A 72089-nucleotide genomic window follows, 5' to 3' on the forward strand; every position below is an offset into this window, starting at 1 on the left:
TCGTATTTAGTTTTCGTAGCAATTATTATTGGTAATGTTTAGTACTGATAATACTTTTTGTCTTTGCGTATTGCTTTTATTCTTGTCTTAATTTTGAAAGAGAAGAAGATCCGAACAAATGCCACCAAAATTCCTCATATTTTGAATGTAAAGGCCATTTGCAATTAGTAAAGAATAAAATTTGAACGTTCCGATGTAGCTGCAAAAAGTAAAAACAAAAACATGGAAGTGGAGTGTTCGAATCCATACTCATGGTTATTAAAAATACAATTTCTACATGCCTTACACCTCCCGTCCACGTTTCTACGTTAGCAAGTAAGAGGTTTCTGTTTAGGTTAGGCTGCTCAAAAAGTTTTGCAAAGGGGCCCGGTTTAGCTCTGACGCACCACAGGTGCGAGAAGGGAGGAAAACGCTTTTTCTCTCTTCCTCTGTGTGTCTATTTATCTGTATATATATAACGCTATTTGTGAATGCATTAACCACCCTAATTTTCAGCGTATTGAGACGAAACTTGGCACAAACATTAATTGTTGAAATATCTTGATGAGTTCTTTAACCAGAATAATCAGATGAAAATGTTCAAAATGGTGTCCCTTCAAACTTTTAAAAACTTCCAAGGGAACCAAATTTCGCCCATAAATTGGTATTCAGAAAGTTTTTCACGCCCTTTCGCTACGGAAGGTTTTTTTTTGTTTTTTTTGGCAGGAGGAGGGTTATTTTCCTTTCAGAACAAGATGATTATTAGTGATGATATGGAATTACACATTGAGAGTGAAGTAACTTGTGAAACGTGTTATTTGAATGAATAATATAATAAATGTGCTTTATTCTAACACAGAGAACTGTAAATCATGTATTTCGAGTTCGGGAGCCTGAATGGCGAGGAGTGTTATTTGATTCGCTGTTTAGTAACACATTGCATTGCAAATAAAGGTAGGCAACATTAGTGGTAAGTAAAACAACAACAACAACAATAATAATAATAATAATAATAATAATAATAATAATAATAATAATAATAATAATAATAATAGGTGTTGTTTGCGGCAAGGGAATATCTTTTTCAACTCTGCTTCAAACGAAAGGATTGTAACGCCATATCTCCCTTACAAACAAAATATTAGCAATTTATATCGAGAGAACGGGAAACTGTAGAGTGATGGGAGCAACGTTGGACAGTATGCACTCATATTACTTAGAAAAATAAGCGATATCAATGCAAAAGGAACGAAGAGTCATTGTCATGGGTAGTCATGGGGCCACGGCAGAGCCCTCTTTAGGCAAAATCTCAATAACTTATATCGAGAGGACAGGAGGTGATAGTGAGGTGGGAACAACGTTGGACACCGTGGACCCATAAGGCGCATCGAAAAATATTAGGGGGCGGGCGCAAGCCAACCTTACTTACTTCCACATAATAGTATAAAATTATATTGTCGAAATACGCACACGAGTTATCTAGTAATATTTCATATTAATATTATTATCAACAGCGTCTTTTCAATACGTGTGCATGTTTGACATAAAGCCAAAGAGAAGATCCATCATTCGTAGAAAAAATAAGAATAGTCAGTTACTTTAACTGTGAACAACGGAGAAAAATACGAAAAGAGTGGCTACCTGTAGCGAAAACAAACAATACTTTCTCTGAAATGGATAAAAATTCAAGCCGAGATAGATTTGAACTCGCATGGACTGCGCAAAAAGCCAGTGCTTTGTCCACTTTTTTTTTAACTGACTCACCGGACGTGTTTCAGTAACTTACTTTTGCTAATTTTACTTGCTTCACTCGTTTAACTTGCTTTTTCTAATAACTTACAAAGACAGGGACACGAACACAGAAACATCGAGGACAGTTAAAAAATCAGAGATGCTCTGCTGCCGGGAATCGAACCCGGGACACCATATATTCGGCGCACGTGCTAGCCACTTTTTTAAACAACTTTTTTATTAACTAATAAAGCTGGATACATACGATCATTAACACAACTGTAGAACAATATAAATATATACAGCTAATAATGCACAATATAACTCAAGGAATGAGAAAAAACTGCTTATGGAGCATAGATACAAGTTGTACATTTTGTGCGTCCTTTTTTTAAAGAACGTATGTAGCATATACACAAGTTTTACAAATTACTAAAAACTCATTGGAATAACAAAGGAGTAGAAGTTAATTATGCATATATGGTAATGTCGAGAAAACGAGCAAAAGTACAAGTTTTCATAAGGGAGCTCATTTTTTCATAATTAGATTGAAGGTATTCAATATAAAACGAAGAATTACCTGCAGTTTCCACTGAGAGTACATACGTAATTGTTTGCGCTATAAGCCAGGTAACAGCATTGTGTTTCGTTTTGGGATACAGAGAATATTCCGGTCGCAACAGGAGATTGACCTCGATTGAGCGAGGAGGTTGGCACATAATAAGACCCAAAAATCGCTGCAATTGGTACCAGATTTGTTTACTGTTCACACATATTGTTAATCTATGACTCAAGGAATCAGCAGCACCACAGAAAGAACATATTATATCGGCACTAAACCCACATTTATTTCGTTTTACTTTCGTATCTACAATGCCATTCATTACTATGTACCAAAAGGATTTATTTTCTGCTGTTAAATATTTTGAGTGTATATTACGAAATATTATATGCCAATTGTATTCTGGTTCTCTTTCTATTAATTTGCATGGTGATAACTGTTGTAGGTGGTGCATGTACCATTGTTTACTTGTTAAAGTCAAAACATCGGGAGTTCGATGACATTGATAGATATAGGCACACAGAACATCTGTTAAGTAAGAGCAACTTGAGGGGAGGGAAGTGATCGCCAACGGCAGTGTTGGATCGATCGTATCCAATAAATATCGCAGCAAGTGTCTAGTGGGAGAAGGTACATCTTCAACTAAGGCAGTCAAGTTACGTCGTATAAACAAACTTTCAGCCTTGAACTGCACGTGAGTCATGTTAATGCCTCCGTTCGCTACCGATAAACAGATGTCATTATAGCGAACACGAAACACACAATTGTTCCACAGAAACCAACCACAAACACTTTGTAGCTTTTGCCTGCTGTAGAAGGCAGGGCAAAGACGTTAGCAACATACCACAGTTTACTCAAAATATAAACGTTGAGAAGTCGAGCACGAGGCAACAAACATAGTGACCTACATTTATGCAAGAAACTTAAATGCCTGATTTTATTAATGACAAGGTCATAATTATATCAACAAGATTACTCATAAATGATACTCCTAGTATTTTAATCCTAGATTGAAATGCAATGTCCTGAATTTTACTAAACTCCTCAGATTTATATATTATAAGACCGGTTGATTTTTTTCTATTCAATAGAGCTCCAGACACTTGTTGATATTTAGCAACACTTTGCATCAAAAGGTTATAGTCATGAACAGAATGCAGGAAAACATTGACATCATCTGCATATCCACAAACACGTAGAGGACGTGCAATAACATCAAAACCCTGAATCTTGCGGTTTACATCATACAAGAAGGGTGCAATAGCCAATAAATAATTGTAAGCTTATAGGATCTCCTTGTCGAATACTACGAACTACTTTGATGGGAAGGGTAAGACGACCATTAATATTTAATTTAGTCGCAGCGTCTTTATAGAAGAATTTAAACCATTGTATAATGCGAGCATTAAAACCAAAACCAGTCAAAACTCTCCACAAATAGGAATGCTCAATGTTATCAAATGCATTCTGAAAATCTAAATTAACAATAGCAGCGGTAATCTCACAATCTTGACATATTGTAATACAATCTCTAACATTCATTAAAATCTGATATATAGTCTTACCCTTAACTGCAGCATATTGCAAATCACCCAGCAACTTATTCATATATGGAGCTAATCTAGAAGCCAAACAACGACTAATAATTTTAACATCAGTATTTAAAAGGGAAATAGGTCTGAAATGTGCAACCATTGTTGGTTGAGGCACTTTGGGTATAAAAATAGTGAGAGCAGGATTGGGTCGACAGATATGTTCGGAAGCAAAAAACCAAGCATTGACCACATCAGTAAGTGTCTGACCTATGACGGGCCAAAGTTTCTGATACAATATACCCGATATTCCATCTTGTCCGGGTGATTTTCCTGGCTTTGCAGCAAATGTTGCCAACTTTACTTCTTCAAGTGTAAAAGGCTCCGTCAAAGACATATTATCATCATCTGTTATGACGTTAGGAATAACTTCAAAAATAAAATTCTCAAGACCCAGTCCTCGCGATTCACCAAAAAGTTTTAAACAATGATCATAAAATACCTTCTGAATTGCAAAAACATTCTTGCAGCGATCTCCATCCGAAGTAAGAACCGTCTTGATCAGGCGGCGCTTGCCACGCCGGTTTTCTTGCAAAACATGAGTAAGAGAACACTGTTCAGTTTCATCAAACATAAGAGCCTTACTCCCAATTTTTACACCTTGAACTTGAGTCCTATGAAAATCTAAGAGTTTTGCTTTATATTTTTTAACAAGTGGCAACAATGTTCTATCGGAAAGAGCATCTCGTTGAGCCTCTAATAAACATCCGTAATAAAAATTATACAATTTCAGGCGATAACGAGAGCGTTCACCAGAGTACCATTTACAGAAGCGTATTAGGTTAGGTTTACAATAGGTAGTCCACCATATGAGAATATTTGGATACCGTTTTGCTTGCTGTCTCCAATAGTCCCATTTACTCTGAAACAATGTAAGAAATCCCTCATCTGTTAATAGTGTTTCATTCATATGATAGTAACCACGTCCACGCACAATTTTATCATGTGGAATCTTAACTTTCATCACTAAAGACAGATGATCACTAAAACAAACAGGATAACGGTATATATAAAAAAGCCGAGATTTAAGAGATTCCGTCAAATAGAATCTATCGATTCTCGAGGCACTATTCTGGCGAATCAGGGTGTACCCCAACAGAACACTGTTCCTTAGTTGCCATGCATCATACAAGGGATAATGAGAGATGAGTTCATCAAGAGAAGCACAATAATTAAACCCTGGTTCCATATCTGCTCTATTCAATACACAATTCATATCACCCCCCAAAATGACATGGTCTGAGGCACAACTAAACGATGTCGCAACATCAGTCGCAAAAAAGGTGTTGCGCGCACCACGATTATGACTTCCAGATGGCGAATACACATTGATCATAGTCATACAGAACAAATCACCTCGTATAATTCTACCACTGGGGTGACATTGTATATTCGTAAACGGTAACCCATCTTTAACCAATATCGCAGTACCAAGACGATTATACGTTGAATTGTTATAAACGTGATATGAATCATGTACATTCACCAGTTCCGGACCTACCTCTTGCAGAAAAGCCAACTCAATTTCAGATTTTAACAAAAAGTCAGACAGAGCGTGATACTGTGTGGGTGAAGATATTCCATTTAGATTAATACTAGCAATGGTAAGTACAATTGCCATGAAGAGGTAGGGAAGGAGACAGACTTGATAGAACATGATGAGATGACGTAGGTACGAAGTGGGAGGACTAACTCGGAAACACACTAGAAAACATATCATGGCACACACACAAGAATCACTAGGTGACAGTTACACCAGAAAGTGGAGACTCTACAGATACAGAAGCACTGTCTTCTACCGAAGTTGTTACAGCAAGCTGCAATTGTTTGGTAACATTAGCACTAGTTATCCTGTACAAAGCATCACTAGCTGGTTTATCACGTTTTCGAACAGATGAAGAAATTGTACAGTCTTTTACCGTTTTCCGTCTCTTCTTATCTTGAGAGGAGCGCTCTTTAGAACTACTTTGCGAGGGAACTGAGGCTAAAAGGAAGGTACGATTATAAGATGAAATGGATTTCTCACTCTCAGATGGACCACTGTCAATAGTAATAGGAACATCTGCCACATCACTTATATCGTAAGGAACACAGTCAGCAGCGTCAGTAATAGAAACCGCTGGAGGTATCGAGTCGGATACACTAATTATAACTGGAGATGAAACAGAACCTGTTGCGGGAGGTAAAGAAACCTCGACAGGTGGCTGAATATCCGGAGTATGCTTAAGCACTGGATTAGATCTGCATTCAGAAGTAGCCGAAGCTACCGATGGAACAGTAGCAGTGTCAGCATTCACTATCTCCGCACAAGTAGGTAACACAGCTTTATCACTGTCACTAGTTAATGGGGGAAAATCCTTGTCACTAAAAGACGAAGGTAATGAAACAACAGGTTGTACACCCGTAACCGAATTAGGTGTCCGGACTAGGTTAACTTCGGTTGAAGGTTGCACTCTAGGTTTAGAGTTTACATTACGTCTATCACATTGGTCATATCGATGATTAGGGCTATTGCAAGCAAAACAGGTACGTTCCTGACCAAAATAAGATACTAAGTATCGTTGACCTTGGATTTCAATAGACGATGGAATTGCCTTATCTAACTGTATGTACACCAATTTCCGCCCAGTACGCACTCGGTATCGATGACTATTATCATAAAACTCGTCCTTGATATTTTTGACACTACCATATGGGGTCAACACTTTTAGTATTTCTTCATCGTCCAATTCACTTGGCACTAAAGATAATTTAACTAAAGTAACAGGCTTATCTGCAACTTCCACACTCACATCATACACTCCATTTTCATCAGTATAACGTAATCCAGTACTATTATCTCGAATTATCTGTTCACACAGAAGCTGGTATATTAACTTAACAAACACACAACGTCGGTAATTGTCTAATTCAATACTCACAACTTTGTCATTGCTTAACTTGAAATTGTCAAATATGAATTCATGTATTCTATAAGTAACTGGACGAGTAGGTACATTACTAAAGTTTACACGCAAAGTATTAACTCGTTTCACCACCATTTAGACGATCAGAAGAATTCAAACTTCAAGTATAAAGGTATGCCGTATAAACAAGCAACAGCGCATTCCGCAGGTCTGCTCGCCACCGCTGCTACAACACGACTGCCACTAGACCAGCGGGGAGGACACTGCTTACTTCCTGTGTCGTTAGGGATTACGACCACTGTATTGCCAGCTATCACTTATGTGGGTTGTATACTATGATCACATGTTTCATCTTTGCTGGAAGAGTTAAACCTACATTCTATGTAATACATGAAGTATTTAGGCCTACATGCTCTTCATATAATGTAATAAAAGGGTCATGCTGGGAATAAGGAAAAGAACATTCCTTGGACAAAACTGAAACTATTGGCATCAGAAATATTTATCTACGAGGCATGCGCAGTAGTATATTTCAGAATAGTTACTGTTTATTTCAGTAAACGAAGAAAGAGGTATAAAAAATCAAATATGTTGCGTCAACGAGATTGACCACAGTTGACAGAGGCGGAAGCAGATGTGTAGTAATACAACAACTTGGTTAAATTGATAATTGGTTCTTTATTCTGTAGTAGATCGTATCACAACTTTACGGGAGAGCAGAGAAAGACTTACTAACGCTGTCATATAGTAAGCTTTAGTAACACGATCACACAGACACAAATGGATGTAACTGTGAGTGCTACAACTTGGATTTAACGTAAGCCGTTTACATATTCGGTGGTTTGCAGGGTTGTATAAGACACAAAAAGATAAGACACAATACAATTCTTCATACCTCAGCTTCCAGTAACTAGATAAATGTAATTTCTGGTTAGATACTGAAACTGCTGTCGGATTTTAACACATGACGTGTTGCAGGATACAAAATGCTTTGCATTACTTGTTTGTTTGTAGACAGCTACTAGCTTAGTGTTCTGAAAGGTTGTGTATAAACTAGAGATAGCCAATTCTGGAGTTATTACTTTCCGGACTCCCAAAGGTAAAAGCGGGCAAATTTCGGAATTCGGAAAATTCCGATTTTGGAATAATTCCGGAATTCGGAAAAATCCGGAATTTAGAAATTTCTGATTTCGTTAACATTCCGGAATTCGGAACAATCCGGATTTTTTTCGAAATCCTGAGTTTTTCTCAATTCCGGAATTTTCTAAATTCCGGATTTTTCCTGAGTTCCGGAATTCTTCTGAATTAGGGAGTTTAACTTAATTCCATAATTTTCCGAAATCCGGAAAGTGAAAATTCCGCTTCCGAAAAATGATTTTATTTTTGTTAATATGAATCGTGGCGGAAATAAGTCTTTGACTAGGTAATGGCGACTGCTTTGAAAGAAATGGGGTGTATTCAATTCAAGTCAATCTGTCATATTTGTAGTTTCGTGTGGAGAAAAACAAACTTGTGAACCAACGGTTTAAGAAAAACTCAAGTTATTAATATAAATTTTTCCGACATCATAAAAGAAATACGAAAGACATTTTGAATTGAAGAAATATAACATACAAATTTGCAAGCGGAGACAAAGAAATCTAACATAACCAGACTAAAGACGAATCGTTTACCGCGTAGCGATCAAGGTCAAGCTGTTTTCGAGGGCGAGTTTCGAGTTGAGTCGAGTTTGATAATGGCTCGCTCGCTCGTTCAGCTCGTTTTAACTCGTTTTGAAATAATGGTCTGATTATACTGGAAAGCGAAAGCCATGAGAAATGTAAGCAGTAATGTGGAATACTTTTAGTGTTGCTCACGACAGGGCTGCGTCTCGTCTCGTAATTTTAGTGCATCTCGTGGGTCAATTTTAGTGTATCTCGTCTCGTCTAGATAACGAGAAGACAAGAGATTTTTTAATTATTATTATTACGAGACAGCCTCAAATGTCGTAGTCACCAATGTAAGTATATACGGTAGTTCTTAAAATCAAGGTTGAGACCTTCACTGTCGAATTCTTGAGCCCAAGCAGAAGACCAAGTCGGGTAGTGATATCAACCGGCTCGGCTCGTATAAACTGAGCGAACAGCTCGAGTCGGCTCGGTTGGGATGAGCCGATGACCCGAGCCGGCTCAGTTGGAACGAGCCATCGACTCAGCTCAATTGAGCCAATGGCTCGAGCTTTCTCGGTGGGGATGGGTCCTCTACTCGGCTCATGTGAACCGGTTCAAGCCAGCTAAGTTGAAACTAGTCCATCGACACGTTTCGATTCAGCTCAACTAAGCCGATGGCTCAAATCGGCTCGGTTGGGTGAGCGGTTGGCACGGCTCACTTCTCGGTTCTGTCCGAAGTTAATGAGCTGTAAGCCGTGCCGCTCGAGCCGATGAGAAGCCTAAACCCGGTCCCAGCTATTTTGAACATGTTTGGCTGAAGCCTATAACTTTTAACAATTTTTGGTTCGAGCCCGAACACTTGCCCCTTCGGAACTCAAACCCAGAGCGTGACCGCTGTCCTTCCCTCCTGAAGACTTCTCGACGACCGAGATCGACAGTCAATTAGTGTTTATTATTCAGATACAAACCGTATATCTTTTAAAGATTATACACGGTGTTGATATAATAATAATAATAATAATAATAATAATAATAATAATAATAATAATAATAATAATAATAATAATAATAATAATAATAATAATAATAATAATAATAATAAAAGTTTTAAACCTGCCGTTGAAATTTGGCAAATCTTACTTAAAAGTAGAAATTTCGGGGAAAGGCTTCCGTACCTTCAAGACACACCTCTGCAACTACCAACATTTTAAACTGCAATGTTCCATTGAAGTTTCATGTAGAAAGTATTCTACTGTATGTTTTAAAGAAATAACTGTAATAAATATAACTGAATATCACGCAACAGTACGGCATATAATAAACTAATTTTTAGGATATGCAGAGGTAAATATAAAAGCTTTGCTACATAAAACCTACACAGAGCATAATTCAATGAGCTCTGAAATATAATGTAACGAAATAGCCTATGAGATTCAGTCTACAGAGCAATTGTTACTTCAAGAATGGACATACACTATTTCGAGAATCGAGACAAGACGGGAATTGTTTACCATACTTTTCGTCTCATTTCGATTCTCATCTCCAAAGTGAGACGATAATTTTGAGTTAGCCTTGACCCGTCTCGAATGTAAAATGTTAATTCTCATGTTATTTTATTTGTTTTAGAAACGAGATGAGAAACTCCTCTTCTCGTGTGCAACATTAAACCAAACCAAAATATTCTTTCCAAATGTCACGTTTCTGCTTGTAATGGTATGACCTGAGCGATAATTAGCTCCCAGCTTTTAATCTTCTACGAGATAATAATAATTATTATTAGTTTATTATTATTACTATTATTATTGCTGAAGATTTGATAGTTCAAGTATTGAAACATCCGAGTATTCAAATAGCTGAATATAATAAAACATATGTTATCGCCGATCAATCGCCATCAAAAATCCTAAAGTAAAAAAAATATACAATGTGCATTTGCACAAGCACCATGACCACTGAACCGCGATCGCTATGCGGTAAAAATTCGTTTTTAGCCTGGTTACGTTAGGTTTCTTTGTCTCCGCTTGCAAACTTGTATGTTATATTCCTTTGATTCAAAATGTCTTTCGTATTTCTTTATGAAGTCGGAAACGTTTACATTAATAACTTGAGTTGTTCTAAACCGCTGGTTCACAAGTTTGTTTTTCTCCACACGAAACTACAAATATGACAGATTGAATTCTCATACACCCCATTTCTTTCATAGCCGTCGCCATTACCTGGTCAAAGCCTTATCCCCGCCACCATTCATACTAACCAAAATAAATTCATTTTTCGGAAGCGGGACTTTCACTTTCCGGATTTCGGAAAATCATGGAATTCAGAAAATTCCGGAATTGGGAAAACTCCGGATTTCGAAAAAATCGGATCTTTCCGAATTCCGGAATGTTAACAAAACCAGAAATTTCTAAATGCCGGATTTTTCTGAATTCCGGAATTATTCCAAAATCGGAATTTTCCGAATTCCGGAATTTGTTCGGTTTGACCTTCGGGAGTCCGGAAAGTAATAATTCCGGAATTGGCTATCCCTAGTTTATACACAACCTGTCAGAACACTAAGCTTGTAGCTGTCTACAAACAAACAAGTAATGCAAAGCATTTTGTATTCTGCAACACGTCATGTATTAAAATCCGACAGCAGTTTCAGTATCTATCCAGAAATTGCACGTATCTAGCTACTGGAAGCTGAGGTATGAAGAATTGTATTGTCTTATCCTTTTGTGTCTTATACAACCCTGCAAACCACCGAATATGTAAACGGCTTTCGTTAAATCCAAGTTGTAGTACTCACAGTTACATCCATTTGTGTCTGTATGATCGTGTTACTAAAGCTTACTATATGACAGCGTTAGTAAGTCTTTCTCTGCTCTCCCGTAAAGTTGTGATACGATCTACTACAGAATAAAGAACCAATTATCAATTTAACCAAGTTGTTGTATTACTACACATCTGCTTCCGCCTCTGTCAATTTCGATTTCGTTGGTCGATTCGTTGACGCGACATATTTGCATTTTTATACCCCTTTATTCTCTTACTGAACTAAACAGTAACTATTCTGAAATATACTACTGTGCATTTCTCCGAGATAAATATTTCTCATGCCAATAGTTTCCGTTTTTTCCAAGGAAAGTTCTTTTTCTTATTCCCAGCATGACCCTTTTATTACATTATATGAAGAGCATGTAGGTCTAAATTAGGGATTGTACCTAGTATCGGTCTCGTCTCGATAATTCGAGACGAAACCAAGACCGAGACGGATTTTTGTATACCGAGACGAGACCGAGATCGAGACGAAGTTTTACATACCGAGACGAGACCGAGACGGAGACAGACCTCTATGAATCGAGACAAGACCGAGACGATACCTTGGTCAGTCTCGAAAGTCTCGGTCTCGTCTGGAATTATGACAGCTATTTTGCCTTTACTCAAAATTTGTTTCGCTACTGTGTGAGATAATATGTGAACGGTTGACTGATGTACAGTGGCGTATTTAGGGGGTAGGTGTCGGGCTGAAGCCCCTCCCGAAATGAATTTGTGATCACTTTTTCGCATTGCACGTACAACACAAATGTTTCTTACCCGTTCCCCATGCTTCTCTCGAAACAAAATCCACTGCTGTTGTATATAATCTTCTATATACATATACATATACATATATATATAAATATATAATATATATATATATATATATATATATATATATATATATATATATATATATATATATATATATATATATATATACAGGAGCGGATCCAGGATATGATCAAGGGAGGGGTTAAACCATACTTTGCCTCTTTATCCAGTGTGAAGCAGGGTTGAAGTTCATTTTATTCCGTGTATACCTGAGCGTTAAGGGAGGATATGGCCCCTATAGCTCTTCCCTTGGATCCACGCCTATATATATATATATATATATATATATATATATATATATATATATATAATACTGAAAATTTGTACCATGTTGTGTGAAATGTTGAAGGGGAAATTATTTTAGATGCTCTGCAATACCACTAGATAAACAAGCAGTGTTGGTAACGCAAAATAAAGTTGTATTTTCTCAAATTGCACTATGTACCTACTGCTAATTTAGTTATTAAATAAAACCACAATATCACATACATTATTCATTGTAACAAAGGGCAATACAGTATCACCAACATCAACATTTTGGAGATCTCTAATAACTCAAATGGCATAGACGGTGCAATGTGCATCATTTGTATCTTAGCGTCAAATACTGTGATCATGGTATAATGTATTTCGAATGAATGAAGGATCAAAGTTACAAGGAATGAAAAAAATAATTTTTATAAAGACTTGACTTCGAAAACGTGCTGACATATCACGTCTCATCATGTAGATGCTTCCAAAAGACTTAAGTGATCATAATGTCATTTACAACAATTGTTATTTCAAACCGTTTCAGAGATACCAAACACATGGATAGTGATTGTTGTACTGCTTAAAATAACGTATTTGTGTTAAATTTTTATAATGATTGTTGCTTTAGTTTGCTTCTATAACATTACAACAATAGTTTTTAGTGGTTTTAATTACAAGTTGCAGTTCCATTATTTTAAGTAGTGTTGCCAATATTATTTTAAATATATATTTCTAGTGCAAATAACGTAGCTAAACTGCAAAATATTTTTAAATTACTCGTAATTTATTTTATGGTGCAAGGATGTTTTCAAAAGACGATGTTTTTCGTAGTCTTTATAATGTTAATGTTAATGTCAAAGTTTTGGTTCCAGCAATACACCTAAATGCAAATTGTAACTGATAATTTTTTAGTAACCCTGATTGTTTCCCTAAGCCTTAATCGTGATATACACAAAACCATGGGTAATTAAAAGTTATAATTACACCCTAGTTACATTATACTTGTTTTAGTTTGACCACCGACAACCTCAAACTCGATCCATACCATAGCTATATGAAGTTATTCAAGGACTTAAAGTTAGTAACACATTGTGTTGATTTTTGGTTTGGTTTGTTTTAGTCTCACGATTGTGCTAGGGCGTCTAAAGGAGACGTGGAGCTAATGATAATAATGGAATCCGAACCACTTCGGTCGTTCAACTGTACTCCCACCGGAAATCGAATTCGGGACCACGCGAACCGAAGTCAAGCGTGCTAGCCATTAGACCAAATGGAGTCCTCACATTGTGTTGACTTTAAGCATTGAGTCAGTGTTGTCAGATTCGAAGATCAAAAACTAGCGTGTCTGTGCTCCAAAAGTAGCGGATTTGAACTATTTGTAGGACAAATATATACAGTAGAAATGAATTATTTGGCAACTAATGACTAGTACTAATGAAATGATTTTTAATATTCGCTGGAAAATGTGCTGGACATATTGGAAGAAATTATGATCAATGAACATAAACAATTCTAGACAGGATACCACAAGCTATAAACAGCCTAGAAAACGTTCTTGTATAAGAAGGTTTGACGAAATCAAGGACAACTGCGGAGTAACCTGAGAAAGAAAGAATTGCTCAAGATAAATATTTGTAGAGAAGACTTGGAAAGACCTTCATCTAGGAGTGGGTTGATAATGGTTGATTAAGATTTTATTATATCTGGACCTCAGAGTTAGACTAAACCAAGTCATAATTTCGTAATTTTACAATTGAAGCGGAAAACCAGTTCCTTAAGTAAGACCTATAGTACTGTTTTTCAAACTATACTAAGTAGATACAAAGTAATAGGATGCTTTTAGACTTATATTATTACACCACTAGAAAGAACATAATCTATTAAAAAGTATTATTAAATCTGTTTCGACCAAAAAGTGACTTAGCATAGTCTACCTCTAAAATTCATATATATAAACTTTTACTGGGTAAGGTAGGGTAAAAAGCGATCCAAAAATTAACGAAATTCGTACAGCGATAAAAAAATATATACATTGTTGACTCTTCATATTGCAGCAAAACTACGAAAATTAATAGAAAAGAAAACTAGAAAGTTAAGAATCACTCGTATTGCCGGGACAGAGAAAATAGATACATATAGCTCGAATTACCTATACACTTATATAATATGTATGTTCATGTTTCGAAAGTAATTTTCAATCAATATAAAATTTCAACATAATGAACGCACGATTAGTTTTCTCGAATAAAGATCACATGCACCGCTGAGAGTTCAGGAATAAGCTTAATCTATGTTACGGCACTGGATATATGCTTATGTAATACATTACGACCTTATTTACTTGTATAAGAAAAAGAATGTACTTAAAGTGAGACGCGAACTATACGAAACATCGGACTTTGAATGTAACTTGTTTGGTGATCCAACCCGAGACCACAGATAGAGAGAATGAGTGCAATAGCTCCCACCACAAGGTTAAGGAAGTTTCTGTTTTAAAGTGTCAATTAAACACAGAGATGTGAAACGGTAATAAAGCATTTGATCAATTTGAAACAAAATATATTGTAGTAATAATTTACTCTATTTGTTAAGATAATGAATATTATATCTGTTTTTGAAATGGCAGCCGAAGCAGAATGTATTGGATAATAACGGAGAAATTGTAAAATTTCAATTTCGGTACGATTAAATACATTCGTGCTGCTATGTGTTGCGTTATCCGTTAGGATGTATTGAACAATTCTGATTCAAAGGAAGGAAATAAACTACTGTATAGTACTGGGGTTAATTTAATAGATTTTAATTGTATAGGCAGTACTAAAACTATTTGAGACAAAGTCTATTGCTGAAAGTGAAATATGAGTTACTATTAGGGTTTCATCCCGGGTATGTTATACCCACTGATGATTGAACCTGGAACACACACATGGAAAGCATTAGCGCTAGCAAATTAGCTACGAAGAGATACACCATACCATAATTCTAAGTCTAGAATGAAGGCAAAAAATAAGAAGCGGAAACGACAGACTTACACTAATAATACTTTCACACTTTTAATTTCACACTATATATTTCGAGACTTTCGAGACGACACCCGAGACGAGACCGAGACTTGGCCTTCGAGACCGAGACCGAGATCGAGACAGGCATCTGTTAACCGAGACGAGACCGAGACCGAGACGGCGATTTTTGACTCGAGACGAGATCGAGACCGAGACCGCTACTTATCAACCGAGACGACACCGAGACTGTATAAAGTCTCGTCTCGTCTCGTCTCGATACCATCCCTAGTCTAAATACCTCATGTATTACATAGAATGTAGGTTTAACTCTTCCAGCAAAGAAGAAACATGTGATCATAGTATACAACCCACAGAAGTGATAGCTGGCAATACAGTGGTCGTAATCCCTAACGACACAGAGAGTGAGCAGTGCCCTCCTCGCTGGTCTAGTGGCTAGCACGTGCGCCGGATATATGGTGTATGGTGTCCCGGGTTCCATTCCCGGCGGGAGAGCAACTATGATTTTTAACTGTCCTTGCTGTTTCTGTGTTCGTGTCCCGGTCGTTATAAGTAATTAGAAAAAGCAAGTTAAACGAGTGAAGCAAGTAAAATTAGCAATAAGTAAGTTACAGAAACACGTTCGGTGAGTCAGCTAAAAAAAACTGGACAAAGCACTGACATTTCGAGTCGTCCATGCGAGCTCGAACCTATCTCGGCTTGATTTTTTTTCTATTTGAGAGAAAGTATTGTTTGTTTTCGCTACAGGCAGCCACTCTTTTCGTATTTTTCTCCGTCGTTCACAGTTAAAGTAACTGACTATTCTTATTTTTTTCTACGAATGATGGATCTTCTCTTTGGCTTCATGTCAAACATGCACACGTAATGAAGAGACGCTGTTGATAATAATAATAATATGAAATATTACTAGCTAACTCGTGTGTGTATTTCGACAATATAACTTTATATTATTATGTGGAAATAAGTAATGCTGGCTCCCCACCTATTTTTTTCGATGCGCCTTATGGGTCCACGATGTCCAACGTTGGTCCCATCTCACTAACGCCTCCTGTTCTCTCGATATAAGTTCATAACAATGACTCTTCGTTCATTTTGCAATGAAATCGCTTATTTTTCTGAGTACTATGAGTGCATACTGTCCAACGTTGCTCCCATCACTCTACAGTTTCCCGTTCTCTCGATATAAATTGCTAATATTTTGTTTGTAAGGGAGATATGGCGTTACAATCATTTCGTTTGAAGAATAATTGAAAAAGATATTGCCTTGCCAAAAACAACACCTATTATTATTATTATTAATATTATTATTATTATTATTATTATTATTATTATTATTATTATTATTATTTTACTTACCACTAATGTTGCCTACCTTTATTTGCAATGCAATGTGCTACTAAAAAGCAAATCAAATAATACTCCTCGCTGTTCACGCTCCCGAACTCGAAATACATGATTTACAGTTCTCTGTGTTAGGGGAAAGCACATTTATTATATTATTCTTTCAAATAACACGTTTAACAAGTTACTTCACTTTCAATGTGTAATTTCATATCATCACTGACAATCATCGTGTTCCGATACGAAAATAACCCCTCCTACAAACAAAAGCCTGACCGTAGCGAAAGGGCGTGAACCTTCTTTATGCGATTAATCGGGTCCAATATTTCAATAAGTCTCTGCACACAAATATTTCCGTAAACAAGGAAAAGTTATTCAAACTTTCTGAATACCTATTTATGGGCAAAATTTGGTTCCCTTTGAAGTTTTTAAGAGTTTGAAGGGCCGCCACTTTGAACATTTTCCTATGATTGTTCTGGTTAGCGAACTCAAGATATATCAACAATTAATGCTTGTGCCATGTTTCGTCTCAATCCGCTGAAAATTAGGGTGATTAATGCATTCACAAATAGCGTTATATATATATATACAGATAAGTAGATAAATAGACACACAGAGGAAGAGAGAAAAAAGTGTTTTCCTCCCTTCTCGCATCTGTGGTGCGTCAGAGCTAAACCGGGCCCCTTTGCAAAACTTATTGAGCAGCCTAACCTAAACAGAAACCTCTTACTTGCTAACGTAGAAGCGTGTACGGGAGGTGTAAGGCATGTAGAAATTGTATTTTTAATAACCATGAGTATGGATTCGCACACTCCACTTCCATGTTTTTCTTTTTACTTTTTGCAGCTACATCGGAACGTTCAAATTTTATTCTTTACTAATTGCAAATGGCCTTTACATTCAAAATATAAGGAATTTTGGTGGCATTTGTTCGGATTTTCTTCTCTTTCAAAATTAAGACAAGAATAAAAGCAATACGCAAAGACAAAAAGTATTATCAGTACTAAACATTACCAATAATAATTGCTACGAAAAACTAAATACGACCTCTTTTACCATCTCTCAGGAGCTGCATGTAATATTAACAAAAATTTTTTAAAATGTCCCCACCGAAGATTCGAACTGGCGACCTTTGCATTTGTAAGCCAGCACCTTAACCATTACACCAAGATCACGGCGTGGTGAACGTTTAGTTGTCTGCGTATTTGTTGTATTTATGTTTTATGTTCCTACCTCGACAATTTTTACTCTTTTTTCTAAGTTTAACAGCTGTTTCTGGCTTTCTCTTTCGGTGTCGTCCTTTATTTACAGTATGCACTATTCGTATTCACAGCTTGTGCCCCTCTGCAGTGTCTTATTCAGATTGAACTTTTCTTTTTGCCCCTCAGTAAACATTTGATTGATTTAATTCTCGTACTCTCCACGGAAGGAGCGAAGGAATGCCAGACTCGAAAAATAGGTGTACAATTACTTTCCTGACAGAAAATACATGGTTAGAACCAAAACTTTTTTATTCAAAAGGTATTTACAATATCTTCATATGAATCTATAAACAATGAAAGGAACTTCAATTAAATATCTCAAACATGAATTGCATCTAAAAGGAACAAAAACCAAAGTACTTGATTCTTTTGTGCTCTCAATGCACCATATATGACATACAACCAAAACTCAAAATATTTATATGAAAAAACCTATATTGATATCTATATGGACAATTCCAGAGAGTTCTGTATGTAGTTAATAATAGCCTGTGATATATATTTAGAATTTCACTCTCCTAAGAGTAGTGTGAATAAAATAAAGCCGTCAAACATGTTAAAGCTAGCTAAAGCAACTGCAGGATAGAATATGCATATCATGTAATACCTCTGAACATTTATTTCACATTATATCCGATCGTCTTACTTAGCCGACGGGATAGAATAATAGAATGAGAATACTAAAAATGCAATACAATCAAATAAAATAATGCCATTTAAAAGGTCAAACTTCGAAGATTCAAAATAACATTTACATACATTTCGATAGACTATTTTTTTTTATTTCTTTTTTATTTTACAATCCAAACATATTTCACATAAAACGTTCAATTTCTATGGCCTCATCATTATCATCACCACTACCAAGTTGTAATTCATGAACAATAATATATTTTGCTATGAAGCCAAGAGTGCGTATCTGTTACACGTTAATATTCTTTCAATAAGCGTATTGTTTTACTCTGCGACTAGTTTAAATCAATTTCAGTCTATAAAGTTAGTACAATGTAAAACTTTACAATTACTGTTTCTACTAATACAGACAACTCCTTCTTAAAACACGAAGATTTACTTTTCACATTCCAAATAATCGCACAGCTACATTTGTTGTCCTCTTGTGAATAATTATTTATATCTCCACTAAGCCTCTCTCTCTCGGACTTAACGATGGGCGTGAGTGTTCTACACGGATACTCATAGTCACAGAGTAGAGGACACCGCATCCAATCTTCTTCCAACTTTCTTTTAAAGTACTCTTTTGGAAAACTGCTGTCACGCATGTTATTGAGATACATGCAATACTGTCCATGGTATCCATTCCGAAATTCCCCACTGCCTGAAAGGAATGAAAAAGATATAATTCACATTCTGAGTACAAAAGTAATATGATACATAGAATTTCATATTTTCAAAAAATTAAGTATTAGAAAATTGAATCTACTTTGCATTACATCACTTGAGATTTATTAAGCAATGTACTTCAGGCACTCCTGGAGCCATATATCAATGTTTATTCTACTACTACATTGATCACTAGAACATAGCTATGAGGGACAGGAAAACACATCGGTAGAGCACTTACCTCTGGTGCATAGAGTCCTTGGTTCCATCCCCAACCAAGTAACCTTGTCGTGGAGAACATCGTGTCCGTGGGTTTTCTCGGGGTACTCCCATTTCCTTCTATAAAAAACGTTTTAGTGAGCGGTATAGTAGTGGAAAATGCATTGATAAAGGGCCAAGAGAAGACCGAAAATAATTTGCTGTTATGAATCTCAAGTCCTAAGATGCAACAGAGGCACTTTTTCACTATCAGGTAGTTCAAAAGTAGTGAGCCTTTTGCACAAAAGATGGTGTGAGTATCCCTAATCTCAGATTATATGAGTCTCAGCGAGTAAGGCTTAACATCATTCGTTAGCCGACGGTTGAAGCAAGTATATGGAAAATGTATCGAAATTCTCGCATTCAGGCGTAAGATATGTCGTGAAAATATGTGTGCTTTCGGCAAAGCTGTATTACATCTTACGATTTTATTGCGATAAAGATATAAATGCTGCGAAGGTCTGCAACGAAATTAATGTTGTTTATGAACAAGATACGTTGAAAAACAGCAAACACAATTCAATCGCTTTCGTTCCAGAAATTTTGATGTCCAGAATGCAACTCGCTGTGAGCGACCAACCACAGAAAAAGTGGATGATATTCTAGGAAAAGTCCAGAAATATGATCGGCACTAATGACATTACCAATGACCTAATGTCCATCATCAAGTCATTTGCATAAAGCTAGGTAGAAAAAAGAGCACGACACATTAGTAGCATATGAGCTGACTCAAAGAATTATACACGATTAAATTTCATCTGAAAATCTTACTGAAACGTAACGAATTCGAGCCATTTTTAAAACAGTTGATCACAAGTGATGAAAAGCAGATAACCTACAACATCAATATACGGGAAAGATTGAAGTCGAAGAGACCAGAAGTTCTACAATCTCTGGCAAAGCTTACACATCAACACGTTAGATTAAGCTGTGCGTTTGGTGGAATTGAAAGAGTATCTTGCACCACGAACTGATGATGTCGGGCAGAACGACAGACTCGGACCTGAATTGTCGACACATAATGCGAGTGTGCCTAGGAATTCAAATTAAACGGCTGGAACTTATCAACAGCAAGAGTGTGGTAAACCATGCTAACATCATTAGTGCGCTTACATACTTGACCTGTCAGAAACTGAGAGAACTCGGTCCAGAATAGATGACCATACGAGCAGAGACAACCTGTAAACTGCGTACTGTAAGCATGCATTGGAAAGCTTGCATCCGGCTTGGTTGGAAACCCGGAAACAAACTGGATTCCAGTAAGAAAGTTACATGGGTGCAACCTTGCATTCAGTGTTCCATTCAAGCTTGACTCAACAGTTTTACGCTGGCAGCAAGCCAATAAGCCAATGAACTACCAGTGATGCTATGACGCTCTGCGAATCATCTAAAATATTGCATGCAAGTACAACAAAAGGCAAATTGTATGAAAGCACATGTTAATACAGCAAGCGTAGAAAGCCTAAAGCCACACACGCACCAAATGGCCGAAAGCTTTCTTGCTACCGTATAGCACGGACATGGCACTGTTAGACTATTGTTTGTTTCGATGTCTGGAAAATACCTTGAGCAGTGTAACTTAAGATTTAAAAAGAAATCTGTTGAAACCGTGTGTCACAATTTTTGACCTCAAACTACAGAAGGTCTCTAGCAACGGGATTATGGAATTGCCGAAGAAGTGACAAAAAGTCATTGACTAAACTGGTGCAAATATGGTTCATAATATTTCCTAATCACAACTAACATACTCTCAATTCTACCCTACAAAGGCTCGATATTTTTAGACTACCTGTCACTTGCAAACAACTTCCTTTATCTGTATACTTACTAACATGTTTTGAGTTCGGTGTCTACAGCTGCTTCGTACACATTTTGCTCAGTAATGCATACGAACTGGATTACGTTAATTGCCCTTAGGTTTGGACAATTTTCTTTAGCTCTTGAAATAGTTCCTTACGTGATTACTTATATATGCTTTGATTTGTATTAAATTGAATAAAAACCGACTACTTCAAACGACGTTTACGTATTGTTCTATATAGTTTTCAAGAAAAACACTTCATTGCCAGTTACAAAAACGAACAGTCGACCAAATGTCAATTTTCTTCATCGCGAAAGTGGTGCGACCAATTTTTAGTGTAGATTACCTAAAGTTTGTATTCTAATGCCTTATTTTATTAGCAGTCTTTAGCTATGGGCTATTACCTAACCTACTGGGTAGATGATGCTATAAAAGTAGTCAGACATCCTTAGGGGGCGCAGAAGGACAGATGCGGGCGCTTTTTATTGTCAACACTTTTACTCATAAACATATTGGAGTAAGTAATGAGCTTGCAGCACATTGAGCTTGCAGCACATTGGGTAGATTATACGACCGTGACATTATATAATTTATTTTCGTACAGATTAAAAATATACTGTTAAGTTGATATAAGAGTGACTCACTCCTTCAAGAGAATAGTGTCATCATGCGTCATAAACAACTTTTCTTGGCGTATGCCAATACCCTACTAGGAACAGGTTATGATAAAAGCCGCCAACAAAAGCTATAAGCAGTGGTGCATTTAGAAGGAAGTCACATCGGTTAAAATTAGTTCCATCGTTTCAATTCAATTTAACAAACTTGCTAATGTTTTGATTACGTGTACTATACAATGGTTAGTAAGTTGGGTAAATTTTATCTTAATTTGAAGTGATAAAAATTTAATTTTTACTGTTGTAACTTTCCTCAAGGTTCGCCATTGATTACAGAACTTTCACTATTTAGCTCCTAATAGTTTCTACTCTTTTATTTTCTTGGAGCCTACCCACTAACTGCACACGGATTTATAGTACACTTGCAAACTTGTTATATATTAAAAAAGACAAATGCAAAGGCTGAACCAACCTGTGCTATGTGACCTGCACAAAGTAGCATTACACCTACTCCGAATCAGAGCAAAGCGAGCTTGAACGACCTGCTCGCGCGTCCTTCTCGAACACGAACGTCACTGATGATGGATATACGCATAAAGAAAAACAGATGTGAAATCTAAAGACTAACTTGTGGTACTCGTTCAAATAGGTAGCTTTGTATTATGAGTCCATAGTATTTAACTACATTTTTTACGCTGTTTTTATCTCTACATATTACTTGCATGTTCTCTATTTTATAACCCGACCGGGGTTCGATTGTCATGTTCGGGCAGTTAATTTTATATTTAAAGCGGACTTAGTGGTTAGAGGGAATAAGTACTTCACGCTGGAGGTGGGCGTAGTTAGAGTAAATATCATGCAAGCCTCCAAGTTAAATAACAAATCAAAATAAATGTGACAGGACACGCTGCCCCAACAGCATTTGTATACATGTTGTTTCCGCGAGTTTTGCGTTTCGCTCACTTCGAGCGGTGTGACTGAGCGCTCCGCTCAGTAACCTTCTGAACTCTACCATTGTTGTCTAAACTTCACTGGCAACATAGACAACACAGGATGAGCAGCAGCAGTGTAGAAAGTAAGAACAGGTTGGAAGGTATAAAGAAAAGAATAAAATAAAAATGCAACTATGAAGAATTATTTGTAAGTGAATTAATAATGGAACAAGAAACTTATAAGGACTTGTTTCGTGTTAACCTGCAAGTCAAGGTAAGAAACTAACAAGTGGGCCGTATTCGTGAAGAAGAAAGACACTGCAAGAAAACATCGCACATTTCTATTGGGCATCGTCGTATTGAAAACACTTACATTATATAGTTTGTTTGCATTCGTCATAGTAAATAAGATATATATATTTAAGCAATTGAATTTAGCACGGATTCACGTACTAATGTCTACGAAAAGGATTAAAACAAGAGAAATGTGTATACGGTATACGACACACTAAAGCATGCTTTGTACTCGTAACCTTAAAGAATTCTTTTGATATAATCGATGAAACATATCCGCATATAAAAAGTAAATGTAAAACATTGATACAGTATTTACCTAGTGCAATATAATAATATTCATTTCAAATACTTCACTCATAACCTAATCTATTTTATTGAATACAGCATATCAGTGATACAAGGATTAAATATAATTAAGTTTCTTGCGCCAGTCAGTATTAGTAGAAGTCAATCACTTGTATACATTCTAGAAGATCAGTAAATATAGAACGTCATGTATATAACGAGCGCACAATACGAACGCATTACTTTGTATTGAATTCTTTCAACCTTAAGCTCAAATTTGGAATATATATCCAGATCTGGAACATATACCCAGATCTTTTTAAGAATAGCAACTCCCAACACTCCCTGCAACGCTGCCATTAAACAAGGTCCACCATTCTTGTAATCAAAGGGTACTCTGCAATGACGATACATCTGGCCTTCAAAAGAGAATGCCACAAGATCCCTACAATCTTCAGTTAACTCGATCTGGCAGTAGGACTGCACCAGGTCAAGGGACGTTGCACAGGTCATCCCATTAAATCTTGTAAAGAGGTCATCGAGGCGTTCGACCTTCAAATTTGTCAAAGATACGAATTTATTAAGATGGAACAAATCAAGACAGACTCTAACATCATCTGAGTTCTTCTTTCTGACTATTACCAGGGGATGGTGATGTTTTGACACTGCAGGCTCAATGATACCTTGACGCAACCATTTTTGGATCTGCTCCCTCACCTTATCTCGATAACACAGTGGAACTATGTAAGGTCGTTTCAAAATTGGATCTTCAGTGGTAACCTAGATTGTATACTTAAACTTGCTATATTTTCCTGGGAAATGGGCGAAAACTTTTCTTCTCTTCATCAGCACATTGAACAAAATTTCCTTATTTTCCGGAGCAATAGGAGTTTTCTGCACCACTTCTCTCACTTCTTCTAGGGTAGCGTAGAGACTCTTCAGTCGCTTTTTCCTTGACTTCCACTCTCTTTGGACAACAAGCCAACATTGAATCTCCTGAACAAGCGGGTCATCTCAAAGATTCCACAAGAGCTTGATCCTTTATTTGTGCCAGCGTAATTCGTCTCAGGTTGCAATCTTCTCTTTGCCTTGACCTAACTACATTATACGAATCTTCTTGTTGAATCAATACGCTGTTCCACTGATTTAAAACTTCTTTCAGATTTTCATAATCGCATCCATATACCTGTGAGCCGCATACTTCCTCTGGATGGCATTCGCATTCACTACATTCTTCTTCTATGACGGTTACAGAGAGATGGTAATCCACACTCAACTCATTAAACATATTATTACATGTATTTTCTTCCTTCTTCGCTTCAACCATGGGTACTACGACTTCTTGCTCCCCAGTTTGAATGGTTACCATGTCATTTCCAAAATTCATTCTGTCTTGAAACTTGCTCATGTAATCACGACCTAGTAGATCTTGGTTGAGCCCGTCGACCACAAAAGCTCGAACATCCGTTTGTATTCTCTTAATTGCCACAGGAAGATATGCTTCGCCTTTCACCATTTTCTTCAAGGTTCCACTATAATCGACAAGAAATACGTGGGGTGCTGGTTTCAATTTCGGATGTGATATAATCTTCGTAACCTTTCTCCATAACTCTAAACTACACAACGTCACCTCCGCACCGCTATCAACAAGTGCTTGCAAAACTTCATCCAACACACACACTCGTATGATACCAGACCATTCTTTTGTTCGTTCAAAGTCAGTCTTCACATCATCAATATTCTCACAATCTGTGTTAAACTCCCACTCTTGTCCAGCTATACATTGAAATTTAACTCGAAAAACATTTACCTCACTCCTACACTCATACTCACGTACACATAAAGGACCTTATACATCACTATACACTTCCTCAGGTATATCCTTACTTACACTTTTCTCATGGGCCTTTTCACAACACAAGTCGTACCTACCTCCGACCCGCGAGGTGGATACTTCATTTAGTTTTTTTGAATCTGAACTTCCTCGAGGACCCCAACGGTTTTGAATATCCTCTTGGGAGGATCTCGGGTCTTCTCTTTCATGTTCTTCGTGTCTCTACGATATCCTAAGTGGCCGTCTACTTCTCCTCCAAGAACGCGCACCACCACGTCGTCTGCCTCGTCGATAGTTTTCGCGTCCTCGTGCACCATCTCGTCCTTCGTGCGGTGATTATTCTCTTGTGTTCGCAGGCTCTGTCTTGTTATCCTCCTGGTCCTTCGATATAGTTGCTAGTATAGCTTTACGATTAACCACATCTTCACCGTCCTCCCATCATCTATCAGCATCTCTTCCTGTCTTCCGTCTTGCTTCCCATGTGTCGTGAATCAGTTCAAGTCGTCGGACTGTTTCAAGAATTTCCACTAACTCCTGGCCTCGTGTCAAAACCTACTGTCTCTGATACTGAACTGGTAGTAAAGTTATGATAGTGTTGCAAATCTGGGCTTCACTGCTCTGTAAATCCAAGTCCCTAATCTGGCAAAATCTATTTGTACCAAACCTTCAACACTCCCATCAACCTTAGGGTTGAATGGTACAGTCCTAAGGCGCGTTAGCCTAGCACATGTCACGTCTTCTGAATGATAATGTTTTAAAAACATTTGCTTGAAGTCGGCATACGTAAAGAATTTGTTCACATTGGAATAATACAATGACAGCACTGCGTCTCTTAGTATGAACGGTAATACCTTAAGCGCTTGACTAGGTCACACACCCATTAGAGCACACTCTCGTTCAAACTGTACAATAAACGCGTGAGCTGACAAATCACCTCTCTCTGGTGGATAATGCGTGAACGATTTTATATCCGTTAATCGCAATTTCAATTCCTCTTCGCCTTCTTCATTTTCCATTTCCTCCCTATAGTCCTGAGCTGCTTCCGAATACGCTCCGCGACGGTTCGTTAATCTTCTGGCGTTTCCATTCTCGTTCCCATTAGAGGAAAGCTGTCTTCTTTGTAGGTTTCTTCTTCTTTCCGTCTTCGGGAGCCATCCATCTTCTTCTGAATACCCGCTCTCATCAGACGAACTGTTCTTAATCAGTCTCCTCCGTCTTCTCCGATAAATTGGGTGCACCTCAAGTTCCTTGTTCCAAGAAGCCGCCGTACTATTGAAGGCACTCCTTCCACAGCAGGTACTACTGGAATCACTTCTATTGCGCCTTCGATCTAGGCTTGGAGATTGAGCAGGATTGTATATCCGCTTCACTTCTGTTTCCTCTTTTACGCCTGAACTATGTCTTCGTTATTCCTCCTCGATCCTTTGTTGAAATGACGCTTTTCCTACCTCCTGACAAGCCAACTTTTCTTGTACTTTCCACAGTTCCGAAGTGTTTTGCCACATGACAGCCTTCGACTGACTCACTTCCGCCCGACACTCTAGCAGTTGATTATTCATCACCGCGTTGGCTTTTATCATTCTTCCAGAAACCTCTTCTATCACCTTTCTACGTTCATCAGTCTTCTGCAGGACTTTTAACTCTTCTTTGGGTAAACGATCTTCTATCTGTGCCGTAGACATCTGTAACACCTCATGCTTCACTTCTGCAATCTGATCCTGAATCCTGTCCTGACATTGTGCCATACGTGCTACACAGCTCTTCGATACCTGATCGATTCTTCTGTTTACTTCTTCAAATTGCTGACTCTCCTTTTTCTCTGTTAGTTTTGCCACTTCGAGTTTTAAAACGGTATATAATAATATCAGTAACGGTGACGGTAACGGTGAAGGGTGTTGGTGTTTAAAATATTAAACAAATTTTTAATAACCTCCTGTTATCCGGAATCTCGGTAGCAGGAGCGCACGCTCCGAAAACAGCATATCAAGAAATAGTTAACTCAAATAAGAATACCAATATTAATACTACAACACTCTTAGGTCGTATTCGACAACTTACCACTTAAGCCTTCAATATAAATCCCCACACTGATGTTATTCACGAAGTTGTTAGACGAAGCATGGACGTAGAAAGATGATGCAAGACACAGAATTTTCAGAATACACTTGCGTAAACTTGTTATTGAAAACCATATGTATTTATTTATTATATTTGTTTCTATATTACCACATTCTATCACAAAACGGTATTCATATACACAACGGATAATCCTCACCACAAGTGAACAATATTTTGACGTAAACAGTCGCTTCAATAATGACTTGGTAACATCCCTAACTTTAATTATTGATACCGTTTAACATAAAACTGAGATTGACAAGTACTCAAAAGAAATAAGATATATAAAACTAGGAAACATACAAAATACTATATGCAACAAAAATAATAATAATACATGCAATAAGGGTCCTCTACGATACTTCTAAAAGTCTTTTCAGAATAAATGGAAGTCCAGACGACAGTAGCAAATTATGTTATTTCATATGTCTAGAAAGAATTGTTTTAGAGAAGCTTAATCTTTTATTTGTTTTTATATTTATTATTTTTAATTAATTCCTTTTTACTGATGCACTGAACTATTATATTGTACTGGCCACTTTGGTATAATTGTTTATAGTAGATGGGTTACCTAACTACCAGCGCACTTTGCCCCTCCACCCCTGACTACCAAAAATTACATATCCGCCACTGACCATTATACTTTAACACAGAAGGATACCCCCAAATGAGATCGCATATGCTTTTATGACATTTAAAATCATAAAAACTTACATCTAAAACTTATAACTTATAGCACTGTCTTTGATTGAAAAAATAGTTTTTGTTTGGTGTAAATTGGTTCAAAAATAACTGAATTATAAGAAGATAAAGTTTACTATGTTGCATACTACAGATATATGTATATGCACTCTCGCTCAATCGCACACACACATTTACAATATCAGCTGTCGAGCACACATATACATATATAGCAGAGAAGAAGGGAGAAGTAAAACTTGGACGCTTGCCAATTTTTTTTCTCTCTCTCTTTCCTTCCCATCAGCTCTGAACGACAGAGAGGTTTATGCGACAGAAGCAGAGAGAGAATGATTAACGGCGTAATATGTCTCGTTTCCCATAAAGATAACATTGAAATTAACAGGTAAACATGGCTCAGGCGTAGCATCCTTCGCTCAACTTTCCTCTCGTAACGATCTCCTAACGAACAGAATTCGAGCGAGACATTTCGCGCTGTTACGAGGACTTTGGCTGTGAGTATCTTCGTCGACAGAGCTGCTATTTAGTTCCAAAACGTGCCACATGCATGCGCTAGTGTAGTCCATATACGAAATGTATTTCTCTTCACAGATCCCTTTTTCTCTCCACACATTCAATAGCTGAGTTGTATCTGTATATTTAAAGGTCTTAGTTTTATGGCTTTATCACCATAAAACACTTAGAACATACTTAAAATTACAAGTTTGGATACTGATAATGGAATCTTCTGTTAACCTCGTTCCCAATAGGAAACAATGACTTCTTAAACTCTGTCCACTGATCGTAATTCAAACTGAATAGACAGCCGTTAATGTCAAAAACGACTTGAACTTCGGTTTGCACATTTTTCACAATTACATTAAAGTTATTAGTAAGAATAAACTTTTTTTGAGGATCCATTTCTAAACACTACATTTTTTACTTATGACAACATATTTTTGTTCATTTTCATTCATTTTTGGATTTACATACAAAACTCAACAGTTGGATAGTTTTCTTTTAGACCAGTGTATTTGATTTTTATTCCATCTTTAACGATCTCATCAATCATTTTATCTGTTAAGTGTTTTGTAAATCTAGGTGGAAGAAATATCTTAAACTCTTCACATTCAACTAAAATGCTCTTCCCAAACTTAGTTTTAATATTTTCCATTTTCACAATCTTATATTCCGTATTTAATTCTAATTCTCTTAATCCAATAACCTTTTTTGTTCAAGACTTACAAGGTTGTTTAAAAAATTAACGTGTTTTGCCATCGTGTTTATTATATAGAAAATCAATGAACACTTTTCAATTTTTATATTCACCAAAAATATTTAATCATTTTCATCAATTTCGTTTGATGGAAAAACTTCCATAAAACAATCGTTAATGAAAACAGTTTGAGGGTATCTTTTCGATACCCTTATGCTCGTTGATATTTTGCTAACTATCTAAAACTCTTCTACTACTTTCTCATTCTTAGGATCATATGTAAAGTTCTTTCGCCCAATTAAAATCGCATAACAAATAGTATTAGCAGTCACAGCTTCTGCAAAGTCTACAACAATCTTTATGTTTGTTCTTTCATTTACCGATACATTCTTCCTCTTACTACAATTAATCACATACATAGGTCTGTTATCTATAAACTCTTTAGGATCATAGTACATTTCGGTGTTACCACATGTTATTCTCTTAAACGCAGTATAATCTTCGTACATCTTGAAATATTCCTTGTTAGCAATATCTAAGTTTCTTGATTCTTTTGGAAATACCTCATTCCTCCCATTCTTAAGATAGATATTCTTTACCTTACAATGATCAAACTTACTTGCATCTGCCGTTTGTTTACCACTTCTATCAGTTTGGAACATTACAACTACGAAATCAGGCATATCAAATTGTCTAGAATTAAATTGAGTTGTAACATCAAACTCTAACAAGGAACCCTAGGTATCTATCAGAGCCCGATTTTCATGAAACTTTGTATATAGATAGAGTACCTCGGGAAACACGCACAGTCCAAATTGTAGCTGCAGAGTCCAAGACGTTGGGACACTAGTGCTCGAGAAAGATCAAATGCGGAACGTCAGTATATTAAGGACATGGTGAGAAAATGCACGTTTTTATTTAAAACTCGTCATGGAAACCATGCGAAATTAGCATACATGGATACGAGATGGTAGATATGATCTGTTAAAAGTGATGAAAAGAATATCCGCCATCTTGAAAGAGACCATGTTGAAACTGGTGCGATTGCTGTAAATAAGAAGAGGGTCATGCGATGCATCAACTTGAACATAAATATACACAAAAACAGTTGTTGAAGTTTGTTATGGGATTACATTATTTCTGTGCTTCTGGCAGTGGTTTAGGCACAAGATGAGCAAAGTGTATCTCATGACACTCGAGCAGATGCAGGTTATGTTGCGTTATGAGTTGGATAAGTGCAACTAGAAAAACAGAGCGAAATATAATTTTAGCTCTACATGATTTGTGTCAGAGTCAACATATAATTGGTGTGGATGTGCATGGCTGTGGATGGTTAGCATTAATTTGTAACTGTTTATTATATTTCCATTAATTCGAACAGAAATCAGAACGCCTATCAGTTCACTCATAGCACTCCATACCCTCCATCTGCTCGAGTGTCATGAGATACCTTTGCTCATTTTGTACATAAAGCACTCTACCAGAAGCACAGAAATAATGTAATCCCACAACAGACTTCACCAACGGGTTTTTGCATCTATTTGCGTTCAAATTGATGCGTCGCATGACCCTCTTCTCATTTACAGCAATCGCACCAGTTTCAACATGGCCTCTTTCAAGATGGCGGATATTCTTTTCATCACTTTTAACAGATCATATCTAACATCTCGTATCCATGTATGCTAATTTCGTGTGATTACCATGACGAGTTTTAAATAAAAACGTGCATTTTCTCACCATGTCCTTAATATACTTACGTTCCGCATTTGATCTTTCTCGAGCCCTAGTGTCCCAACGTCTTGGACTCTGCAGCTACAATTTTGGCTGTGCGAGTTTTCCGAGATACTCTATCTATATATAAAGTTTCATGAAAATCGGGCTCTGATAGATACCTAGGGTTCCTTGTAAGAAAGAACCTGCAACAGCCTTTTAACACATTGATAAGTATGGAATGAAAACATGATTTTTTGGTTCTTTAAGAATGTTCAACTTTAACTTGTTTTCGTAATTAGATTCGTATTCAACAATAGGCATTCTTATCTCCATACTTTTTATTGTTATTTTTCCATCATGAGGAGCTGCTCCTGATCCAGTCCATTTGTACAAAACATCGTTATTGTTGTTAGCTTTTGTAAATGTTATTCTCAATCCACCTTTCCACATAACCTCTTCATAATCACTTAAGAAGCCTGGAATTAATCTTAATGGATACAAAACGCTAAAGTCCTTTCTTAGACCAAGTTTATCATCTGTTTCAAATCCTGCTTGTTTTAAATATTCAACTTCTGGCTTGGAAATCTTTAAGTTCTGACAGCTGTAGATGTAATTCCAGGTAGCTCAACCTTATCTATAACAACTCCATGTTTTCTAACCTCAATTTGAGAAAAGAAGAATGGGAAGAAGTTATCTACAAGTTTTATAGTATCGTTTGCGCCAAATGTTCCTCCGACTGATGCACCAACAACTTCAAAAGTCATATGACAATCTGCTTTGTGTGGGTGTATAAAACCATCCCCCACGTTGAAATCGAACTCAATATCTTTGTTAGCTTCATTCAAATTATTAAATGTTCTTGTGTTAGCATTAAAACTGTGTAACTCATAACTCTCAATATCCATTTATTATAAAGAAAATCTTGAAACAGCGCTTTATGGTAAACACCATCAAGCTATATAAATATTAGCATTGTCGTAAAGTCGACCGAGGAAAAATTTTCAGAAGTTAAGAGCGCCAATTCACCGCTCTTATAATCCCCATCCCAACTTAACCTTAGCATTCATAGCAGTACCAACCCCAAAAGCAGCTAATCGTTCACCAATTGGCGCATCACTACTAAATGCTCTTTTCCATGCTTTAGTTTCCAGTTCCTTATCTGCAATATGTCTCGACTCTGTATCTTTATTGTCCCTGTAGTATATATCGTGTTCTCTACAAGCCTCATCTAATGGGTTAATACCTTCATCACCTCTCTCTAACCTTTCTTGTAGCTTCGTAAAAGGCCCGCAAAATCTGAAGCCCGGTATATGTAACTCTGGCATTCCTTTCATGTTTAAAATCTTATTCATTAATCCTTTTCCAAGCTTCTCATCATTCCAGAATCGTGGTGGTAACGTATTTAAGATCTTAGTCAAATAACCTATACCTTTTGGATCATTAGCAATAAATTGTGAAAGCTTATTGTTAATCATACTCACTATACCTACTTTCTCATTGTAAAAGTTACGATTTCCAGCCTTTTCTTCTCCATCTATAACTATTAACCGATCAATTAACTTTCTCACATCATCCATCCATATATATTCTTTAGGTATCTCTGTATATTGTTTAATTCCTTCACCAGTCCTTTTAGGTGTCGTGTTCTTTTTAGGAGTTGGAGGTAAAGTTGGTTTAATATAATTATCCCAAATAGGCTTGATAATATTAATGTACTTTGAACCTCTACTAGATGCTACCTTTTTATCTCGATTATATTTTTGGAAGGCAGCATCTGATTCTATAATTATTTCCTTGTACTGTTCAAAATCATCATCATCATAATCTTCAATGGTTTTACTAGTATTCGTCGTTAACAATTCCCATAGACCTTCTGTTCCTTTATAAGTTTTACCATTAATTATCAAACCATGCCATTCACTTTAACTTCCAAATTTCCTATCTTGTTTATTATTTTCCCATCTTCTTCTACAGTTCTTATTCCAAACACAGTGTCATTTCTTTTACTATAATATTTCGTTGCAATCTTACCAAATGACTGTGCTGTTGTTAAAGGTTCTACTCCTTCCACTCTGTCTTTAATTTGTTTTCTCATTTGTTTTATTTCTTCCGTTATAGGCGTATCACTACTACTTGGAGAACTATCGTAAGTTATCTTTTTAGGTGTTTCTAGTAGACTGGGATCTATTGAGGCCGTCTTATGTGCAACTGGAACAAGTTCAGTTATTAGATTTTTATTTTGTTCTGCTACTTCTTTGATCTCACTTCCCAAGTTTTGAATAGCATCAATTACAGGCTCTTCTTGTGTCTTAAATTTATCGTATATACATGCTCTTTCTTTCTTCCAAGATTTGAAACCCTTTATCAAGAACTCCTTCAGCTTAATATTCTTATCAATTTCTTTCTCATCCATTTATTGTATAGCAAACGAACGAACGTCAATAATCGTCAAAGAACGTCAATAAACGTCCAAGAACGTCAAACGTTAAAACGTAAAACGTCAATAAACATCAAACGTTCAAGAAAAGTTTTATCTTGTTCCTATACTTACCATTGTTTACCTTCCTTGTCATATCAATTACTATGAAACCATAATCTTCTTGCCAACATTTTGAACACAACTCTTTAAATTTATCATAAGACATATCTCCTCCAACAAACTCATTATACACATGTTTAAGATTAGTATCATCTTGTCTGAATATGCATAGGAAGTTGTCATTATCTCTTATAAGCTGTTTAGGTACTTTTGAATATGTTTGTGCAAGATAGAAACAGTCTAAATGTCTATGCCTACCTCTTGTAAAGTAATTTCTAACAGTATCTTGATTCTCCAAAATGTAATCGTCAAACACAACAACAGAGTATTTTTCACATTCATCAATAGGCACAATAGAATCATTACCGCTTAAGAACGTTGCTATTTGCTTCTTAAACTTTAGTTCTGCCTTTTCAAATCGATCTTTAACTGCTCATACTTTGGCTGATTCATGCTTTTAGAATATATGTAGAAGTAATTATTGTTTAACCAACCTGGCTGTAATAAGAAGTTAAATAGCAAAAACGTTTTACCAGACCCTGACGAACCTACGATAAGACAACGAACATCATCAGGTATAAGCTCCCCATTTTTTTTCTTAGCTGTTGTTTCTTTTATCATCTCTTTTACATCCCAATAATTAGTTTTCTTACTCATTTATTATAGAGAAAATCAGGGGTCCACCAGCACTGGACCCCTTTCAAACAGTTTGAGGATGAACTGTAGGGTGAGCGTTTTGCTCACCTTTAAGAACATTTTGGACCTCCGAATACAGAGGGGCAAATCTTATGATCTTATATCTTTAAGTTGTTCTCTGATCTTAAGCAACGTATCCTTTATATATTCACTGTCCATTTCATCATTCAATGTTATTATCATCTCTAACTGTTCTTTAAATGTGTTAATACAAGTGACAATGGTTTTATATTCGTCTTTTCTTTTGCTTATGTTTAACTTCGAAGACAAACCTGTTATTATAGCACTTCCAGTTGCAAGAGACGTTGTTAATATCGAGTAAATTGTTACAGGTATAAAAATATTAATAAACCCAGTTGTTGCAGAAAGTATAACCGACAACGTGATCAAAGTGTAGTATGCATATTTAACAATTCGTAGTTTTCTCTTTTTCTTCTCTAAACTGTATTCTAACTTTCGAATGACATCTTCTATTAACTTGATTACTTTCTCTCTTGGAATATCTCTAGGTAAATCAAACTCATTCATTTATTATATAATAAATGGCTAAGGTATTTAAGCTAACGAGTGATACTTCTGTTTTAAAGAAGAAACTCCATTATGAATTAGACAACAAGAGCAACTATTTAAGTATAGGACTAGTTGGGTTTTACAGTACATATCTGACATCAAACATAACAACACAAAAAAACAGTTTCTCATATGGTGATAGACAAGTTTTTATACCAGAAGGACAATACAGCTTAAACGGTCTTAATGAATATTTAAAATCTCAATTCATCAACATAACATTATCAGAAGATCATTTAAAAAATAGAGTTAAAATTGAAACTGATAGTAATGATGTTACAATTGGGAGTATAGGCACTGTCCTCGGGTTTAATGTTTTTGAAGTTTTAGAAAAGAACAAAACACATATTGGAAGTAAGTTGCCAAAGTTTCATCCGTTTGATACTATAAATGTTCACTGTAGTATAGCAGATGGCATGTTTGTTAAAGATACAGAATACGCACATAGAGAAACAGGAATTTTAGCATCATTCAAAACAGATGCTGAGTTCAAACATAGTATTATTTACGAGCCTACTTATCCATTATTTTTCCCTATATCCAAAGACAAGGTTGATAATTTTGAGATAAGGATAACAGATGAGAATGATTCCTTAATTGATTTTGGTGGAGCAACAACAACTGTACTTTTGCAAACCAAGATTTTCTCTTAGATAAATAGGAAGATGTGTTCTATTAAAGGTTGTATGTTTAGTACTCCTTACAGTGAGCTAAAGGAATTAAATATTGATCATATATTGACAAAGAAACAACTTAACGATAAAGCCAAGAAAATTAAAGAAGGTAAAGGAATGGATTTAACTTTAACTACTGCACAAATGAAAAAGATTAAGAAAGAGCATATTGGCGGTTTTATCTTTACAATTCCAGCCATTTTAGCAGCTTTAGGAGCAGTTGGCTCATTAGCAGGTGGTGCAGCAGCGATTACTAAAACTGTACTGGATGCTAAGAAGAATAAACAAGAACTTGAAGAACAAAAAAGACACAATATGGCTATGGAAGAAAAGCAGGGGGCGGGTAAACTAAAGAAGTCAAAAAACTAAAACCATTGACCAACTTGGATATAGAGAGGTTGGCTAAAGAATTAAAGATAAAACGATTTAGAGGTGTATTTATGAGTGATGTACTTCCACAAAAACCTTATGTAAATGAGTGTGGTGTAGTTAACCTTGATAAATCAGAAAACATTGGTACTCACTGGATATGCTATTGGAAAGATAACAACATAAAGTACGTGTTTGATTCTTATGGTGGTGTTCCTCCTAAACAACTGGTACAATATCTTGGTACCGAAAACTTACTTTACAATGACGAACGAATACAAGACTTTAACTCAGTTATATGTGGTCATCTTTGTGTTAAGGTCTTAAATCTTCTAAATCAAGGACATTCTTTTAGCGACGTTATGTATATGATTAAAAATGATTAAGTGCTTTTATGGCTTGTATCAATAAAAGTTTTGCTTTAAGATAAATATGGAAGCTATACACAATAGATTTTTAGATTATTTTGAGAAGATGAGGATGAACTAGATGCACTAGATAGATATAATTTTTATCAGTATTTTCAGGATGTTAGCGAGATAGACTTAAAAGATAAAGACAACGTATACAATGCTATTGATCTATGGAAAAGGTTAATACCAAAATTTTTGTACACGGAAGAAGAGTTAGAAAAGTTACGTCCAATAATTACGTTAAAGGACTTGTTGTCGAATTATAGCTCTAGACCATTACAATGCAGTTATTGTGGTAGTAAGTCATTAACAAAAGGTATGAGTAGTTACATTTGTGATGATTGTTCCGTAGAGAGTGGTAGGTTTACAGTACTTGTGAAGAAACAAAAGCTGCTTGCGTACGAAAACCATGGTATGATACTATAAAAAGATTTAAGTTACAGCTATCTCGTTTGCAAGCTTTACAGGATAGAATTATTCCCGAAGAGGTGCTCAAGGTGATAAATGATGAACTTAGAGATATACCAAGAGATTTAATATCAACAAAAGATGTTCTAGAAGTACTAAAGAAAAACAAATACACAAAATATTATGATGATGTCTATTTAATACACTATCACCTTACCGATCAAAAACCATTAAAATTACAACATATGGAGGAAACACTTATAAACGACTTCGAAAACTTACACGAGGTCTTTAGGGAGCTGTATCCGGAAAGAGCATTGTTTATTAACCTAAAATGTGTATTGCACCATCTTTTGAAAAAGCATGATGTTCATGTTGATATCGATTTTAAACGCTCACCTAGACAAATAGAGATGTTAAAGAAATGTTTTGAAAAACTAGGATGGGCATTTTCTGTATAATAAATGAGTATGGATATATTTGGTAATGTTAAAGATAAAAAAGGTGATGTTGATATTAGTGAGGAAAAATTAAAATTGTTGGAGAATTTAAATGATATTGTTAGCGTAAGTCAACTTAGATCAATAGAAGCCCAATTAGAGAACGATAGAAAACGATTTGAAGATGCATTAGAAACGTTACAAGACACATACATCAAGAAAGAAGATTTTCAAAAGATCAGGATGGATACTACTAGATTGGTTATGCAGAAAGAAACCATGTCTCTACTATATCGATTAAAAACTAAATACGTTAAGGAGCCAATCTTTAGAATATTTAATCTCTCTAACGGTTACAAATTTCTCTATAATGGGAAAATAATGCACATGGACTTAAGTTTGGATGAATACTTTCTAGATATATATTTGGGTGATACTTTGATTAAAGAGATACCTTTTGACTTTAAGAAGAACGATATAGTTACGATTAAACCAAATAAAAATTCTGCTATGGAAGAAGGACAATTATTGTTTGTTGTAATGTACATAGAGAGAGAGCTTTCCTAAAGACGTTTGCTATATAATAAATATGGATATCTTTGGTAATGTTAAAATGACATCAGAGTTAGATAATACAGTTGTGAGAAAAGATATTGCTATGTTGAAAGAAGAGGTTAACTTCATCAAACGGAGTTATGTTATAGAGCTTCATAGTCGATTGATATCAAAAAAAGTTGAAACTCCGTTCTTTTTAATACATAATCTATCTATCGCATACAAATTTCTTTATAAAGGTAGGTTAATGCATATAGAGTCATCTTACAATACGTATTATATAGATCTATATTTAAATGATTCTCTAGTTGAAACTTTTCCATTGCACTTTAATACAAATGATCTATTAGCAGTTAGGCCTTCTAAAGATTCTGATCTGAAACATGGTAAATTGCTATTGCTTCTTATGCATGTAGAAAGAGAAGACGAAGATAGTGATGATGATGGTGAGATGGTGATTGATTTTCTATATAATAAACAGGATGTATTGTGTTAAGTGTAAGAAATCGACAGATACGAAGAAAGATACCATTAGAATTGAACAAACAAAGAATGGAAGATATCTAAAGAAAGGTATTTGTTCTGTATGTGGTGTTACTAAAACTCAATTCGTTAGGAAGCCTGATTGACTAGAAGAAGGTAAAGGTGTTAGAGAAGACATTGTAGAAGAAATTCACAAACCATCTAGAAAAAACTTTGACAGATTAAGTGTAGTTATAAAAGGTATCGATGATCTTTGGCAGGCTGATCTTGTAGAAATGGATAGCGGAGTATTAAAAGGTGTTTCCAAAATCAATAAAGGTTATAAGTATTTGCTAACGATTATAGATGTGTTCTCGAAATATGCGTTTGCTGTTCCTGTTAAAGATAAGAGTGGGAAGAATGTTACAGAAGCATTCGAATCCATATTAAGAACGAGAAAACCTAGCAACTTACAAACTGATCAAGGTAAAGAGTTTTACAATAAAGAGTTTAAGAAGTTGATGGATGAAAATAAGATTAATCACTACTCAACCTATAGTGGTAAGAAAGCTTCTGTGGTTGAAAGATTCAATAGAACGCTTAAGCAGAACATGTGGAAAAGGTTCACGACACAAGGGAACTACAAATGGATAGAGATATTACCAACACTAGTTAAAGAGTATAATCATCAAATTCATAGAACAATTGGTTTAAAACCTATAGAAGTTAACAAGAAGAATGAGAGAACAATATTGGAGAAAGTGTATCAAAAAGAATATAAGCGTGTTAAGCCCAAATACAAGTTAGGTGATCATGTTCGTATAAGTAAGTCGAAAGGGCTATTTGAGAAAGGATATACACCTAATTGGTCAACAGAAATATTTGTTATTAGCGAAGTTATTCCATCTAATCCGCCTACATATAGAATTAAAGTTTTAGAAGAAGAGGATGTGCAAGTTAGATTTTACGAACCAGAACTATTATAGACGAAACATAAGGATGAATACTTGGTGGAAAAGGTGTTGAGAAAGAAAGGTGACAAAGTATATGTTAAATGGCTAGGGTTTGATGATTCGCATAATAGTTGGATAGATAAAAGTAATGTTGTAGTGTAAATATAAATGTTTGTCTTTTATGGTTATTATGCCATAAAAGGATAGTTTGAACGAGATAAGGGTATCGAAACGCTACCCTTCATTGCATATATTTCCAGCGCTTGTATTCCAGCTGTGGAAATTATCAAAAAATTAGCAACAAAACAAACTTCGAATTTCCTCCGAAGCTAGGAATTTCAGAAACTCATCAATACGTTGAGTTTTTGCTGGCTTGGATGTAAGCCAGCTAATTTTTTGAATTGATAAGCTACTACGATCAAAAAAGCGTAGGCCGACTTTCCGGCGGACGCTCCACTTATCAAATAACAGGAGGAAATACCGTTACTTTCTGTGTTAGATGATTATGTAAGGGTGTAACGATTCAAAAAATGAAGTTAAAATAATGATTTTCTATATAATAAATATGAGTACTATGGATAGTTCACTTAGTCTAAACGATATTTGCTACGAGCAGATTAAAGATGATTACTGGTATGGTTTGTTTGGTGATTTCAAGTTGATTATAGATAAGAGTACAGGATACTTTAACGCTACCAAGTTGTGTCAGAGCGGAGGTAAGAGGTTTGACAACTGGCTGAAAATTAAAGAATCAAAAGAACTAATAAAAAAATTAGAAGAGAAGTATCAGTCTAAAAAAGTATATTACATGATTTTAGGAGGAAGACAAAGGATAATCACGGGTACATATGTTCATCCAAACTTGTTCCAAGAAATAAAAAGATGGTCTCAATTGAAAAAAGATAATGATAAGTCAGGTTTTGTTTATATAGCAACTACCAAACAGCACCAAGAGAAGAGTATATATAAAGTGGGTTATACAAAAAACCTTGAACAACGCCTAGGTCAGTTTAATGAGCTGAGACTTGACTTCGAGCTATTTTGTTATGAAGAAACCTATAAGACAAATGATGCTAAAAAGTTAGAGTCACTTGTACATAAACAATTAGATGAATTTAAATATAAAGGTGAATTTTTCAAGTGTGAACTCAACACGATCAAAGAAGTTATAGAAGAAATTCAAGATGATGAAGTAATCGAAAAATTAAAAGGATTGGAGTTAAAAGATGAATAGGCGTAAAAAAGGTAAAGGTAATGAGTTTTGAACATCCCTACCAGAAGGAGTTTTGGCTACAACTGGGGGTCTACCAGCACTGGACCCCTTTCAAACATACAACTTTTATGGTATAATAACCATAAAAGATAATTAGTTAAACATTACCATCTGCTGCAACAGCGAATGCTACATTCAACATATCACCTAAATTGGGATTATTATGATATTTTCTTATTATAGCTCTCCAAGCTACGTAATGCCTAAACGAATATATAAAGTCTATAGATAGGTCTTGATAAGTTGAAATGTTACGCCAATGAACTCTACCTTCGAACTCTGCAATAAATTCTTCTGTTAAATTTTGAGACATTGAAATCATTTCCCAATCTACTTTGTCAGCGTAATCTCTTATAAGGTTTTCTGATAATTGTTTAGTTCCAGATATGTACCACCAATTAACTCTATCTGCATGTTCTCGTATAAAGGCTTCAGAGAGTTCGTTTTTGTAAGATATAGCATCAAAATCAACTTTATCTATAAACTCATTAATAAATTCTTCAGATAGCTTTTGGTGATACGATACTTCTTTCCAATCAACTCTATCTGCAAATTCTCTTATAAAGTCTTCTGATAAGTCTTGGCTTCCTGAAATAATCTCCCAATCAACTTTATCAGCTAATTCTCTTATAAACTCTTCCGATAAATTTTTCCATAAACATATTTCAATCAAATTAACTTTCTAAAGATATTTACGTATGAATTCTTCTGTAATGTGATCATAGTTGTATTCCCCCTCATAATCATCATAGCCTATAGATAGCCATTGTTCATCAGTCAGTGAATCTAACATCTCTTCGGACAAATTCATAACGTTCGCATAGAGAATGTTTTGTGTAAGAAATGAGTTGTTTTCTTTAGTAGCCTTCTTGAACAAATGATCTAACATACCTATGGACACGCTAAAATTTATTTTGTCTTCATCATTATATCCACCAATATCTAAATATTTACATACACAATCAAATACAGGTTTGTAAGATAACATTTCCTTAGCACTAGTCATGTTTGTTTTTATTCTTAGATTTTTAAATTTATTTCATTTTTATTGATATATCTTTGGTAGCACCGATCGGAGCTCCCTATCTGTTAAGTATTTTTCTCACATCTAAAGGTACAAACCTCCGAACGGAAGATTTTCCGGTTGCAAACATAGCATAGAGTTGGTCTCTTACATAAATCAAAGCCGGTGCGGGATATCTGGCGCCGGCTACGAAGTAACTGAGGATAATAAAGATGGGTTAACAAAGAAAATGAAGTTAAAAATAAAGATTTTCTATATAACAAATATGGGTACTATGGATAGTTCTCTTAGTCTTAATGACATTTGCTATGAACAGATCAAGGACAACTATTGGTATGGCATCTTTGGTTATTTCAAGTTGATTATAGATAAGAGTACAGGATACTTCAATGCTACCAAGTTGTGTCAAGATGGAGGAAAGAAATTTTATAAATGGTTAGAAAATAAACAATCTAAAGAGTTAATTTCTTATATAAAGTCATTGCAACGAATTCGTGGGGATGATTTTAAGATTGTTAAAGGTGGGCAATTAGGTATTATACGAGGAACATATGTTCCGAAAGAGTTAATACTTGATATAGCAAGATGGGTTTCACCAGATTTTTATATTAAATGTAATGAAATTATTATTAATTACTTCACTGAGGATTTTAGACAGTATCAACAAGACAATGAAGAGTTACAAAAAAGAGTAGAAGAAATAGATCAAACAATGGAGAGATTAAGAATTCAAAACGAGAGCTTAAAAGAAATTGCAGCACCATATACAGATGATGTTTCAAAAGATAATTGTCTAATCATATATAAGAACAAACCTAATGATCCTTTCCCTTATTATGCTATCAGATGTCAGAAGAGAAGCCTATATAAACCTCTTAATGAAGCAGAAGAAAAATATCCGAATCATGTAATAATATACGAAAAGTTTAGAGATCCTAACAGTATTAAGCTATTCAATCTAATGCAGCAAGAACTAGATATTCGTAAAGGTAAGGGTAATGAGTTTTGGACGTCCTTATCAGAAGAAGAATTGGTTAAAGAAATTGATTGTTTATACGATAGGTTATTATCTGATAATTAGGGTTGGTTTTCTATATGACAAATATGGAGAAAGATTTTGATTTATTACATGATAGACTTGAACTAATTCATCATGATCTTAAACTCTTAGCAACACTACTAGAGAAGCAAATACTGTTAAAGGAAAAAGAGTTATTAGTAATGCAACAAAAAACATCTGATTTGAGTAGTGATGATGAATACAAATATGGTAGTGATGATTATGATGATGATGATGAATAAGCTTACAAAAATGAATCAGTTTTAAATGTGTATATGTGACTTTGATGGGTTAATCCCATGAAAGTTCTAGACTAACACAACGAGGAAACATATGTAGGCAGTGGCAGACGCGTGCAGATGTTTAAACGATGTGTTAGAAAAATGAAAATGAACTGAAATAACCCGGTGAAGGGTACTAACGAAGATTTTCTATATAATAAATAAGATGAGTAATTATAATAAGTTTACTGTAATAGAGTTAAGACGACAATGTAAAGAGAGGGGAATCAGAAGATATTCCCGATTAAGAAAAGCAGAACTGATAGACCTTCTTAAACAACATGACGATGAACAAAGCAGAAGGCAGATTAGAAATATATACCCATTTCAACAAGAAGTATTTGAAGAACCAAGAATCAAAGTTGAATCACAACCAATCGATGTAAAACTTAAAAGCACAGCATTCAAATCAAGATTAGAAACATGGAGATTTACAACAACTTATAAAGAACATGATCCACTAGAACACTATATCACCTCAACATCAAAAGCTTTAATAAATAGATTGAACATCAGCTTACAAAAACATGGATCGTTAAAGGCTAATCTCCTAATAAGCTGTCAATACAAGAAAGGTAAAGAGATTCAAGACATTTACTTCAACATCAATAACAAAGAGGTATTCCAATCAACCAATCTAAAAGAATTCATAAGTGATGCTAAACAAATATTACGAGCAAGAATGGACGAGTTCTAAGCTAGAGGTTCTGGATGGGCTCTTACAAATATAAACTACTTAGAGTTAGCTCTTAATAAATATGCACCATATAGAGGATCATCATATATAGAACTACCAAAGGAAATCAAAAGAAAACAAGCAGTTATCAATGTAAAGAACAAAGATGAAAAATGTTTCTTGTATTCAATTGCCTCTGCATTGCATCCTGTTGAAAAAGATCCTCAACGGCTGCCAAAGTACAAGCAAGTTGTTAAAGACTTAGAAACAATATTAAAAGATATTCATTTTCCTGTAAAACTAAGTGACATCCCAAAAATTGAAAGACGGCTCAATATATCATTTAATGTTTATACATATAGTGATGATGGAAAATATACAATATACGTTTTATATCATACTAAAAACAAGAAAGACATCCATGTGAATTTATTATATGTAAAAGAACTAAATGAAGACCAAGTTAAAACACACAATTGTTGGATTAAAGATCTAAGTAGATTAGTAAGCAGTCAAATAACTAAATGGAGAGCTCGAAAATACTTATGTGATAGATGCTTGTTATATTTTTACTCACAAAGTGCATTAGATAAACACGAAAAAGATTGTTCCACTCACGAAGCTGTTAAGATAGAAATGCCACCGAAAGATACATACGTTGAATTTAAAAACTATCAATTTACGATGAAGTTGCCATTTGTGATTTACGCTGATTTTGAATGTCTGCTACATAAGGTTATGGGATGTAAACAATGTTATCCATAAGATGAGTCATATACTAAAAAATATCAACAGCACAAACCATCTGGGTTCTGTTACTATATTGTAAAAAGTGATGGAAGTAAAACTAATCCTGTTGTGTATAGAGGTAAGAACGCTGCTACTAAATATATAAGACTGTTAACAAAAGAAGCCAAACACATATCGAGCATATACAAAGAAAATAACGAATTACCATTAACAAAAAGTCAGAGTAAAGAGTTCAACCAATCCGAATCCTGCTCTTACTGTAAAGTAAAATATACACCAGAAAACCACAAAGTTAAACATCACGATCATATAACAGGAGAGTTTGTAGCTGCATTATGTAACAACTGTAATTTGAAAGTTAGAATACCTAAGTTCGTACCAGTGATTATACATAACTTATCTGGATATGACTCTCACTTGTTTATAAAAGAGCTAGGATGTAATAAAGAACAAATAGAATTAATACCTAATAACGAGCAACGCTACATATCATTCAGTAAAAAAGTTGGAACTATCAAATTAAAATTCGTAGATTCATTTAGATTTATGGCATGTAGTTTAGACAAATCATCATCAAACCTAACGAAAGAACAAATGATTCATACACAACACTTCTATCCTGATGAAGAACAATTTAACCTTGTAACAAGAAAAGGTGTTTACCCGTACGATTATGTTAACAATTGGACTAGGTTTAGAAAAAGAAAATTACCACCAAAGGAAGCATTCTACAATAAGCTAACCAAAACACATATAAGTGATGAGGATTATAAGCATGCAAAGAAAGTGTGGAAAACATTTAAAATTAAGAATCTCGGACAATACCATGACTTATATCTAAAAACCGATGTGTTGTTATTAGCGGATGTGTTTGAGAACTTTAGAGAAACATGTCTTAAAGCTTATGGTCTCGATCCAGCTTGGTATGTGACAGCACCAGGTTTAGCTTGGGATGCAATGTTAAAGATGACAACTACAAAACTAGAGTTATTAACTGATTACGATATGGTATTGATGATAGAGAAAGGTATAAGAGGTGGGATTAGTCAATGCTCAAAAAGATATGTGAAAGCAAACAATAAGTACATGGAAGATTACAATAAGAATAAAGAAGATTCTTACTTAATGTATCTAGATGCCAATAACTTGTATGGGTGGGCAATGAGTCAATATATGCCGTATAAGGGATTCAGATGGTTAAGTGAAGATGAGATAAGAGAAATAGATTTCACAAATATACTGATACTGGTTACATATTAGAAGTTGATCTTGAATATCCTAAAGAATTGCATGACTATCACAAAGACTACCCATTAGCACCTCAAAACATGTGTCCGCCTGGTTCAAAACAATCAAAACTCTTAACAACCCTATATGACAAAGAAAAATATGTAATTCACTATCGAAACCTAAAACAATGTCTTTCACTTGGATTAAAACTTACCAAAATACACCGAGTAATAGAGTTCGATCAATCAGATTAGTTAAAGAAATATATTGATTTAAACACGCAGATGAGAACTAGAGCAACAAATGACTTTGAAAAAGACTTCTATAAGCTCATGAACAATTCAGTTTTTGGAAAGACTATGGAAAATATTAAAAAGAGATGTAAACCTATAAAAACAGAATGTGATCCAACAAGAGTGGAAAAACTAATTGCTAAACCAAATTTTAAAGATAGAATTATTTATACTGAGAATCTATGTGCAATCATAATGAATAAAACAAAATTAACTTTCAATAAACCAATATATGTTGGAATGAGTATCTTAGATCTATCGAAATATTTAATGTACGACTTCCATTACAATGTGATGAAACCAAAATACCAAAACAAAATAGAAGTATGTTATACAGATACTGATAGCTATATATATCATATTCAAACAGAAGATGTGTACGAGGACATGAAAAACTACATTGATTACTACTTCGATACCAGTGACTACCCTAAAGATAACAAATATAAGATACCACAAATCAATAAGAAAATACTTGGTAATATGAAGGATGAGATAAAAGGTACAATCATAGAAGAGTTTGTAGGTTTAAGAAGTAAGATGTACAGTATAAAAGCACCTCAAATAGATTTAGCAGATAAAGACTTTAAAGGTAAGTTCGATAAAGAAAAGTGTTGTAAGAAGGCTAAAGGTGTTAAGAAGAGTGTTGTGTATAAAGAACTTTCATTTAACGAATATAAGAACTGTTTGATTAGCCAAAAAGAATATTATAAGATGAATTTGATTAGAAGTTATAAGCACGATTTGTACAGTATAGAAGTAAATAAGTTAGCTTTAAGTTGCGTAGATGATAAGAGATGTGTTTTAAAGGATGGGGTCAATACCCTACCATGGGGACATTATAAGATAGAAGAGAAATAGTTTTAGATTGTAAGTTTTTAGATGTAAGTTTTTATGATTTTAAATGTCATAAAAGCATATGCGCAGTGCAATTACCCAATCTCGCTTTATGCTAACCTTCTGTGTTAAAGTGTAATGGTCAGTGGCGGATATGTAATTTTTGGTAGTTAGGGGGAAGAGGGGGAAGAGGAAGAAAGTGCGCTGGTAGTTAGGTAACCAATCTACTGTTTATATCTTCAGTTCTGTCTTTACCCGAACAGATGATTCACTAGTGCAATACTGCTTTACATACAAAGTGACTAACTAAATGACACTTGATGGTCGCGACTGGCAAACTTTTATTTAGATTGAATTGAATTTAGTACTGATACTTCAAACATTCTTCACAGATAAATAGGTTAGTTAGCACAGTTTTAAGAAATAATACATTTATGTAACGATGTTATATCACTACTGTAGTTTGTTAGACATTTTTATAGCTATAAATTGAAGTTATGCTATTATATAGGCCTATATGAAATATAGATTGATTTTCTTTGAAGCGCTTTTTCTGGATATATGCTCCAAATTTGAGCTTAAGACTAAAAGAATTCAATGCAAAGTAATGCGTTCATATTGTGGGCTCATTATATACACGACGTTCTATATTTAGTGATCCTCTAGAGTGTATACAAATTATTAACTTCTGCTAATATTGTCTGGCGCAAAAAACTTTATATTTTCTTTTTTAGCACTATCCAATAAAATAGGTTAGGTTATGAGTGAAGTATTTGAAATATATATTATTATATCGGCTTACATAAATGATTTATCAATATGTTAGATTTACTTTTCATATGCGTATATGTTTTTACGGTTATATCAAAAGAATTCTGTAAGGTTACGAGTGCAAAGCATGCTTTAGTGTGTCGTATACCGTAAACACATATCACTTGGTTTATTTCTTTTCGTTGACGTTAGTACGTGAATTCACGGTAAATTCAATTGCTCAAATATGTATTTTATTTTACTCATGCAAACTAAGTATAGAATCCAAGTATTTCAAGTACGACACTCTCCGAAAGTAACATGCGATGTTTACTTGCAGTGTCTTGCTTCTTCACAAATACGGCTTACTTGTTAGCTTTAAACATGTTCTGTTTTTCTTACCTTCACCGGCAGATTAAAACTAGTCCTTAAAAGTTTCTTGTTGTATTATTAGTTCATTTACAAATAATTCTTCATAGTTGCATTTTTATTTTATTCTTCTCTTTATACCTTCCCACTTGTTCTTACTTTTTATACTGCTGCTGCTGATCCTGTGTTGTCAATGTTGCCAGTCAAGTCTAGACAGCTAAGGTGGAGTTCAGAAGGTTACTGAGCGGAGCGCTCAGTCACACCGCTCGAAGTGAACGAAACGCAAAACTTGCGAAAACAACGGGTGCACAAATGCTGATGGGGCAGCGTGTCCTGTCAAATATGGCGTCCGAATAGGTTGATCCCTGCGCCGTCACTAAGCATCCAAAGATTAACTTTCACTTAGTTCCGCAGATACTTATAAAAACAAGGTAATACACAAACAAATGAAACAGGACACATACACTTATATACATATATACACAATATTTCGAAATATGTACAGCCTGCAATCTATTCGCAGTATTCATCAGGCAAGTTCTTCAAAAGTTGACTGGCACAATTCTCTTCTGCCTTCTTCCGCCATTTCCAGTATTCTTCCTTAGTGGGCTTCTACAATTTACATTGATGTTCGGATCGGTGTCCTATCAATTTCCCAGTGTTTGGATCAATCAGCTCCACAACCTTAAGACTTGGCTTGCGAACACATAAGTATGGTCCTGAGTACAGGGATGGTCCTGACTCAGACGCTTGTGAAGAATAGTTGCAATCAAGAGGGTGAATTTCGTGGACTGTTAGTTGTGTATTGGGTGGAACATGGGTGGAAATCGGCGTAATAGACGAAGCGACAGTGCAAGTGCAAGTGAATCTGCTGGTGCGGTCATGTCAGACTGAGGACCCAGCTAGAGATGAGTAACATGTACAATGTTGTCTGTATGATCGCTGGCATCACCGCGTGTGTAGTCAAATGACAAAAGAACAATGGTATGCTGAAAAGGATCTCGAGGATGGTGCTCCCGTTGAGTCGTTATTAAATGTGGACAGTGCAACCCATATAAGGCGATGGAGACGGGAGAACGAAGTTTGTCTTTGGATGCAATGGAGCAGATGCTTATCTAGATGTTTGAGAAGTAGAATAAAAAGAGACAATGTGAGCTCAGATCGAGTATCAAAGAAGATTATCAGATTGAGATGAAGGTCATTCAGAAAGATTTACGGGATATTAGAGAGCAATTGGAGAACAAGATTGAAGAAGTTAGCAAGAAGTGTGACAGGACGAACGCCTCGTTAACTCAACAGGTAAATGAATTTTCACGAAAGATGAACGGAACTCAGCAGGAGAATCATGATTTGAAGAATACCGTCTGTAAACTTGAGGAAGTGGCAATAATAACAGAGAAAAAGGTGAGTCAGCAATTTGAAGAGGTAAAAGAAGAATCGATCAGGTATCAAAGAGCTGTGTAGCAGGTATGACACAATGCCAGGACAGGATGCAGGATGAGATTGCAGATGTGAATCATGAGGTGTTGCACATGACTACGGCACAGATAGAAAATCGTTTAGCCAAAGAAGAGTTAAAAGTCCTGCAGAAGACTGATGAATGTAGAAAGGTGGTAGAAGAGGTTTCTGGAAGAATAACTAGAGCAAACGCGGTGATGAATAATCAACTGCAAGAGTGTCGCGCGGAAGTGAGTCAGTCGAAGACTGTCATGTGACAAAACACTTCGGAACTGTGGAAAGTACAAGAAAAGATGGCTTGTCAGGAGGTAGCAATCGCGTCACTTCAACAAATGATCGAGGAGGAATGGCGAAGACATAGTTCAGGCGTAGAGGAAACAGAACTGAAGCGGGCATACAATTCTGCTCAATCACCAAGCTTAGATGCAAGGCGCAATAGAAGTGATTCCAGCGGTACCTGCTGTGGAAGAAGTGCCCTCAAGAGTACGGCGGCTTCACGGAGCAAGGAACCTAAAGTGCACCCAAGTAATCGGAGAAGACGGATCAAGACCAGTTCGTTCGATGAGAGCGGGTAATCAGAAGAAGATGGATGGCCCCCGAAGACGGAAAGGAGAAGGAACCGACAAAGACAGCTTGCTTCTAATGGGAACGAGAATGCAAACGCCAGAAGACTAACGAACAGTCGCGGAGCCTATTCGGAAATAGTTCAGGACTATAGGGAGGAAATTGAAAAGGAAGAAGACGAAGAGGAATTGAAATTGCGATTAACGGATATAAAATCGTTCACGCACTATCCGCCAGAGAGAGGTGATTTGTCAGCTCAAGAGTTTATAATACAATTTGAACGAGAGTGTGCTCTAATGGGTGAGCGACCTAGTCAGGCGCTTAAGGTATTACCGTTCATACTAAGAGACGCAGTACTGTCATGGTATTATTCAAATGTGAATAAATTCATCACGAATGTCGACTTCAAGCAAATGTTTTTAGACATCATCATTCAGAAGACGTGACATGTGCTAGGCTAACGCGCCTTAAGACTGTACCATTCAACCCTAAGGTTGATGGGAGTGTTGAACGTTTTGTTACAAATAGATTTTGTCAGATTAGGGACTTGGATTCCCAGAGCAGTGAACCCCAGATTTGTAACACCGTCATAACTTTGCTACCAGTTCAGTATCGGAGACAGTTGGTTTCATCACGAGGCCAGGAGTTAGCAGAAATTCTTGAAACAGTCCGACGACTTGAACTGATTCACGACACATGGGAAGCAAGACGGAAGACAGGAAGAGATGGCGCTAGAAGGTGGGAGAACGGAGAAGAGTTGATCACTCGTAAAGCTAAAGTAGGAGCTATATCGAAGGACCAGGGGACAACAAGACAGAGCCTGTGAACCCAAGACAAGAATCACCGGACGAAGGACGAGATGGTGCACGAGGACGAGCGAACTATCGACGCGGCAGACCAGGCGGTCGTGCAAGTTCTTGGAGGGGAAGGGTACTAAAGAGATGATCCGAGATCTTCCCAAGAGGATATTCAACACCGCTGGGATCCTCGAGAAAGTCCAGATTCAAAAAACTAAATTAAGTATCCACCTCGCGGGCAAAGGTAGGTACGACTTGTGAGAAGACCCATGAGAAAAGTGTAAGTGAGGATATACCTGAGGAAGTGTATAGTGATGTATATAGTCCTTTATGTGTACGTGAGTATGAGTGTAGGAGTGAGATAAATGTTTTTCGAGTTAAATTTCAATGTATAGCTGGACAAGCTGGACTGGAAACAATTATACCAAGTGGCAAGTATAATATAGTAGTTCAGTGCATCCGTAAAAAGGAAATAATTAAGAATAATAAATACAAATATAAACAAGAGGTCAAACTTCTTTGAAACAACTCTTTCTAGACATTTGAAATAATATAATTTGCTACTGTCGTCTGGACTTTCGTTTACTCTGAAAAGACTTTTAGAAATATAGTAGCGAAACCTTGTTGCATTTACTATTATTATTTTTGTTGTATATAGTATTTTGTATGTTTCCTTGTTTTATATATCTTATTTATTTGAGTACTTGTCAATCTCAGCTTTATGTTGAACGGTATCAATAATTAATGTTAGGGATGTTACCAAGTCATTATTGAAGCGACTGTTTACGTCAAAATATTGTTCACTTGTGGTGAGGATTATCCGTTGTGTATATGTATACTGATTTGTGATACAATGTGGTAATATAGAAACAAATATAATAAATAAATACACATGGTTTTCAATAGCAACTTTACGCAAGTGTATTCTGAAAATTGTGAGTGTGTAACCATACTTATATTACGCTAATTTCGATATCTTAATAAGTTCAATTAAATCATATATAACCTGAGATTCGAAAACTAGCGCATATGTAAGGGTGAGAGAGGAGAACACATCAATCAGTTCCCCCGATATTATATTTAGTGGTTTCGTAATTCCAGACTGAAATATAGAAAGGATACGTAATCTAGTATCGCTACTAATAAGCAATATTATGAAAATAAATCTCTGAATAGTAGTTGTAGGATTTGAGTTCATAAAATAATACTCGTACAACCGATCTCCTTTGGAAAATTCAAACCGTACATTTAAACTTTCAAGAACCCAATAATCAACATATATTTAACAATGCAAAAATCAGTATTGCATTATGGTCTTCGTGATAATGGAAAGAGAATTTAAATAGTTTCAATCTTAGACTATTATCCAATTAGCAGCGTAAACTATTTGCCTCAGTACAAGCTAACTTGTTCTAATTAGTCACGCCGATTGGTAATAATGCAGGAATCTAATTCAATTTAGAAAAAAAGGTAGAAAGGTTATAGGCAAAGTGCCTAAAACTAACAAAATGGCAAACGGTCCTTTAAATGCAAGAATAATATAATGAAGGAAGGAAAAGCATGAAACTTACGTACCTCGCTGCCTTATTAAGCCAATCCGTGCTATCGAATAGAACAACTAGCCGACATGAAGTTACAGCACTCCACTTTAAACTTCATTATTACATTCGAATTTTAAACTTTAACAGAATTATACTTTGAATATCACTCGTAGTTTATATATATATATAATTGAAGAACCTTTTTTGATATAATAACTAAATCACAAATTATGATAATAGTAGCGAAATACAACCATTATACTTCCTCCATGGAACGTTCCAGCACAACTATGGCCACCTATAGAGATAGCTCATCCGTCGTGCTAGTACGTCCCACCAGAGGGCATAACCAAAAAAACAAGAGAATAGGCAAGAACGAAAAAGGTTTTTCGGTACAAAATAATATGATAATATAAATTATTCCTAGAGACACATTTTCTATTAATATCTAATAACCAGTGAAATAAAATCTATGGATTATATGTTACAGAGTCTTGCATCATCTCTCTACGTCCACGCTACGTCTAACAACTTCGTGAATAACATCAGTGTGGGTATTTATGTTGAAGGCTTAAATGGTGAGTTGTCGATTACGACCCAAGCGTGTTGTAGTATTAATATTGCAATTCTTATTTGAGTACACTATCTCTTGATACACTGTTATCGGAGCGTGCGCTCCTGCTACCGAGATTCCGGATAACGGGAGGTTATTAAAAATTTGTTTAATATTTTAATCACCAACACCCTCCACCGTTACCGTTAGCGTTACATAAACTCATGTTGAGGTTGCGCTCGCGCGTGCCCACCATCCTTGACGTGTCTGTCTATTATGCTTCCAAGTACCTGTACCTATTTCCAGGAATTCCTGTGGTGATTCATGTATGAAACATGGCAAAGATTATTGAAAACAAACAAATACACAGAATAAATTTTACTTGAACAAAAGGTATTTTACACTTCACATTTACTTACGTGCACCTTTTATGAATATAATTTCGTTGATACATTTACTTTGATATTCCTTAAATACCTTCCTTTTTATTTTTAGCCCATTTCACTTTATACGAAAAAAAATTAAAAAAAGAGCGAGGTTAAATCTAAATTATGATATATTGTCGTAGGCGACTTATTTTGAGGTTGGTAATATATTACCACTTAGCACACGTTGGTTCACTAAACACTTTTCTGCACTACACTTTAATAACAGAGGATTTAGGGAGATTTGGTGTTATTCCATTGAAAAGGAATCTAATTCCGAATTCTTTAACTGAAGACGATTTCGTGGTTCCATTCTTGTTACTTCGGCTTTCATCTTCCCATTGCGAAGTTTATGGTAAAATCACTAAATATTGGATAATTTGATGGTACATCAAATGGATTTATTCTTTGAGATAACTTATACCATCTTGCAACGAATATTAACGTAATCTACTACGAAGATTAAATTGTCTTATTAAATGAACGTGAATGTAACTGGTTCTTACGACGTGCGTCCATGTCATTTTAAGTAATTTGCATAAAATTGGCATTTGTTCACTAATTTTCACAAATCATTTATATCTTGAAACTATGTTCACTCTCCAAACCTTTTAGAATATATAATTCCACAAAACTATAAGTGATGAACAATTTCTTTGCAGATTTTCATTGCATTCGGTTTGCCTAGTCGTTCGTTGAGTTCATGATGTCTTTCTAATGCCGTCTTTCGCGCCATCAACCACAATGTTCATTTTCCTACGCTTGTTCATAATAGTGCGTAGTATTACAATATTGTTGGATGACATTCGCTCACAGTTAATATGTGTATTATGGAGTTTTATACCTACTTGCCGTAAAAATAGAAGAATTAAAATATCAAAAATAATAGAAATGAACATCGATGACATTAAATATCGTCGAACTAGTTGTTTAAAGTATTACAGCCACTCACAGCTCATTGTCTTCTGAGCACGTAATGCAAGTCACCACTGCACAGCGTTGCCATCACGTGGAAAATGATAGAACCATAACATAAGGTTTGCGTCAACGTATTGTGCAGAGAGCCTTATTCCACTCCAGATGAAGCTGAACGGGAATTTAGACGAATGTAATGGGAGTGAGAGAGGACATACGCTCACAATTTACGTCTAAACGTTACTCCTCCTTTGTGAATTATCATTTTCAAAATTGGTCTCGTACTTTTAATCTGCGCTCCCATTTCTACCTAAATTAATTTAGCTCGATTTCAGATTTTACAAGTGATATTTCTTTTTTTACCTTTGATATTTTCTATAGGCATAGCTTTACCTCTTAATTGATATATTTTATATTCGACATGTTACTCTAGTCATTTTTACAAACATATCTTCTCCTTAAAGTTTACACATACTTAACTGCCTAATCCAGGGAAAAATTAGAAACAATATGATACCAAACTTATTTTGATTGATAAACAGTAATATTGGTTTAACATTGAACGTAAGTTTCTGCACTCACAATATTGTAAATATTAATATATTATAGCCTATATGTAGAAAATAACCATAACACTTGTAACAATATGGATAGACATGAACTTTTAATTCAACCCTCGTATTTTCCAACGTCAATTTTTAGAAGTAAAACGCAACCAGGTAGCATTTGGAGCAGAACGAACTGAATTCAGCTCAGGAATTTTGTCACCCAAAAGGTACCTCACTTTTCCAGACAGTCCTGCTTCCTACCGTCAGAACAAATTAGGCGAGGAATTTCGCAATTCTCGTGCTCAACGCCCACACAGTATAAACTCGTGCAGTGATGACAGATTTTACGTGATAACGTAAAATTTACCTATATACATTAATTTCATGTTTTATTGGGATTATCAGTGTCTTTAATGTGATTTCAATTGACACATGGATCATCCATTATATAACATCAGTGACACTGTGAAGTGAAAATTAAGTGTTTCCTATGATCTATATTTTAGTTTGGAAGTGTGTTCCTACGCTGCTTAACTGGCAACTATGTGACGCATCAAGAAGCGCGTCAGAGTGTATACATCTTGCATTTGAGTTAGGTGTATTAAGGTGACACTCTCCACGTAAACCATTGAAGTGCATAGGATTCTAGTGTTTAAATTATTAAACAGAATCCAAAATGGTTTCTAGCATCGTAATGTTAAAACGCAACTTAAGAAATCGTAACAATTTCATCTATCAGTAAATGATGAAAACAGCAAGACAATATAATGAAAATTCACAATACGCAGTTCCTGACAGTTTATAGACCAAACCATACTTTTCACGCATCCTAATGGAAGTGAAATATCTGCAGTGAACTTTTATCATCGTTCGAATCACCGCATCCGCCGATCGCGAATATCGTGCTCGTTAACAGTGCCGTCCCGTGATCACATCATTTATGGGCCAATTCGGTTTTGACTGAAATATAATCGATAATTTGAAAATATTATTGTGTAGTTTTAAAGTCATATGTGATTTCTTCAGTGAAAGTGAATATTAATACAAATTTTACCTACAAAAATATCCAATCATATGTGTATTTGATAATCTTGTGCTTTCTTCTTAGTGGCTGAAAGATATAGTATCTCCGAAGTGGATAAAACCAAACATTTATTTGTATTCCGCTGCTCATCTGGTGTTAAATTAGCGTATGGATCCCGTGTTATATATTTTCTTAAATGTTTTAATGATGCTGTCCGCAGCTTGACACGGCAGTGATGGTGGACACACGGCAAATACCTAGTTTGTTATTACGCCCGGATCCTGAGACCGTGGGAGAGAATTCCTGTTATGTTGTCAGCATTTCAGTTCGTTAATTTTATCTTGTGATCCACTCGACCGTGGAACTGATTAATATCTTGAAGTGGTTTTCTCATTTGAAAGGTCCAAGGTTCGATCCCGTATTCTTATATCTGGCTTTCCCAATCTGCGACATGTCTTTTTCGAACAAAGCACCATTATATCTGAGATATACAGGATTCCAACCCCAACTCCCATTATACACTCACCTAGTATTCATCAGTACTTTAGAATGACAGTCAGCTGGATTTCAGATCTTGTACTCAATCGATGTACTAAAAAATGAACATTCTCGACGTTACATATTTTCTAGATATTTCATCCAGTTGTTCTATCTTCTAAATTATTACAAAATATATCCTTTGGACCAAGCATATCCATCTTCTATAACAAAACTGACTGCTACGGGCTACTAAGGAGAGCTCTGAAGCTCCCGTTTCCCTTGACTTACGAGGAGGTGGCGGGCTGGTTTGACCCTGTGTGAGAACTCTGCAACGCAAATTATCAAGTGTCGCGTACGTGGCCCTTAAGTACCCCACATAATATCTATGCATATGGACCTTCGCCCGCCTACAGAAGACACTCCAAAGTGATGAACTCTGCATTTGTGTCGTCCTCCCCGTGACCCATCTGCCACAAACAAAGAAAACATATTATTTCGTTTGTACTACATCTGTTCTAATTTGTTCCAAAGCAACAGAATTAGTTCTGTTATACTCTCCAAGTAAATAGACAATCAATAGTGGTGGGGCTAGAACGACTTCATCAACCGTGAAATCATCAGTAATGTAAGAAAGCATTTTAAATCGTTTGTGCTCCATTTCGTCTATTTTGTTCTACACTATCAACGTTTGTTATTTAACCATTTCAGAAAAATTAAGGAAAGTAATTGTGGTGACGCTAGAAAGAGGGCGCTCTGTCCACCCACATCCTTGAAATCAACGGTTTATATATATATATCGGGTATTGCTAAAGAAGTGTTACAACTCTTGGGAGGTGACTCCAGCCAAAGTCGGTCTTTGGAACGGTCTTTCCCGTCCCGTTACATTTCCGACGCTTTGAACTCACGTTTACTGAGTATGAGTGCATTTCCAGGCATTTTCCTTACGTGTTTCCACACATGTGAATCACCTTGCTTCATCTGTTATGCTCTACCGACACTCCAGATGTCGTTCTAGGGCATTTGAGTACAAATTCGCTACAATTAATACTCAGAACGTCACTGTTGGTCAGCATCCGTACCTGGCGATTATGCAACCACACAAAACGGGCATGAAGGTGTCCGCCATTTTGTATTTGTTCCGGATATCGACTTAATACAAATGAATTGTTGTTACCTGGTAGAAAGCCTATCAATTCGTATCCATTTAGACCAAGTTTCATTTGGCAGATTATCCGGGACTCCCTACTTTCCTTTGGCAAATCCCTTGCGCGTGCACGGTAAGATTGCGAAACATGCAAAATTCAATAGAGCAGGTATGACTTCCTCAGTGAATTTTTTACCCGCATTCTTTACGTTGGATAGTTTCCGAACTATTGCCGCCCGAAAGTCATTTTTCCACGCTTTCGGCACCTTGTAGATCTGAAACTATATCCGATAGCAGAAAGTTGAAGAGAACTTTTTTTCTTGTCTCAGTGGCAGGAGTTACCTCCCAAGAGTTGTAATACTTATTTTGCAACACCCAATATATATATATATATATATATATATATATATATATATATATATATATATATATATATATATATATAGATATAGATAGATAGATAGATAGATAGATAGATAGATAGATAGATAAATAAATATAAAGACTTAATCGTTTGTTCTAATTTGTTCTAGAGTATCAAAGTTTGTTCTATAACCGTTTCAAAAATAAAGAAAAATAATTGTGGTGGGGCTACAAAGACGTCGACCCCGGCGCTAATCTTTCTTCAACATTGGGGGGACGGGAAAGACCGTTCCTATAATATATATATATATATATATATATATATATATATATATATATATATATATATATATATATAACCGATGTTTAAAATTTTTAGGAAGTTGAAAAACAATGATGTAGAGGATCTAGGGTGTAGAATTGTCTTCAGAGGAAGTATTTAGGGGGCTATGGGGCTCAAGATCCCCTGAAATAAATTTGTTAGTTTTTCGCATTTCTCGTACAACAATAATCTTTTTTACCATTTCTAAGAATGTCATTGATTTTCCATTTTCTTATGCTCTTTCTACTTTTGTGTACCTTTTTCTTGATGTTATTTTCTTTCGTTTCTCCTATGATATTTTATCGGCCGTTGTCAGTTGTGATTCAAGTTGACCGTCATCAGTAACACCAAAACTAAGAGGAGTTGATAAGTGAAACTGGTATTCCACACCAACTTGCCCGGATATCAACATGACGGGACATTAGCTATTATAACAAAGAAAAAATTATATCGTTTGGTTATTTTTAAAAGAAGGAAATGCTTGAATTAAAGAAAATCAAAACGGGGGAATAATTAGCCAGGGAAATTAGATAGGCCAAGAGGGTGCTTCCATTTTCTTGTATGAATAGAATAAAGGGTTAGATTCACTCCTAAATTTTTGTATCATATTATATAGGATTCTCAAACTCAGGTAGGCAATATCCTTCCCTGTGTTGGGCATAGACCCTCGAAAAAAAATCCTAAATACGCCTGTCTCAATATTGGGAGGTGAGCAGATTTGACGCTTATTCTAGGGAAGGGAGATGAAACTCATATTACGGTAGATGAATCTGTTTTCTGAAGTGAACCTGTTGAAGAGTATATAATATATTAGGCCATGTAGATGAAAATCAAATGAAATCTTTAGTTTTACGTCCCAGTTCACTTATGCCAGTTAGGCTAAAGGAGACGGTGATGATGAGAAATAAATGAAATGGTGGAATGAAGAAAGTGGGAGGAAACGGGAGAACCCCGAGAAAAAAACCAGGAGTGCGGTGTTTGTCCACCACAAAGTCCACACGGCGTCAGACGATAAAGATGAAGTAGTAGTAGTACTTATCAGTATTACAAATCATTGCCGTGAACACATTCTGAACTCTGAATACATGAATACTTATAATTGGTATGTTTTAATTAGGCATCCACAAAAATCCACGTTAAAATTGTTTTATAATAATATAATAATATAAATTATGGCTTATCCAAAACTATGAAGAAAGAATATCAATTATGTATGACGTAACAATACTCTTATTTGAGCAAAATGATGATAATCTAAATAGCATTACAGGAATCGTTACAGAAATATGACGCATGTTATATTCTCTTTAGTTAACAGATGTAACCTTAAGATTGTGGAGAAAAATATTCCAGTAATTGAATTCTTTTCTTTGCTTACGAAGTATCCTCTTTCAAAAGAAAAATTGGTACACGGGGAAATATGTAGGAGCAGACCATGGTTCGTCCAGGAATACATTAAACTAGAAGAGAAGAGAAAACAAGCAAAATTACGTTGACTACGAAATTCGAAACAAATAACTACACAAAATTTCGTTGACATCAGGCGGGAAACTTCGAAAAATTTTAAAGCAAAGAAACGCGATTTTTCTTTCACTTCTCCCCCTCTCTCACGTACACACGCACTTCATGTGCGTGTGCATGTTCAAAGTTAACAAGGAGAAAGAGGCCGATACACCTGGTCTGGAAAATGTAATTAACTGGTAACTTCAGCGTCAAGTTTTTTGTGCTCTGGGGATATCATCTCCAGTCCTGGTCACCTCTGAAAGAAATACTGTTTAAACGCAAGGGAATAAGCAAAATATCGTTTTATCATCTGGGTTACCGAATCTCTGTTTAATTACCGGGTCACTACGGGTTTGAATCCTCGACCCAGTTGTGGTCCATAAGCTAAACATCATCCGAATGACACTATGATCCGTTTGAGCTCTAGCGTGTTCATTCTCTCTGTACAAATTACGTTATACCCGCAAGAGATGAAAGTGATGCTGGATATTCGAAACACATAAATCTTCGGAAAAAACTAGAAAATGGCCATTTCTTTGGTTACTTGAAAACAAAATTTTATTTATACTAGTTCGACATAAATTTGTTTCCATCTTATAATTCAATGTGATTTATTCATGTTGAAATTAGAAACATGCAAAGTCTTCTGCATCCATAAGGAACATCCCATTTTCCATTTGAACATTTGAAACTTTTCAATATGATACGGTTGGACTTTTAATATAGGATATACTGATAAAAATTTACCAATAAAATGAATTCATACAATTTTATCTTTCTTCATTTTTTCTTTTTTTTTCATTTTGCCTTAGTTATCTTGAATGGAAGTTATGACCTACCTACTGGGTTTATTAGAATGTAGTTTGCATCAGTACGTCCAATGAACATCACCGAACCACGCAAAAACAAAGTATGTGCGTTAAACTGTTAACATTACCTTAGATGTGTCTGTGAGATCTACAGTTCTACTGGAAATTGAGTATGCTATCCTTTATGAAAGAGACTTTATGAATATTTCAAGCATCCTCTATATATCCGAACAGTCCTGAAAAAAATATACAAAAACAAACGTTATTTCTATATTACTGTTGGATTTCTGATAACGGAACTTTATAATGTTAGGTTTTTTTTCTTACTAAGTTTAAAATTCCACATTTTTATCTGTTCTCCCTTTTCTTTTGATTCTTCTCTTTCTCTTTCTCTCTCTCCCTCTCTCTCTCTCTCTCTCTCTCTCTGTGTGTGTGTCTTCCTCATTTCTGAACCTCAGTGTAATAGACATCCATTAGTTTCAATTTTTCATTGTGTGTGTTTCAGTTTCTCCCTAAATCAACTTATGGATCTTGTCTCATCTCTTTTTTGTTATTTCCTTTTATCGATAGTAATACATGTGTAGTTTGAAAATAGAATTGCGTTCATGTTTTTAGCTAATTTTAGTATGAGGGAGAAGAAAGGAGGAGAGAGAGAGGGTCTCTTTCCCAGACACGATTATGGGATAAGAATGTGTATATTGGGTGGCCTAGCTGCACGGCGTTAGCTGTCGCTATTGTTTTGATGCGGAGTATACAATGGGATCAACAAATTTAAGAAAAGCTATCAACCTCGTGCTTACATATTAAAGAAAGCTGACAAAATAGTTCTCACTGACACAGATAGAATGTTAAATAGGTGAAAAGATTTCTTTGACGATTGGCTTAACACGCAGAAAAAAAACTAACATGCGTGGAAAAACGGAAATACACACCGCAGAAACATACATTCCAGAAGCTAACCGAATAGAAGTAGAAATCGCTATAAAGAAACACAAATCTCCGAGTGTAGACGAAATTCCGGCTGTTAATTTTAGCTGGAGGCGAAAAGTTGTGGAACAAAATACACAGATTTCTCCTTATCTGGAACAAGGAAGAATTACCACAAAAGTGCAAAGAATCAACTATTGTTCCAATCCACAAGAAAGGCGACAATACTGACTGTAATAATTTTTGGGGTAAGCAAGATTGACCCCAAAAATTCCAGGGTCTAAGATCACGTGACCTCTACCAGCCAATCAGAGTCAGGTATCAAAGCACTCATCTTACCCGTAAAAGGGAACGAATTTTAAAAAATCCCTGAGCTTAAAATCACGTGACCTCTACCGACCTATCATAATCGAGGTACCTTTCTAAAATCAATAAATATTTGAAGTACCGGGGTATTGTATTCCCATTCCTTTTCGAGTATTTGTCGAATGGTAAATATTTGGTCGATAGTTAATCGATTTCGTGTAAATCCGCGCTGATAATCCCCAATAATTTCATCTACGTATGGGGTCAATCTTGCTAATAGAATGTTTGAAAGGATTTTATTTGAAGTTGACAGAAGAGTGATGCCTCGATAATTATTCCAGTCAGTATTGTCGCCTTTCTTGTGGATTGGAACAATGGTTGATTCTTTCCACTCTTGTGGTAATTCTTCCTTGTTCCAGGTAAGGAGAAATCTGTGTATTTCGTTCCACAATTTTTCGCCTCCAGCTAAAATTAACAGCCGGAATTTCGTCTACTCCCGGAGATTAGTGTTTTTTTTTTTTATAGCGATTTCTACTTCTATTCGGTTAGGTTCTGGAATGTATGGTTCTGCGGTGTGTAGTTCCGTTTTTCCACGCATGTTATTTTTTGGCTGCGTGTTAAGCAAATCGTCAAAGAAATCTTTCCACCTATTTAACATTCTATCTGTGTCAGTGAGAACTATTCTGTCAGCTTTCTTTTATATGTAAGCACGAGGTTGATAGCCTTTCTTAAATTTGTTGATCCCATTGTATACTCCGCATCAAAAAAATTTCAACAGCTAACGCCGTGCAGCTAGCCACCCAATATACACATTCTTATCCCATAATCGTGTCTGGTAAAGAGACCCTCTCTCTCATACTAAAATGAGCTAACAATATGAACACAGTTCTATTTTCAAACTACACATTTATTACTATCGATAAAAGGAAATAACAAAAAAGAGATGAGACAAGATTCATAAGTTGATTTAGGGAGAAACTGAAACACACACAATGAAAAATTGAAACTAATGGATGTCTATTACACTGAGGTTCAGAAATGAGGAAGACACACACACACAGAGAGAGAGAGAGAGAGAGAGAGAGAGAGAGAGGGAGAGAGAGAAAGAGAAAGAGAAGAATCAAAAGAAAAGGGAGAACAGATAAAAATGTGGAATTTTAAACTTAGTAAGAAAAAAAACCTATCATTATAAATTTCCGTTATCAGAAATCCAACAGTAATATAGAAATAACGTTTGTTTTGTATATTTTTTCAGGACTGTTCGAATACATAGAGGATGCTAGAAACATTCATAAAGTCCCTTTCATAAAGGATAACATACTCAATTTCCAGTAGAACTGTAGATCTCACAGACACATCTAAGGTAATGTCAACAGTTTAACGCACATACTTTGTTTGTGCGTGGTTCGGTAGTGTTCATTGGACGTACTGATGCAACCTGCATTCTAATAAGCCCAGTAGGTAGGTCATATCTTCCATTCAAGATAACTAAGGCAAAATGAAAAAAAAAGAAAAAATGAAGAAAGATAAAATTGTATGAATTCATTTTATTGGTAAATTTTTATCAGTATATCCTATATTAATAGTCCAAACCGTATCATATTGAAAAGTTTCAAATGTTCAAATGGAAAATGGGATGTTCCTTATGGATGCAGAAGACTTTGCATGTTTCTAATTTCAACATGAATAAATCACATTGAATTATAAGATGGAAACAAATTTATGTCGAACTAGTATAAATAAAATTTTGTTTTCAAGTAACCAAAGAAATGGCCATTTTCTAGTCTTTTCCGAAGATTTATGTGTTTCGAATATCCAGCATCACTTTCATCTCTTGCGGGTATAACGTAATTTGTACAGAGAGAATGAACACGCTAGAGCTCAAACGGATCATAGTGTCATTCGGATGATATTTAGCTTATGGACCACAACTGGGTCGAGGATTCAAACCCGTAGTGACCCGGTAATTCAACAGAGATTCGGTAACCCAGATGATAAAACGATATTTTGCTTATTCCCTTGAGTTTAAACAGTATTTCTTTCAGAGGTGACCAGGACTGGAGATGATATCCCCAGAGCACAAAAAACTTGACGCTGAAGTTACCAGTTAATTACATTTTCCAGACCAGGTGTATCGGCCTCTTTCTCCTTGTTAACTTTGAACATGCACACGCACATGAAGTGCGTGTGTACGTGAGAGAGGGGGAGAAGTGAAAGAAAAATCGCGTTTCTTTGTTTTAAAATGTTTCGAAGTTTCCCGCCTGATGTCAACGAAATTTTGTGTAGTTATTTGTTTCGAATTTTGTAGTCAACGTAATTTTGCCTGTTTTCTCTTCTCTTCTAGTTTAATGTATTCCTGGACGAACCATGGTCTGCTCCTACATATTTCCCCGTGTACCAATTTTTCTTTTGAAAGAGGATACTTCGTAAGCAAAGAAAAGAATTCAATTACTGGAATATTTTTCTCCACAATCTTAAGGTTACATCTGTTAACTAAAGATAATATAACATGCGTCATATTTCTGTAACGATTCCTGTAATGCTATTTAGATTATCATCATTTTGCACAAATAAGAGTGTTGTTGCGTCATACATAATTGATGTTCTTCTTTCATAGTTTTAGAGAAGTCATTATTTATATTATTATATTATTATAAAACAATTTTAACGTTGATTTTTGTGGATGTATTATTAGAAACATACCAATTATAAGTATTCATGTATTCAGAGTTCAGAATGTGTTCACGGCAGTGATTTGTAATACTGATAAGTACTACTACTACTTCATTTTTATCGTCTGACGCCGTGTGGACTTTGTGGTGGACAAACACCGCACTCCTGGTTTTTTCTCGGGGTTCTCCCGTTTCCTCCCACTTTCTTCATTCCACCATTTCATTTATTTCTCATCATCACTGTCTCCTTTAGCCTAACTGGCATAAGTGAACTGGGACGTAAAACTAAAGATTTCATTTGATTTTCATCTACATGGCCTAATATATTATATACTCTTCAACAGGTTCACTTCAGAAAACAGATTCATCTACCGTAATATGAGTTTCATCTCCCTTCCCTAGAATAAGCGTCAAATCTGCTCACCTCCCAATATTGAGACAGGCGTATTTAGGATTTTTTTTCGAGGGTCTATGCCCAACACAGGGAAGGATATTGCCTACCTGAGTTTGAGAATCCTATATAATATGATACAAAAATTTAGGAGTGAATCTAACCCTTTATTCTATTCATACAAGAAAATGGAAGCACCCTCTTGGCCTATCTAATTTCCCGGGCTAATTATTCCCCCGTTTTGATTTTCTTTAATTCAAGCATTTCCTTCTTTTAAAAATAACCAAACGATATAATTTTTTCTTTGTTATAATAGCTAATGTCCCGTCATGTTGATATCCGGGCAAGTTGGTGTGGAATACCAGTTTCACTTATCAACTCCTCTTAGTTTTGGTGTTACTGATGACGGTCAACTTGAATCACAACTGACAACGGCCGATAAAATATCATAGGAGAAACGAAAGAAAATAACATCAAGAAAAAGGTACACAAAAGTAGAAAGAGCATAAGAAAATGGAAAATCAATGACATTCTTAGAAATGGTAAAAAAGATTATTGTTGTACGAGAAATGCGAAAAACTAACAAATTTATTTCAGGGGATCTTGAGCCCCATAGCCCCCTAAATACTTCCTCTGAAGACAATTCTACACCCTAGATCCTCTACATCATTGTTTTTCAACTTCCTAAAAATTTTAAACATCGGTTATATATATATATATATATATATATATATATATATATATATATATATATATTATAGGAACGGTCTTTCCCGTCCCCCCAATGTTGAAGAAAGATTAGCGCCGGGGACGATGTCTTTGTAGCCCCACCACAATTATTTTTCTTTATTTTTGAAACGGTTAAAGAACAAACTTTTATACTCTAAAACAAATTAGAACAAACGATTAAGCCTTTATATCTATCTATCTATCTATCTATCTATCTATCTATATATATATATATATATATATATATATATATATATATATATATATATATATATATATATATATATATAAACGGTTGTGCTGAGGTGGGTGGGCACAGCGCCCTCTTTCTAGCGTCACCACAATTATTTTTCTTAATTTTTCTGAAATGGTTAAATAACAAACGTTGATAGTGTAGAACAAAATAGACGAAATGGAGCACAAACGATTTAAAATGCTTTCTTACATTAACTGACGATTTCACGGTTGATGAAGTCGTTCTAGCCCCACCACTATTGATTGTCAATTTACTTGGAGAGTATAACAGAACTAATTCTGTTGCTTTGGAACAAATTAGAACAGATGTAGTACAAACGAAATAATATATTTTCTTTGTTTGTGGCAGATGGGTCACGGGGAGGACGACACAAATGCAGGGTTCATCACTTTGGAGTGTCTTCTGTAGGTGGGCGAAGGTCCATATGCATAGATATTATGTGGGGTACTTAAGGGCCACGTACGCGACACTTGATAATTTGCGTTGCAGAGTTCTCACACAGGGTCAAACCAGCCCGCAACCTCCTCGTAAGTCAAGGGAAAGGCTACGGGAGCTTCAGAGCTCTCCTTAGTAGCCCGTAGCAGTCAGTTTTGTTATAGAAGATGGATATGCTTGGTCCAAAGGATATATTTTGTAATAATTTAGAAGATTGAACAACTGGATGAAATATCTAGAAGATATGTAACGTCGAGAATGTTCATTTTTTAGTACATCGGTTGAGTACAAGATCTGAAATCCAGCTGACTGTCATTCTAGAGTACTGATGAACACTAGGTGAGTGTATAATGGGAGTTGGGGTTGGAATCCTGTATATCTCAGATATAATGGTGCTTTGTTCGAAAAAGACATGTCGCAGATTGGGAAAGCCAGATATAAGAATACGGGATCGAACCTTGGACCTTTCAAATGAGAAAACCACTTCAAGATATTATTCAGTTCCACGGTCGAGTGGATCACAAGATAAAATTAACGAACTGAAATGCTGACAACATAACAGGAATTCTCTCCCACGGTCTCAGGATCCTGGCGTAATAACAAACTATGTGTTTGCCGTGTGTCCACCATCACTGCTGTGTCAAGCTGCGGACAACATCATTAAAACCTTTAAGAAAATATATAACACGGGATCCATACGCTAATTTAACACCAGATGAGCAGCGGAATACAAATAAATGTTTGGTTTTATCCACTTCGGAGATACTATATCTTTCAGCCACTAAGAAGAAAGAACAAGATTATCAAATACACATATGATTGGATATTTTTGTAGGTAAAATTTGTATTAATATTCACTTTCACTGAACAAATCACATATGAATTTAAAACAACACAATAATATTTTCAAATTATTGATTATATTTCAGTCAAAACCGAATTGGCCAATAAATGATGTGATCACGGGACGGTACTGTTAACGAGCACGATATTCGCGATCGGCGGATGCGGTGATTCGAACGATGATAAAAGTTCACTGCAGATATTTCACTTCCATTAGGATGCGTGAAAAGTATGGTTTGGTCTATAAACTGTCAGGAACTGCGTATTGTGAATTTTCAGTATATTGTCTTGCTGTTTCACCATTTACTGATACATGAAATTGTTACGATTTCTTAAGTTACATTTCAACATTACGATGCTAGAAACCATTTTGGATTCTGTTTAATAATTTAAACACTAGAATCCTATGCACTTCAATGGTTTACGTGGAGAGTGTCACCTTAATACACCTAACTCAAATGCAAGATGTATACACTCTGACGCGCTTCTTGATGCGTCACATAGTTGCCAGTTAAGCAGCGTAGGAACACACTTCCAAACTAAAATATAGTTCATAGAAAACACTTAATTTTCACTTCACAGTGTCACTGATGTTATATAATGGATGATCCATGTGTCAACTGAAATCACATTAAAAACACTGATAATCCCAATAAAACATGAAATTAATGTATATAGGTAAATTTTACGAAGAATTTGAAGCTTAAAATATATAAAACGATAATCATGCCTGTTGTTCTGTATGGTTGTGAAACATGGTCGCTTACTCTGAGGGAAGAACATAGACTGAAAGTATTTGAGAAGAGGATCCTGAGACGAATATTCGGACCCAAGAGGAACGAGAATGGGGAATGGCGGAAACTTCATAACGAGGAACTACATAATTTATATGGTCTACCCAACATTGTTAGGGTCGTCAAGTCTAGGAGGCTTAGGTGGGCAGGTCATGTAGCTAGAATGGAAGAAGGTAGAAACGCTTTCAAAGTCTTGACTGGTAGACCCATAGGAAAACGACCATTAGGAAGACCTAGGCGCAGATGGGAGGACAATATTAAGATGGATCTCGCAGAGATAGGAATACAAAGTAGAAACTGGATGCAATTAGCTAAGGATAGAAGTCAGTGGAGAGCTTTTGTAAACGCGGCACTGAACCTCCGGGTTCCATAGGCCATAGAGTTAGTTAGTTAGTTAGTTAGTTAGGTAAATTTTACGTTATCACGTAAAATCTGTCATCACTGCACGAGTTTATACTGTGTGGGCGTTGAGCATGAGAATTGCGAAATTCCTCGCCTAATTTGGTCTGACGGGAGGAAGCAGGACTGTCTGGAAAAGTGAGGTACCTTTTGGGTGACAAAATTCCTGAGCTGAGTTCAGTTCGTTCTGCTCCAAATGCTACCTGGTTGCGTTTTACTTCTATAAATTGACGTTGGAAACTACGAGGGTTGATTTTAAAGTTCATGTCTATCCATATTGTTACAAGTGTTATGGTTATTTTCTACATATAGGCTATAATATATTAATATTTACAATATTGTGAGTGCAGAAACTTACGTTCAATGTTAAACCAATATTACTGTTTATCAATCAAAATAAGTTTGGTATCATATTGTTTCTAATTTTTCCCTGGATTAGGCAGTTAAGTATGTGTAAACTTTAAGGAGAAGATATGTTTGTAAAAATGACTAGAGTAACATGTCGAATATAAAATATATCAATTAAGAGGTAAAGCTATGCCTATAGAAAATATCAAAGGTAAAAAAAGAAATATCACTTGTAAAATCTGTAATCGAGCTAAATTAATTTAGGTAGAAATGGGAGCGCAGATTAAAAGTACGAGACCAATTTTGAAAATGATAATTCACAAAGGAGGAGTAACGTTTAGACGTAAATTGTGAGCGTATGTCCTCTGTCACTCCCATTACATTCGTTTAAATTCCCGTTCAGCTTCATCTGGAGTGGAATAAGGCTCTCTGCACAATACGTTGACGCAAACCTTATGTTATGGTTCTATCATTTTCCACGTGATGGTAACGCTGTGCACTGGTGACTTGCATTACGTGCTCAGAAGACAATGAGCTGTGAGTGGCAGTAATACTTTAAACAACTAGTTCGACGAAATTTAATGTCATCGATGTTCATTTCTATTATTTTTGATATTTTAATTGTTCTTCTTGTACGGCAAGTAGGTATAAACTCCATAATACACATATTCACTATGAGCGAATGTCATCCAACAATTTTGTAATACTACGCACTATTATGAACAAGCGTAGGAAAATTAACATTGTGGTTGATTGCGCGAAAGACGGCATTAGAAAGACATCATGAACTCAACGAACGACTAGGCAAACCGAATGCAATGAAAATCTGCAAAGAAATTGTTCATCAGATATAGTGTTGTGGAATTAATATTCTAAAAGGTTTGGAGAGAGAACATAGTTTGAAGATATAAATGATTTGTGAAAATTATTGAACAAATGCCAATTTTATGCAAATTACTTAAAATGACATGGACGCACGTCGTAAGAACCAGTTACATTCGCGTTCGTTTAATAAGACAATTTAATCTTCGTAGTAGATTACGTTAATATTCGTTGCAAGATGGTATAAGTTATCTCAAAGAATAAATCCATTTGATGTACCATCAAATTATCCAATATTTAGTGATTTTACCATAAACTTCGCAATTGGAAGATGAAAGCCGAGGTAACCAGAATGGAACCACGAAATCATCGTCAGTGTAAGAAAACGGAATTAGATTCCTTTTCAATGGAATAACACCAAATCTCCCTAAATCCTCTGTTATTAAAGTGTAGTGCAGAAAAGTGTTTAGTGAACCAATGTGTGCTAAGTGGTCATATATTACCAACCTCAAAATAAGCCGCCTAGGACAATATATCATATAATTTAGAATTAACCTCGTTCTTTTTTAATTTTTTTCGTATAAAGTGAAATGGACTAAAAATAAAAAGGAAGGTATTTAAGGAATATCAAAGTAAATGTATCAACGAAATTATATTCATAAAAGGTGCACGTAAGTAAATGTGAAGTGTACAATACCTTTTGTTCAAGTAAAATTTATTCTGTGTATTTTTTTGTTTCCAATAATCTTTGCCATGTTTCATACATGAATCACCACAGGAATTCCTGGCAATAGGTACAGGTACTTCGAAGCATAATAGACAGACACGTCAAGGATGGTGGGCACGCGCGAGCGCAACCTCAACATGAGTTTATGTAACGCTAACGGTAACGGTGGAGAGTGTTGGTGATTAAAATATTAAACAAATTTTTAATAACCTCCCGTTATCCGGAATCTCGGTAGCAGGAGCGCACGCTCCGAAAACAGTGTATCAAGAGATAGTGAACTCAAATAAGAATAGCAATATTAATACTACAACACCCTTGGGTCGTAATCGACAACTAACCATTTAAGCCTTCAATATAAACGCCCACACTGATGTTATTCAGGAAGTTGTTAGACGTAGCGTGGACGTAGAGAGATGATGCAAGACTCACAAATTTCAGAATACACTTGCGTAAACTTGTTATTGAAAACCATGTGTATTTGTTTATTATATTTGTTTCTATATTACCGCATTCTATCACAAAACAGTATTAATATACACAACGGATAATCCTCACCACAAGTGAACAATATTTGGACGTAAACAGTCGCTTCAATGATGATTTGGTAACACTGAGATTGACAAGTACTCAAATAAATAAGATATATAAAACAAGGAAACATAGAAAATACTATATACAACAAAAATAATAATAGTAAATGCAATAAGGTCTCGCTACTATGTTTCTAAAAGTCAGTGGCGTAGCACACTTTTGCGGGGCCCCCCGCAAAGTATAGGGAAGGGGCCCTAGTTGTAAAGCCGATAGAAGTAAGGTTGAGGTTCTACTTCTTTAATTCTTTATTCATTACAAAACTTCGGGGCTCCTATACCTCGGGGCCCCCCGCACTGCGGGGGTTGTGGGGGCAGCTGCTACGCCACTGCTAAAAGTCTTTTCAGAGTAAACGAAATTCCAGACGACAGTAGCAAATTATGTTATTTCAAATGTCTGGAAAGAATTGTTTCAAAGAAGTTTGACTTCTTCTTTGTATTTATTATGTATTTATTATTTTTAATTATTTCCTTTTTACGGATGCACTGAACTACTATATTATACCTTCCACTTGATATAATTGTTTCTATCTTCAGTTCTGTCTTTGCCCGAACAGATGATTCACTAGTGAAATACTAATTTGAATGCAGTGACTAACTAATTGACACTTGAAAGTCGTGACTGGCAAACTTGTATTTAGGTTGAATTCAACTTAGTATTGATACTTCAAACATTCTTCACAGATAAATAGGTTAGTTAGCACACTTTTCAGAAATAACATTTACGTAACGATGTTATACTACTACTGTGGTTGTTAGATATTTTTATAGCTATAAATTGAAGTTAGGCTATTATATAGGCATATATCAAATATAAATCGATTTTCTTTCAAGCGCTTTTTCTGGATATATGTTCCAAATTTGAACTTAAGGTTGAAAGAATTCAATACAAAGTAATTCGTTCGTATTATGCGCTCATTATATACATGACGTTCTATATATTTACTGATCCCCTAGAGCGTATACAAGTGATTGACTTCTACTAATACTGACTGGCGCAAGAAACTTGATTGTATTTAATCCTTGTATCACTCATATGCTGTATTCAATAAAAAAATTAGGTTATGAGTGAAGTATTTGAAATGAATATTATTATATTGCATAGGTAAATATTGTATCAATATTTTACATTTACTTTTTATATGCGCATATGTTTCAACGAATATATCAAAAGAATTCTATAAGGTTACGAGTACAAAGCATGCTTTAGTGTGTCGTATACCGTATACACATATCACTTGTTTTAATCCTTTTCGTAGACATTAGTACGTGAATCCGTGCTAAATTCAATTGCTTAAATATATATATCTTTTTTACTATGACGAATGCAAACAAACTATATAATGCAAGTGTTTTCAATACGACGATGCCCAATAGAAAAGTGCGATGTTTACTTGCAGTGTCTTTCTTCTTTACGAATACGGCCCACTTGTTAGTTTCTTACCTTGACTGGCAGGTTAACACAAAACAAGTCCTTAAAAGTTTCTTGTTCTATTATTATTTCATTTACAAATAATTCTTCATAGTTGCATTTTTATTTTATTCTTTTCTTTATACCTTCCCACCTGTTCTTACTTTCTACACAGCTGTTGCTGATCCTGTGTTGTCAATGTTGCCAGTGAAGTTTAGACAACATTGGTAGAGTTCAGAAGGTTACTGAGCGGAGCGCTCAGTCACACCGCTCGAAGTGAGCGAAACGCAAAACTCGCGGAAACAACACGTATACAAATGCTGATGGGCAGCGAATCCTGTCACATATGGCGTCCGAATA

Source organism: Thermobia domestica, chromosome 18 (genome assembly GCF_964235325.1).
Source record: "Thermobia domestica chromosome 18, izTheDome1.hap1.1, whole genome shotgun sequence".
Classification (NCBI taxonomy): domain Eukaryota; kingdom Metazoa; phylum Arthropoda; class Insecta; order Zygentoma; family Lepismatidae; genus Thermobia; species Thermobia domestica.